The sequence below is a fragment of the Cupressus sempervirens genome, chromosome 7, assembly GCF_028749045.1.
Source record: "Cupressus sempervirens isolate cs-2001-9-10 chromosome 7, ASM2874904v1, whole genome shotgun sequence".
NCBI lineage: Eukaryota > Viridiplantae > Streptophyta > Pinopsida > Cupressales > Cupressaceae > Cupressus > Cupressus sempervirens.
Window position 1 is genome coordinate 736,897,102 of NC_143124.1, and position 72,089 is coordinate 736,969,190.

The window sequence follows — 72,089 nt, forward strand, 5'->3', positions numbered from 1 at the left end:
CTATCACTACACCCTTGTTAACACTGCAAGACTATTTGCTATTAGTGCAAACTCATTTGCTAACATTGCAAATGCTTCTACAACTTCTTGTGTTCTATTCTCCAAATGCCTCCCTTGAGCCCCCTTGTATACTACCTAACCAAGAGGTTTCTAGTTGCTTCTTGATCAATACAACCTAACCACTTGAAGTTTCTAATTGATTCCTAACCAAGAAGTTTCTAGTTACTTCTTGATTAAAACAACCTAACCAATAGGTTACTAGTTTCTTCTAGAAGGAGTCAATTTTTTAACAACTAATTATTTGCTAATTAATTACATATGAACAAACAACTATTCAAGCTACCTAAAACTAACAATGATTTCATTACTTAATTTGTTGTTAACTCTTGAATCTTATTGAAGAATCATCTTGAATATTATTTCTACACTTTGTTTGTATTCTAATAATCAGAGAGCTTTTGGAGCTCTCTTGTATTATGGTAGATGCATGAGAAAGAGAAATTCCTGATAAAAGTAATTGAATCTTTGCAATACACAGATGGGTAAATCTAAAATATCTTGTGAGCTAGGTTTAGTTGATTTTTTCAAATTTGGATTTCTATGGAAGGGATTGTCTTAGCCTATTTTTCTTTTGAATTTTGACCTATGTTGCTTATTATGTTCAGGACATCAAAGTCAAGCTGGAGTTCGATAGTGGAAGTCTTAAGTGTGGTCCTTGTACTTCCTCTCCTGGTCACCTTGCTTATTGTTCAAGCCCACACAAATTTTATCTTCAACCAATTCTGTGCATCCAATCTCAAATTATTTGGTAATGCTTTAGTTTGGTCCAATGCCATCTCCCTTACTCAACCAATTCCATCTACTATTAGTTGTGCTTTCTATCCACATCCTATGCATATGACATATTTGAATTTCAACACAAGTTTTGTGTTTAACATTGTTTCTTTTACAAGTTCGCAAACTGGGGCTAGTCTGGCCTTTCTAATGACCTCCCATAGTTCTCCACAAGGATTTATAGTAGATTAGTACCTTGGCCTAATTGACAATTTATCAACAATGGGAGAGGTGTCTAATCATTTGTTTGCAATCAAGTTTGATAGAATGAAAAACTTAGACTTTAGGGACATTAATGATAACCATGTTGGTGTGGATCTCAATTACCTCATATCTATAGATTCTAAGGTTGTGGGCTACTAGATCAACATTAGCCATTTCTAGCTAGGAGATGAATCTTAGATCTAGCCAGAATTTGGGTATACTTATGCTAGTTAAACAATGGAATAGTATTTGGGTGAATGTTACTCATGTGTCTTCTTTCCTTAATTTTAATAATTGGATAGTTATTCCTATTATAATTGTGTTAGGGTATCTCCCATCTCCATAGTAGTATGCAATATCTTAGTGACGTGCTATATGAAGGAAAATATGGTACAAAATCAATTGTGAATATTTTAATTGCACACATGTTGTTTGCAAATTTACTTTTATCAAAGTTTGGAGAAACTTTAATTATATGTTGGATGTGATTTTTATTTTGACATACTTGTTTTGATATTTGGAGATACTTATGTCTTATCATTTTGTATACTCATTTTACAAGGAATAAGTTCTATCCCACCTACAACTATGTTAACAACTAATTCTTTTGAGTGCCAAATTTTTGGTATTGAAGTTTTTTTTGGCCTTTCATGCAATTTTAATAGATGCAAACACATGTTAGCAGAGATTACTATCAAAGCAGTTCCTAATGTTGCAGATTTGGAAAGAGAAGATTTTAATTTGGATTTGATTAAAGTTGAAGGAAAAGTTGGTGGAAGGCTGGAGGATACAGAGTTGGTTGAAGGCATTATTATTGACAAAGATATGAGTCATCCACAAATGCCTAAAAAAATTGAAGATGTAAATACCTAGAAATGGTTGGTAATGTTGTTGCTTCTGCAAGTTTTCTTAGATATATATTATATACTAGTACTGGGGAAGAGAGTATTCCTACAAGGCTAAACAAAATAATCAAACCATTTCATACAGGGAATAATCCATGAGTCTAGTGAGTATTTTAATCAATTAAGAAGAATATTGAGGGTAGATCAAGTACCTCCACCATACGATACTGTTGTCAGTTTGACTAATCGAGAACTATAAAGAATGGCACTCCACAACTCTTTGACCAATATTTAGCTCTAATGATATGGATTTGGGTTAACAAATGAGACTCCACACAATGTCTTGCACCCAATGATCTGCATTTGGGTTAACAAATGGTGCTAGACAGAACTCTCCAACCACTATTTTGACATGTATCTACATTTTCTAGGTTAAAAAATGTTCATGTCCAATATAATTGACCTAAATGCATGAAATCGCCAGGTCAATCCGATTTTTTTACATACCTTTATTATTGTGCTTAACCCTTTCTCCCACCTGTACGTAGCCACTAGAAGGAAATGAAATGAGAATCAATTTTCTTTTTATTGTTTATATCTTTTATTGGTCAAAATTATGACATTAAAATTTACAAAGGTCAAAATTTTGACCTTTTCGGGACATATACAAAAAATGAAATAAATCATAAGCCAAAATGGCCTTTGGTCAAAAATCAATGGCAAATGTACTAGTGTCGATTTCCATTTCACAACCATCAATAGATGTTTACCAAAGTGCTAGGAACTTATCATGACTGACTCAAGGTCTATTTTAGTAGTGAAACTAAAAATGAAAAGGGAGCCTACCATCATGGAAATAGTCATCGATCCAGAGAGTCTCCACCTAGAGGAGCACCATTTTCTCACAATGTCCATTGTAGGTCAGAACAAGAAAAAATTTCCAATGAGACACAAGGATAGTCACCAGGAAATAAAATCAACCATAGAGTCCAGGAGTGAGATCTATGGCCCTGTAGCCCCTAATCAAAATGTTGGTTCCTCTCTAGAGTCCACAGTGATCTTAGATCCAACGAAAAACTTTACCCAGGATGACTTTGGGATCTCAGTCTTGTCCATAGCCATCACGAGACCCTCCAAAGAGTGGGGCCTAAATAGGTGCAATCGTCAGGAACATCACATGGTTTCGTCAAGCTAGGATTCACCACATAATGCAACTCATAGACATTTTGGGATTTAGCAGAAAGGATCAGTTTGAGATCAGGGCACACATGTACCAGCTCTGATGGAGGTGGAAATGGTGGGGGGGATCCATCCCTCAGATGACTATGAAGGCATGAACTAGAGTTGTAGGTTGTATCGGGTGGGAAAGTTGCATAAACTAATATTATGATTTTTAGATTGTTAAATGTGATTCTAGAATGAAATGAGATTCAGTTATTGTTTATATAGAGTACATGTATTATTTTTTAATATAATATAAATATTGTATATATTTTAAAATGAAATAATTTGAGTTTTTTCGAAAATATGTGTTGTTGAATTTCAAATTTTATAATTTTGATTACTATATATTGAATTAAGAAAAAGTGACATATTTTTTCAAAAAAAAAATTACTCTTGCATATTTGCATCCTTGCCCTTATCAAAATGTATTTATCAAGCAAAATATTTACGAAAAACCATAGTAGTAAACAACTAAGGTTAAATAGTAAAGAAAAGTGTCCATAAAAACTACAATGGTAAAATATTTAGTTAAAATAGTCAATATATTACAGCAACTACAAAAAATGAGAGTGAATACTTTTGTGTTATCAAATTTCTAAAATACCCTAAAACACATAATAGTTCCATAAATCTATGATTTAATAATTGTTTTAAAACTTTGTCAAATATTGTTCTATATGTCATCATCTAATTAGTATTGCATATTTTAGCTCCTTTTTTTTTTTTGGTGTGTGTGTGTGTGTGTGTGTAATCATTGAATGTATGCTAATAATTCTTTTAGAAATTATATTAGAAGCTCAAACACAATAATTTAAAAATAAAATTGAACCGTTTTGGATGTCAATTCCGCATGTTTAAAATGTTAAATATATGTGCAATATACATAGTAATAAATTATAATTATAAATTCTATTTCTCCTTGTCCCCTTCTATCTATTACATAAAATAAGCATGTTAGTGTTAGAGCCTAATTATCTTTTCAACCATGTTTGGATCTCCATGAACATGTATTAAACAAAAAGGCCAAACTTTTTAAAGTTCTAGGATTTTTTTTTGACTACTCATTGTTCAAATCAAAGATCATTAGATCAATGACTACAATTTTAAACAAAACAAAGATCAATAGATAAAATAAAATGGAAGTAAATTGATAGTGAACCTTCCATATTAATAATCCTAAATTCTCTATTACTTTAATTCAATCAAACACCCTTTTAAGTGAAGATTATTATTTTTCTTTATTTTTTTATTAGACATTATCACCCTTTAAATTAACATGTGTCATTCAACTATCACACCGTATACCTAAAATATAAAAATAAAAGTTTCTCATGTATAAATATTTAGTAATTTAATTCTTAAAAAATTAATTAGCTTCTTAATTTTTTAAAAATTCATTTCACATTTACCTTCTTAGTAAGACAAAATGGAGAGAAAAGACACTCAAGAAAAGTGAAGGTAGAGAAAGAGAATCCATTCCATTGTAGTCCATAATCACAAGCAATAACAATGCTCTCAATAAAGTGAGTAATGATGAAAAGATGTGGGATGGTTGATGACAATAGTCCATAAGGGCCACACGGAATTTTGATATTTACAAGAAAAATGTCCAACTAAGAAGCATCATTATCTTTATAAGAATCAAATGATGTTTGTAAGTATTTTGTATTCATGTCAATCATATAGAAAAAATATGTAATTGTTCTTCTCTAGTGGACATTGGATGAAGATATATCACATCTAAATGAGTCCCATCAGACAATTATAGTGTTGTTGATCATGCAACTAGTCACAAAGAATATTAAAGAATTTTCAAGATGCAAGGAAATGATACGATAAAATATGCTAGGATGTGGAAGAAATTAGCAAATGGAGACAACTCAAACTATTAGAAAATTTTAAAAATAGTGGCCATGTGTTGAACAATCTCATATTTATTTCATTTATTTGTTTTGGGAATGCATGATTATACAAGTTTTAGATGTTCTTTCAACAAACACATTGTGTGGAAAGCATTCTATGTGCTTATGAAATAGATAAATGCTATAAATCTAAGAATTTATATTCCAAGTTTATTTTTGATTCATAATGTCCCTTTCTTAGATTGTGCATAGATAGTTTTCTCATTCCTACTTTTTCTTTAAATTCTTCTAATTATCATAATTAAGTAAACTGATTAAACATTGTTCACATCTGTACTATCCATAATATGAGATAATACTAACATGGATAATATATGTATCTTCTTTTATTTTAATTTTGAATTCACATATCTTCTAGGTACCCATTGCACCTAGGAAATGTCTATCCAACCTGTAGAATTTAGTATTTTAATGATTTAATAAACAATTTTAAAAAATTTTGACATTGATTTTCTATTTTTATTTAATGAAGAAATTACAATAGAAGGAATCCAGTTGGCTAGTTAACCACTAGCTTGCACCCATATGTACAATCCATATAAAATAGAATCACATATAAAATAGAAAGGACTCGTAAGATGAGGAGGAATCACATATAAAATAGAAAGGACTCGTAAGATGAGGAGATATAGTAAGGAAATGTCTAGCCAAGGCTGTTAGGCAAAGCAACTTCAATAATTTGTGTACGACATGCAGGTAGTTAAGAAAATTAATAAGAAAAAATATCTATACCATGTTGTGTGAGCATTTATCTACATCTAACATCAGTTCAATGAACTCACTAATAGGGGAGAGGAACCAATAGTCATGAGGGGCAACTTCATCAACATGTAGCTGCTACATGGGATATCATAAAACCTTCATTTTTTTTAGAAATGTAAAATGGACATTGAATTACCTACAACTAAGGTTTGAAGTTGTGACTCTTCACACAACTCATTAAAATAGTGCACCTAGTGAGATGTGTCCAAAAATTGACTTTTTAAACATTCAACTAAAGTTTAATATAAAAATATCTAATAATTGAATTTAAAATTATCATTTGTTCTTAACAGAACATTGTATATTTATATAAAATGTAACATATATGTAACTTAAATCGACCAAATAGTTATTATTAATCATAAATATTTATTATATATAACTTTTATATATAACACAAAATGACAAATACTTCAACAAAATAAAATTATTTGTTTTTATAAAAATAACACATTATGATATAAAATACAACCTATAACCAACACAAAAGGACCATTAGTTGAACACTAAAAGTTTTTGACAATCTCACACATTTCACAAGAAAATATAATGCATTTATTAGTATTTGACTTTTATATTTGTGATGAGACATAGTATTGATATGATTTACTCTATGCATTTAAATTGCCACCCCAATAGTTGTACACATAAGAGTAGTATTTGTACACTAAGATATCAATGTTTATGTAATTGATCATATTATGTTTTGAGTGACACACATATATGAAATAGCTATGATATTTTATTTGAGACAAAAGGTTATTTATTTCACTCATTAATGAATTAATATATTTATTTTTTCTATAGCATTTATAAGTTTTCATGTGTTCAAGTATTGGTATATTTTTTATCGACATTTAGATTTTTTTATATTTAGAAATAGACCAATTAATTACAATATATAGTAAAAATGTGTTGGAAGATTGGACTCTATATTATTAGACCTCATTCAACTATTAGGTCCTCTTCCCTAACTCCATATAACTAGTCAAAATCTAGCCAAGTGGTAAAAATAATTATTTTGCCCACACTATTACGTATTATACACGGGTACGCAGGCTCTTAATTGACTTTGAATCCATGTAAATATCACTATGATTTTTATATATATTTCATTTACTTTTGTATCCTTTCCTGCACTCTGTTTCTATACCAATAACTGGAGAGCTTTCTTGTATTGTTTTAGAGGCGTGAGAAGCGAAAACACTAAAAAGAAATGGAAACTCTGGAATACACAGAAAGGTAAATCTGGATCAATTTGTCAGCTGGGTTTATGTATTTTTTCCCTCTTTCATAGGTGCATTTCAAGCTCAATTTTGCTTTCTAAGGAAAGAATTATTTAAACCTGTTGGAGATCTCTCTAAAGTTGTCCAATGCTTTTTGATATACACTGCTCGTTATGTTCCAACATGAGGATATTGACATTGGAAGGCGCGCGCGTCATGGTCCCTGTACTTTTCCTCCTCCACACCTTGCTTATTTCCCAAGCCCACACACATTTTGTCTTCAACCAATTTAGTGCGTCGAGCCTCCAATTATTCGGTAATGCTAGAGTGGAGTCCAATGCAATCTCCCTTACTCAACCACCTCCATATACTATTGGCCGCGCTTTCTATCCAATTCCTATGTGTATGAAAGATCTGACTTCAACTTTCTCTTTTAGCACAACTTTTGTGTTTAGTATTGTTCCTTCTCCTGCTTCACAATCTGGGTTTGGGATGGGGTTCATTATGACGCCCACCAAGTCTCCAGAGGGATTTTTGCCGGGTCTCTATCTTGGCTTGATTAGCAATTTATCAGACATGGGAGATGCCTCGAATCATCTGTTTGCAGTTGAGTTCGACACATACAAGAACTTGGAACTTGGGGATATCAACGACAATCACGTTGGTGTGGATCTCAGCGACCTCAGATCTGTGAACTCTACACCTGTAGGCTTCTGGATTAACAACACCCAATTCCACGAATTGGATCTCCGTAGTGGACATAATATTCAAGCTTGGATTGACTATGATCATCTTCAGAAGGAGCTCAAAGTCACCATTGCGGAAGCTGGTCTTGATCGCCCACAGAAACCTCTGTTACATATGAAAAATATATCCCTGTCCAACGTTTTTGAGCAAGAGATGTACGTTGGTTTCTCAGCGGCTTCGGGAACCATTTATGAAGAGAATCACATCCTGGCCTGGAGCTTTGCTACAAACGGAAGCTTTGCCCCGTCCCTAAATATGTCTTCTCTTCCATCCTTTGTACGCAGGAAATCAAGGACCTCAAACTCCAGATTAATAGTTGGCACCAGTACAGCTTGCGTTGTTCTGGTCCTGGTCCTTGTAGTTGTAGCAACCCTACTTGTGCGGTGGAAGCGATATAGGGACAAAGATCTTATTGAAGAATGGGAGATTGAGTATTGGCCTCACAGGTTTAAGTACAAAGACCTACATATTGCAACCAGGGGTTTCAGAGAGGAAGAGCTTTTGGGATCCAGGGGCTTCGGTAGGGTATACAAAGGAGTTCTTCTCACAACCGGCCTCCAAGTAGCGGTGAAATGTATCCTTCAAGAAACAGATGATGGGGTGAAGGAATTCGTAGCAGAAATCTCGAGTCTTGGTCGCCTTCAACATTGAAATCTTGTGCAGATCAGAGGTTTCTGCAGGCGGGCAAAGCAGCTGTTCATAGTTTATGACTACATGGCAAATGGTAGCCTGGACAAGATGATATTTGGAAACCCAAAGAAGATGCTAAAGTGGGATCAGAGGTACAGAGTGATGAGAGATGTAGCTGCAGGTTTGCTGTATCTTCACGACGAGTGGGAGCAATGCGTAGTGCACAGAGACATCAAGTCCAGCAATCTTCTGCTAGACTTAGAGCTGAATCGGAAGTTGGGAGATTTCGGGCTTGCTCGTCAGAACAAGCATAACGGAAACTTGCACACCACTCGCGTGGTAGGAACGCTGGGGTACATTGCACCGGAATTCGTAGAAACAGGAAAGGCGAGTCCCGCCACAGATGTGTTCAGTTTTGGTATATTTATGTTGGAGGTTGCATGCGGGAGGAGACCAGTTGATCTCTCCCTTCAATCTGATGGCATTGTTCTGGTTGACAGGGTGAGAGAGTTGTATGACAGAGGCAGTCTGATAGATGCAGCCGACCCAAATCTTGGTGGGCATTATGTTCAAGGTGAGATGGAAAGAGTGCTCAAACTGGGTCTGATCTGTTCTAATCCTCAGCCAGAAGGTAGGCTTATGATGAGACAAGTCCTCCAAATTCTTGAAGAAGAAGCTCCACTGCCAGGATTTGACTCTCCGTGTTCTTTGGATGTCTGCAGTTCTTTAAGAACACAACTGCCATATTCAAGTGGCGTTACAGACGATTTCATTTCCAAGTCAAACTCTGTGTCCGGTGGTGTCAATGTGTAACATCGATCTATTCATCAACTTTGGACTACTAATGGATGCAAGTATTTGTACAGAACAAGTATTTGTTTAGTATAGCTTTTAGCGTTAGAATATGTTTAATTACGTGAAATGTCGAAATACTCAGGGTTTATTTAAAGTATCGTTTATTTAAGTAGTCAACATCATTTACTTGACTTCACACTAAACTTTTATTTAATCTATCGTTTCCTTGACTTGATTGTTAATGTAACTATTACATTCTCCTCGTCGCCACATGTTAAACTCATGTTCTTATCGGATTCGAGCTAATGTCATGTACTTCCCACTACCACAATATAATTGTGTTCACTTATGCCTATGGCTTCATGTGAGAGAGAGGCACTACCCATGTAACCATGGACAACTTTGAATTTAAAAAGAGTTTTCATGTGGATTTTTCGAATATAACAAGAGCTCCGTGCGAGCAGGAGTCCCTGCCTATTGACATGAGACAAAGAAATGTGAATAATTTAGGGATAGTATATGGAACCTGTGAGCAGTTAATATATTCAAGAATGTGCAAAGGAGAGTATATATGTGATTTCAAATGTAGTCCAAAAATGTACGGTCTAATTTCACCTAGCTGGTATATGAATTGTTAGGAATATTAGCTTTAATGAACCAGAAAAGAAATTATGTTTGAAACTAATACTAAATTTAGATAGGAAAAGAATTTGTAGGAAAAACAAAAAGTCCGAAACTATATTTTGAAGAGTATCTTATACATGTCATTTTTAAAAAGACTGAGAAAACCTTTTATTCAAAATGTGAATGGAGAAGCTTGTTTTATTAAAAAATCTAGAAACAGTATGTTAGATGACAATATTCAGTTGACAGTCATGAATGGTAAAGATAATTGTCATAGAAAGACAACCATATGTATAAATGTAACTTATAAGTTAAACTTTATAAATATGTGAAGTTAAGATATCGTGGAAGTATCTCAAAATTTCGAAGAGGCAATGTCTCCAATTTCATATTTGTTTATCAAAATATATATTACAATGATAGTGACTGGATACCAAGTCAAACGCTAAACAATAAAGCCTAATCCAATCATCTCATTTTATGATGCCTACTAAAAGTTTTTGCAAATTTATGTTCCCAATTCAAATGTAGGATTCTTCGAAGACAGAACAGTAGCAGAGGGCAGCACAACTACATTAAAAAAATGGAGAAAATAATTTGTTAGAGTCATATGAAATATGGAAGCAATAAGACATTTCCTAATCCAATCATTCCTTCGATTATCTATTTCTTACCAACAGCGGGTTTTGAGATGAGGGATGGTTTAAAGCTAGCTGATTTAGACTGAGATTCAGATCAGTCCTATATAGATTTGAAATTACTTTTAAAGATAAATCCATTGCGTATAATAAAAAATAGAAATGAGAATACTCACCATCCCTTCCAGAAGCCATGTCCTCTATATTATGTCTCTAGTGGAGGTCCTCACTGTGGAAACTAGGCTATTTCAATGTCAGATTAACAATGTCAGAAGTGCGATGGACCTTCAGTTCCAAACTAGTGAATTGGACAATATCCAGCTAGAGGGTAACGCTGTTGTGGGTACCGAACCAGAGGATAACCCTGTGGTGGTGGAGGATAAGCCTGTGGATACATTGTTTACATTAAGAATTTATAAGGAAAAAAGCTTTTAGAAATATTAAGATTCAAAGAAATTTATGGATGAAAATTTTACAATCCATATTGGTTTAAATAAGATTGTTTCTAAATTTCTAACTAGATCTGTTTTTCAATCGATGAACCTAAACAATCTTATTGAATTTTTGAGAAAATTCAAATGACAATGGAAATGAAGAATACGTTGTGCAGGAGGAGCTCCAACATATTGATTCAATAGATCCCTTTGCTGTCAAACAGGTTTCAGTATTATAACCCTCATCTAACTTTAGGCTAAAGCATAAAATAGCTGTTTACCTTGGACAATTTTCTTGTTGAATTAGATCAGGCCTCAGAAGACCATTTTTGCCATCCATAGCAAAGTCACAAACCTATTTGTGAAGAATACATAATCTGATTCAGAGTAAGTGTTTATAACATTGAAGTAGTTGATGCAGAAAAGGAATTCGTAACTTAAAGATGAATTTTGGCAAAATAGAGAAGATAAGAGGAAATTGCTTTATTTTTTATACCTTTGAGAAAACATTTTCAAGTTTTCTAGTCCAATCACCCAAGGTTTGAATATGCACATTCAAATAATTGTCCTGTCAAGCTTATGTAATTGAGAAGGGATGTCTGTGAAGCTATCTTTATTAGCAATATGTGAAGAAAGAATTATACTGCTGCTTAATGAGTATGAATAAGGTATTAGATTAGCATTGAAACCATATTGCCTGGATAAAGTGCCATCTATACCAAGTGTAAATACTCTTTTAGTATTAGCAACAGAGATTCTCAGATGTTTGAAAACTAACATAGATCAAAGAACTGATCAAGTAATAACGATACATTGATCATTTTACCAGATTTGTTTCTTGAACTGAATGCTTCGACTATTAGGTCTATATCATATATTAACAAAATTGCAACAGACCAATTCAAAAAGATAGTAAGTCAACACAGCATAATTTTAAAATAAATTAAAAGTTGATCTGTTTCTAAGGCTGTATAAATTATGAGGAGGTCGACTGGAAATTCTGTACCTTTACAAGCATATTGTCATTTTTTTTATATGTTTTATAATCATAACTTGGCACTTGGTATTGTGTGCACAGTAATTGCTTACACTCCTCAAATATGCCTACAAACATGAAATTTGACAAATGTCAACATGTCTTGCATAAGAAGGGAAAAGAGCGAAGAAAAAGACTGAAATTATAACAAAAATACTGGAAGTGTTTAAGGAATTGCAGCCATGGCTTTCAAAAAATAATAAATCTAGTTCAACTTTGTGTGCGTCTTCATATATTACATCCATTGCATCGCCAACAGTAAGTCTAGTTTGCATAGGCAACTGAAAAACTCAAATAAAAGATGGTGGCTCTAAAAGTACTCTTGAAAAGCCAATTGCAGTAGTGTCAGGGATAACATCTGCTAAGGAGATTGAAATCTGGAGTCAATCAAAACAATCCAACATACTTCATTATTATGGCTACTTCCATGATCAGGTGTTCGTTGAACTTTACTTTTTGTGAAAACAAAGCCAGTGAGTTTTTACCATTGTAGTTATCCTCAAAGTAGTGTGGATACAAGCATAGGAGGAGTTTGACATGATCTATAGCCTAATTCATGAGACTTAGCACACCCTGTTTATAGCTAATTGAATGAGTATGCTCCCTATACAATTTAAAGTCGTAAATGATTATGTTGTGGATCGATACCCTCCATAAGCTTTGTAATCCCACCAAAATCCAACCTGTTTATATAGTGTTGCTCTTCAGTGTTTGGATGATTGTTTAGTGTAATTTAATTCTTTAAAGAGCAAAGCAATATAAATACTCCTTACAATTAACATTTCACTTCCCTTTTATTGACAAAAGCAGATATACCATGTCTTGAGTATGCTTCAAAGAGGAAACTGCACATAGAGCTTCAATGCTACAGAATCTTCAATGAGGAACACACTGCTAATTTACGTTAACATGGTCTTTAAGCATGCATGTGAACAATGAACTTGATGCCTACTAAAACTTTTTGACAATTTGCATTGTACAATATAAAACTATATTAATAAAATGATTTGTCTTGTGCACATACCTCACACCTGTGCACATCTACATCAAACTGAACCCTATAACTGTACCTAGTGAACTGGATTGGAGTCCATGGCTTTCTGTGAACAAACCAATGATAGTAAATAACTTATGCCTATTGAATTTGAAGAAATATTCATTATTCATATATGCATTCTCCAAATCTAGCCATATAGTTAATTGCTTTCAAACTTCAATGCATTAGCTAAATGATCAACAGGTGAACATAAACCATCAAATACATTCAATAATCTATTAATCTGTTTTTGTATTAGTCAAAGAATTTTTTCCCTTTTTAGAAATAGTTCCCCTTGCTTAGCATTATTGAAGCTGAAAATAAGCTTAAAATTATAGAAAACGTTTTTTCAAAAAAATTAGTTCAAGAAAATTACTTCAGTGACAGTAAGAAAGTATGGTGTAATCACTTCCTAGTGTAAAGAATAAAGTACCTAAATAGTGATTCCTGATCTAGAAGATACATGTTCAAGGCACAAAATTAGAATGGAAGATGTGGAAAAACAGATTGTAGTTCTAGTGTTTACCTTGATACTGCTCCAAAACTAGTAACTCGGTGCTTGGTAATGTCTCTGAACCTATAGTCAAAACTAAAATATATTGTTCAATATGACTCCAACATAAACTTATGGATGTTCCAATAAACACCCATTTTTATAGCTCTATAGATTAAAAATGTAGCTTTAATATCTATCTTAGTAATGAATCTATACTATCTTTCCCTATAATGGTTTCTAGTGCAGGCTCTAAAGCTAAGATATCAGCTTTCTCCGATAGCTGTCCTTCCATCATGTATTCAGGAGCCATATGTCCACTGTAGAAGGAAAAAGCTAATAGAATTCATTCAAAATTCTTCATGACAGTTGGAAACATCTATACTCATTTGTGATAAAAAAGTCCAATTGATAATTTTGGAAAACATTTAAATATATGATTAAAGTGTTTCTCCCTTATGTTAAACTGAAGCCAATTGTCATGGACTAATAAGGGATAACCAAGCTATAAAAAATATGTTTCACAGTCACGAATTTGTTCCCCTTCAGCAATTCAGTGCATCCTTGAGAAAGCATCATGACCAAATTCATCTACTTTCCTCATTTGTTCTAGTAATTGGGTTCCAAGCATATGGGGCAGGGTCACAGACATGTCAAAAATTTCTCATGAAGATATAGATTCTATCCCCACCACTTATTGGTGTCTTTGTACCTTATTAGATCTACTATAGGCTGGCAGAGTCATGTAAAATAACAAAAAAGGAAGATGAGTTAGTGTGCAAAGAATTCGGATTCAATTGTGTAAGAGCTATTTGCATCAGCATTTTGGCTCACACTCCACAATCCATCATCAGGATGAGAAAGCTTTAGAAGGAAATTAAATCTGAAAAGTATACAAAATCATAATTATGGACAGTGTAAATTTAATGTCTCAAGAAGAGTATTTTAATGAAGGTCAGAGCTTTCTCTTTGAATTAGGATCTAAGCCAACAGATACAAATAAATGAATTCCATTATCATCAACTTTGTGCCTTAATGTTGTAACAATTTCACTCTCTCATAACTTTGATACCTATCTTTTATTCAATTTAAGATCAATTTACTCGGATATTCATGTTCACTATATGTTTCTACTTTAATATAACATTTAATGTTCTAGTGAAGGAGAGTTAACCTTTTAAATTTGGTCCACTTTTAATAATATAATAATACCTTGGAGCATGGCACTGAAGAGGTTTACACAGAAGATAAATCTTTTGATGATATTACTTAGAAACTTATAATGCTCTACTTTCAATAAAAAAATATTCTGAAGTGATTGTAAATATTAATATATGATACAAAACTACTTGCATTGAAAAGCCCACTTTTAAAGTGTAAATTGATACCATCCTATGACAGCTCTTTCTTAGTTTTTAAAATAGAAATAACACGTAGCATCATCTATCTTCTTCACAAACTGAATCCTCAAGGTTTCCAAACCTTTCACATGCTTTGTATGTACCACCTAGGATAATGCCAATGTTTCCTGCAAAATGTAGTATACAATATAATTCAGAAAGATGAGACCATATTGTCAAATATGAAGCCAGTAATGACAGGAACATTTGATAAATGCCAAAACCATATAACATAGCACAGAACCACGAACTCTACAATCGTCTACCAGAGCACATGTCTATCAGCATATGGTCTCAAGCTCTACAATTGAGCATTCATCATTTGCCACTCCTCATCTATGATATGTTATATTTTCCTACCATATCAATCAATGACTAATGTTTGTTATTCAGCCGAAAACAATAACATTTTAGATAAATACCAAAACCATTTCATACAAGTTAGATCGATTGATACTTGCAGCCATCTCCTCCTGCACAACGTATTCTTCATTTCCTGTCATCTTTTTTGTATTTTAATTGACAGGAACATTTGACAAATACCAAAACCATGTTGTTTGGAGTTCCCATTATAACAACCTTAAATTTGGACCCCAAATCACTTCAGCACCTGCTCACTGCCTGGCCTCAAAATTCACTGAAATTCGTTTCACATTCCTCCCAGGCTTCACTGAAGGCAACCAGATTCACTCAAAATTCAACTAGGGTTCAAAAATACAAATTTACAAGGAATTCTAATGGTAACAGGTGAATTTGTAACAATTTCGAACCGGCTTCAAATGTAAGCGAATTGAATGTCAAAATTCTTGGCTTTTGAGCAAATATGGTAACTTAGTTTTTTATTGACACAATGTTTAAATTTGAGAAAGGTAGGAGATTTGTTGAGCTCTCCCATCCGAACAAAAATAAGCCCACAAGAGAAATCAACTGCTAGTGCATACTGGCTACAACATATCTTTTATCCATTTGTGTATGAGGAGCATCAATTCTAGACTTGTGCTAAGTTTTCTTAATTGTTGGCGTCACTTGAATTGGATTGTTCTTCATCTTGATATTCTTCTAATGCATCATCTACACTTGTTATGACCTGCTGACCAAGTTTTAAAGAAACAGGGATTTGATGACTTCTCCTGTCTGAACTATTGCTGTCATTGGTATGCAATAGCCACATAATTCCTTTATGATTATCAGAGGTGCGCAAATATCATAACAGTAATAGGTTCATACGTAAAGGATCCACATTAACTATTGCTGGTATTAAATTTTGAGTTCTTTACAACTATTAATTTGATTCATAAAATGTTTGTTAAAGAGTTGTGATTCTGCTAAAAGTTGGGCCACTTGTTGCAGAGAAACTTGAAAGACTAAGCTCATATGTTGCTCATCTGCCTAGGTTAGACCTAGATGATGTCAATGTTGACCTCATGGAGAAATTAAAATGACTACAGCTACCAAAGAACTTTTTTAGACATTAATAATTTTAATTCCATAATCCAAATAAATAACTGGAATGCCTTAAAAAGAAAACAGTGTAGTTTTCTGTAATAAATTACCTTGGAAGTTCATTAATTTTCTCGAAAAGTTAGGCATTTAGTCTTTTATATAACCCTGATCCTCGTCTTTTTAAAGTAAATCTCTCTCATGAAAGACATCAGATAAATAGATTATATTAGCACACATCATGTATTTTTTCTGGCAGAAAATTGTGTAGCTTTTTTGAAAACTTTGACATCTTTTTAGGAGAGCTAGGCCTGACATCTTCTTTAAATCCCTGTTTCTCATTAGCTTTTCAAAGAGAAAGAGCTTAGCCTTATAGAAAATCTCCCTCCCACAAAAGATATTAATTAAAGACAATATATTTCCACAATCTAACTTGATGATATACAATTGTTTTGATAGAAAACTGTGTAATGTTGTTCAGAAAACCATGTATAATGTTGTTCAGAAAACCATACATAGACTGGAAGCTATACTTCTGTTACATATAAACTTGATGTGATTATGTTTACTAATACAAAGAGAGGCCACTATGATTACGTGGGAATATTTCCAGGCTTGGATTTCTTGTGCTACTAGAAATTTTGCAATTATGACACATGATGCAAATTCCATAAAATGATCTTTGATTCAGACATCCAATGAGGCTCTTATTTTAATAAAATTTTGTAATCTATTACAGTAGATTACAGAATACTATGATAATAAGAGAAAGGATAGTGTTGGACTCCATGTAAGTTATCATAATCTCTAGTCATAGCTATGGATGTATTTGTTTCAACATTCTAGTTTCCATTCCATATGAAAACAACTTAAAAGTCAACAAAGATCAGCAAGATGGCTAGATTCTTGGTCAAGATAATAACTCGCTGACAATAAGTTTGACAATAACTTAAGGATGTGGCTCTTGTTCCCTTGGACTGCTTGGTCTTGCAGGAATCATTAAAATCTTTCATTCATTCATCCTGATGGATCATGGGTAATAAAAGTTGACACAATGAACCATTCTGAATTTACAAAGAGCACCTTGAAGCTTTTGACTACTATAACTCTTTGACATATATTTTAAGCCTGAGTGTTTGATTGAATTAGTATTATTGCCTTGACAGTAAATTAAGAAAAGACACAAGCAATCAAGAGACTAGGATGTCATTCAAATCACCCTCTTCATCCCCATTCGACACTCCTAGAATCAAGAGATCAAAACTACATTTGCACCATCCCCTTTGCCCCCATTAGAAGTTGTTGTAATCTCCTTAGAATAAAAGATGATTGAGAATTTATTTTAGCAGATTCAGACACATTTATAAAACTTTACACGTTTTAACAATAGTTCCAGAAAGGCTCTGGCACTAGAACTCAACTTTCCAGAAAAATTCAAAACTGTTTCGAATATTAGAGTTCCAGAAAAAACTAAGCTAAACCATATCTAAAAGAATTCAATTTCCCATCATTTTCAGCTTCAGATGCTAGTTTTACAAAGTTTTTTAAATACCGGTTCTAGTTCTTAAGTCAGTGTTCTTGAAACACATTTCTGAATGATGGTTTTAATGCCACTGAGGTCTCCATTATAGGCAATTTTGTTTTGTTGTTGGTTTTTGTCATTTTCTAAGCAAACTTGAGCAATAAATATTGTACCAACTATCAATAAATGCAAATCCATATGCACAACAGGTTATGTATCAAAAGCCACATTTAGGCATCCAAAACATGTTTGCCCATTGTAATGCATTCTTATGTGATATTGTAATAAAATACATATTAGCTTTTATGCTTGATGATTGGAGTTTCTGATCTCTCAACTAAAGAAGGCATGTTTTCCCAAACTAGTTGCAATTTGATTATGAGTCCCACTTGATTGTCCCATCCAACATTGTTCCTTGGGGCTAGTCTTAAGTTTCATCGAGCATTGCAAGATAGAGTTTGGAGGATCAACAATCAGCTCTAAAAAACTAAATCAGATAATATTTTGCTATATCATATAAAACAGCATAGTCCTTTCATAGTTTTCATTATTTGTCATACCAGTAGATCAGAGGCATGTTAGGCAGCAAGGCGATAATATAAACTATCAGCAAGAGTACATTTAATCTAGTATATGAGGTAACCAATTTAATACTATGAAGTGATTCAGGATAGATCTAATTATCGCTAACTGAATTGTATCAAGTTTCAACAAATGGATTTTTAATGTTGAACTGGTCTTAAAGTATCCTTTTTTTTTTCTGCATTATGATATTTGTTCTCTTTTGTGTGAATGTTGTTTCTTACCATTTCTTACAAAGCAATGATCAAGGAAAAATTATTTAAGGGTGACTATTAATTTGTTCAGTTTGATGAAAAAAAAATTTACAGGATGTTGGCATACACTCTAAACAAATAGTCTACTATTAATCTAATCATCTTCATAAAGAAAAAGAAATCATAAATTTTATAAATATCCATAGATGATCAAAATTAGGTCTATGGCACTTCAGAATACACTACTTCATACAAGTTAGATCGATTGATACTTGCAGCCCTGAGTTTGATCTTCATATCTATATTCTTCTTTGGGTAAAACACATGAGAACAACAAAAACAAAGAAGAATCCTAACATTTAGTATGAGAACCACAAATTTATACTTTTACATCCATTACTATCACAGACCAGCACTAAGCTCCAAACTCATAGCCTCCTTTCAAAATAGGCCAATTCACTAGCTTGGAATTGAAGGTCTTAGGACTTGATACAATTCTACAAAAGACCACAGAGTAGGGAAAAATACAATACCCACATGGATAGTAAAGGCATCTGCTCAAGAAAATAAAACAAAAGAAATGATGTTGGAAACTAATACTAAATTTAAGGAAAGTCGGAAACTATATTTTGAATAGAGTATCTTATACATGTCATTTTTTAAAATGTTGTACTTTGAAGACTGAGAAAACTTTTTATTGAAAATATGAATGGAGAAGCTTTTTCTATTAGCAAATCTAGAAACAGTGTGTGAGATCACAACATTTAGTTGACAGTCATGAATGGTAAAGACAACTATGATAGAGAGACAACCATAAAACTGTATAAATTGAGACATTTCATTAACCACCTAAGAAACTCAAAAAGTTAACAGAAGATTCTATAGGAAAAGCTGAGGGCTGATTACGAACACATCACAACTTTAGGAAATTATTCAATTGTAAAGATCTGGCCCATGGAGATTCTCTTTACAACCTGTTTCCATACACTATAGAAATTGTTTAGTATTCAAGGAATTAAAAGAAAACGCAGCAAGATGAACTGGCCTGTATCATCTCTTCTACTTCATCCTTCCATGGTGGATCATTGTGAGGGCTAGGAAAATGTTTGTTGATGTCACTATTTGAATCAGTACTGAAAAAATCACAGGCCCATCAAGAACAAATCATAAATTTAAAAAAGGAACAGGTATTGATTCGGGAAGTACTGAAAAGAGTCAAAATAATTATACTATCCCAATACAAAGTTTTTGATCAACACAGAAAATATCCCTTGATTCTTTGAGAAGAGCATTCAACTAGCTTTTTGGATAGGATAAATGAATCCTACTTGAAAACCAAAAGAATAGCAATATATAGTCGATCTACAGTCATTTGGTCATTTTCTGCAGCAAAACAATCAAAAATGCGGTCCATGATCTTCCTGAGCTGTCGCTGCTGAAATTCTTTCCCTGCAATTTATGGATTTAGTATTAACAAAATACATTAAAAAAAGGCATACAGTTTCTATTCTCTATTAATTCAAAATTGGGGCTAACTACACTTTTTAAGCAAGAATGGCTTGCGATTCAAATGCTAACCAGCATTTAGTAAGACACCCGAGTTTAAAGACTAGCTAAAAGAGACAAAGGAATAAAACAATGTCGGTGTCCTCAAATAACCAAATTTTATCTGATTATAGCTAGCTTATCATAAACGAAAGAAGAGTTCAATCCAATCCTGAATAGCTAGCTACAATAGAAAAAGAAGAAAGAAGAAACTATTAGCACCCAGGCCATACGTGAATGTGCTAAGGTAGCTAGCTTAAAACTTACAACCATTAGATCATGTTCAAGCATCGGTCATGCTACCAATATTTGAAAAAAACTCCACCAGCTTAAGACATGTACTATTGGCAGAAGGTCAAGCAATTTGAGTGAGGAAATTGCATCTAATCCCAAGAACCTTCCTGAGCAAAGGCACTAGAATTTCAGAATTAAGCAGGTTATGGGTCAATTGAGTATCGTTCAAGGCCTTCCTATGTATTTATCTCCCTTGTGGTATATGAAGAGTGTGTGATAAAAAATATTTCCAGCAACAACTCATGGAGAGAAAGGCGCACTATTATAAAATATTTCCAGCAACAACAACATTTATAAAACTTTACACGTTTTAACAATAGTTCCAGAAAGGCTCCGGAACTAGAACTCAACTTTCCAGAAAAATTCAAAACTGTTTTGAATATTAGAGTTCCAGAAAAAACTAAGCTAAACCATATCTAAAAGAATTCAATTTCCCATCATTTTCAGCTTCAGATGGTAGTTTTACAAAGTTTTTTAAATACCGGTTCTAGTTCTTAAGTCAGTGTTCTTGAAACACATTTCTGAATGATGGTTTTAATGCCACTGAGGTCTCCATTATAGGCAATTTTGTTCTGTTGTTGGTTTTTGTCATTTTCTAAGCAAACTTGAGCAATAAATACTGTACCAACTATCAATAAATGCAAATCCATATGCACAACAGGTTATGTATCAATAGCCACATTCAGGCATCCAAAACATGTTTTCCCATTGTAATGCATTCTTATGTGATTTTGTACTGAAATACATATTAGCTTTTATGCTTGATGATTGGAGTTTCTGATCTCTCAACTGAAGAAGGCATGTTTTCCCAAACTAGCTGCAATTTGATTATGAGTCCCACTTGATTGTCCCATCCAACGTTGTTCCTTGGGGCTAGTCTTAAGTTTCATCGAGCATTGCAAGATAGAGTTTGGAGCATCAACAATCAGCTTTAAAAAACTAACTCAGATAATATTTTGCTATATCATATAAAACAGCATAGTCCTTTCATAGTTTTCATTATTTGTCATACCAGTAGATCATAGGTATGTTAGGCAGCAAGGCGATAATATAAACTATCAGCAAGAGTACATTTAATCTAGTATATGAGGTAACCAATTTAATACTATGAAGTGATTTCGGATAGATCTAATTATCGCTAACTGAATTGTATCAAGTTTCAACAAATGGATTTTTAATGTTGAACTGGTCTCAAAGTATCCTTTTTTTTTTTCTGCATTATGATATTTTTTTTCTTTTGTGTGAATGTTTTTTCTTACCATTTCTTACAAAGCAATGATCAAGGAAAAATGATTTAAGGGTGACTATTAATTTGTTCAGTTTGATGAAAAAAAATTTTACAGGCTGTTGGCATACACTCTAAACAAATAGTTTACTATTAATCTAATCATCTTCATAAAGAAAAAGAAATCATAAATTTTATAAATATCCATAGATGATCAAAAGCAGGTCTATGGCACTTCAGAATACACTACTTCATACAAGTTAGATCGATTGATACTTGAAGCCCTGAGTTTGATCTTCATATCTATATTCTTCTTTGGGTAAAACACATGAGAACAACAAAAACAAAGAAGAATCCTAACATTTAGTATGAGAACCACAAATTTATACTTTTACATCCATTGCTATCACAGACCAGCACTAAGCTCCAAACTCATAGCCTCCTTTCAAAATAGGCCAATTCACTAGCTTGGAATTGAAGGTCTTAGGACTTGATACAATTCTACAGAAGACCACAGAGTAGGGAAAAATACAATACCCACATGGACAGCAAAGACATCTGCTCAAGAAAATAAAACAAAAGAAATGATGTTGGAAACTAATACTAAATTTAAGGAAAGTTGGAAACTATATTTTGAATAGAGTATCTTATACATGTCATTTTTTAAAGTGTTGTACTTTGAAGACTGAGAAAACTTTTTATTGAAAATATGAATGGAGAAGCTTGTTTTATTAGCAAATCTAGAAACAGTATGTGAGATGACAACATTCAGTTGACAGTCATGAATGGTAAAGACAACTATGATAGAGAGACAACCATAAAACTGTATAAATTGAGACATTTCATTAACAACCTAAGAAACTCAAAAAGTTAACAGAAGTTTCTATAGGAAAAGCTGAGGGCTGATTACGAACACATCACAACTTTAGGAAATTATTTAATTGTAAAGATCTGGCCCATGGAGATTCTCTTTACAACCTGTTCCCATACACTATAGAAACTGTTTAGTATTCAAGGAATTAAAAGAAAACACAGCAAGATGAACTAACCTGTATCATCTCTTCTACTTCATCCTTTGATGGTGGATCATTGTGAGGGCCAAGAAAATGTTTGTTGATGTCACTATTTAAATCAGTACCAAAAAAATCACAGGCCCATCAAGAACAAATCATAAATTTAAAAAAGGAACAGGTATTGATTCAGGAAGTACTGAAAAGAGTCAAAATAATTATACTATCCCAATAAAAAGTTTTTGATCAACACAGAAAATATCCCTTGATTCTCTGAGAAGAGTATTCAACTAGCTTTTCGGATAGGATAAATGAATCCTACTTGAAAACCAAAAGAACAACAATATATAGTTGATCTATAGTCATTTGGTCATTTTCTGCAGCAAAACAATCAAAAATGTGGTCCATGATCTTCCTGAGCTGTCGCTGCTGAAATTCTTTCCCTGCAATTTATGGATTTAGTATTAACAAAATACATTAAAAAAAAGGCATACATTTTCTATTCTCTATTAATTCAGAATTGGGGCTAACTACACTTTTTAAACAAGAATGTCTTGCGATTCAAATGCTAACCAGTATTTAGTAAGACACTCGAGTTTAAAGACTAGCTAAAAGAGACAAAGGAATAAAACAATGTCGGTGTCCTCAAATAACCAAATTTTATCTGATTATAGCTAGCTTACCATAAACGAAAGAAGAGTTCAATCCAATCCTGAATAGCTAGCTACAATAGAAAAAGAAGAAAGAAGAAACTATTAGCACCCAGGCCATACGTGAATGTGCTAAGGTAGCTAGATTAAAACTTACAACCATTAGATCATGTTCAAGCATCGGTCATGCTACCAATATTTGAAAAAAACTCCACCAGCTTAAGACTTGTAATATTGGTAGAAGGTCAAGCAATTTGAGTGAGGAAATTGCATCTAATCCCAAGAACCTCCCTGAGCAAAGGCAATAGAATTTCAGAATTAAGCAGGTTATGGGTCAATTGAGTATCGTTCAAGGCCTTCCTATGTATTTATCTCCCTTGTGGTATATGAAGAGTGTGTGATAAAAAATATTTCCAGCAACAACTCATGGAGAGAAAGGCGCACCATGCTATGGGACATACTGAGTTGGTCATTTCAATTTGTGATACAGGAACCAGCAAGAAGGTTTGACAATTGAGTAGTAGAATTCCAGACACAGATCTTGTATTGGGTCCATTTCCCTTTAAGGAAAAACCCCCATTTCATAGCAAGCTCTGAGAAAGACATCCCAAATAAACCTAATCCTGGTAAATCTCAAGATTTTTCATGGATAGACCTTGATTTGGTTTAAAATCGTCAGACTCGAAAAAGGTAAACTACCATTTGGCTTACCTTCAAAACGAAATAGCTCACGAGAAATTTAATTAGGTAAACATGAAATTCTAACCTACTGTATGAATGCTACCAGAATCCAAACCCTGACCTCCTCACTGCATGAAATGTACAGAAGCCACCAAAAATAATGAGAAATACCAGGAAAATTTACCTTTCGCTTCCTCTCCACAGACGGAGACAAAACACTGAAAATCACCACTGAATGCTCTAGAACTGGCAACCATCAATTAAAGACACATCAAATATTTAACCCGCTGCATCCACAGAAGCCAGGCCGATGATTTAATGGCCTAGTTAAACCCTGTCCTCTGCACAAGCGTGATAGCTCTTCTGCCCTCCTACATGCACACGAAGACGGCACCTGTTCTGGCCTGAAAATTTGGCCCCATCTCTTTACTGCACCCTTTTTTTTTTCCCTTAATTTTCAACACAGAAAAATAATTAAACCACTGGAAAAAATCAACTGTCCAATAGAAAAAAAGAAAATAATCCACAAAAATTGGAAATAAGGCATATGAACAGTCTAAACTATATAATATGTTATATTTTCTTGCCATAACAATCGACGGCTAATGTTCTTAATCAAGCCGAAAACAATAGTCTCTGCCTTTTTAAAGGCCGAGACTAATAATTGAAAAAACATTAACATACCAAATTTTTACAATTAATAAAAATTCAAAGTAGTAGTTGAGGTTTTGATTAAATTTTGAGTATTAATAATTAAGAGGCTTAAAGTATTATTTTCATTCTTGAAGCTTCTTTACATTGTTCATTGTACAAGTTCAATCAATATTTATGTTGGACTAATTCAATGGAAATTCAATTTTTAGGGAAAGGAACCAACAGTTGAGTGGGGTTCAATAGTCAATTACCCTCTTGTGAATATATAATAAAATCTTGTAACACATTTTACTATATATTGGAATTAATTGATCTATTTGTAAATTAAAAAAATTAAACGATGATTAAAAATAGACCGATACTTGAACACATGAAAACTTATAAATGTTATAGAAAATAAATAAATTCATTAATAAGTGAAATAAACTTTTTGTCTCAAACAAAATATCATAGCTATCTAATATATGTGTGCCACTTATAAAGTAATATGCTCACTTAATAAAATAAGATGCTCACTTAAATAAACATTGATATCTTAGTCTATAAATACTATTCTTATGTGTACAATTATTGGGATAGAAATGTATATGCATAGAGTAAATCATATTAATAATAGTGTCTCATCACAAATATAAAAGATGAATACTAATAAATGTCTTGTATTTTCCTATAAATTTGTGCGATTGTCAAATAAATTTAGTGTTCAGCTACTTGTCCCTTTGTGTTGGATATAGGTTGTATTTTATATAATAATGTGTTATTTTTATAACAACAATTTTTTTAATTTTAATTTTTTGTGTTGAAGTATTTGTCCTTGTGTTTAATATAAAAGTTATATATAACAAATATTTATGATTAGTAATAACTATTTGGTCCATTTAAGTTGCATATATGTTACATTTCATATAGTTATACAATATATTATTAACAACAAATGATATTTTAAAATTAAATTATTAGAGATTTTTAAATTGAGCTTTGGTCAAATGTTTAAAAAGTCATTTCTAGGACACATTTTAGTAGGTGTTCTATTTAACGAGTTGTATGATGAGTCACACCTTCAAACATTAGTTGTAGGTAGTTCAATGTCCATTTTACATTTCTAGAAAAAAAAAAAAAAAAAAAAAAAAAAAGGTCTTACAATATCCCATGTAGCGGCTACATGTTGACAAAGTTGGCCCTCATGACTGCTAGTCCTTGTCTCCTATATAATTGATACAAAAATTCTAGTGGGTATGTTGATTGGGATATCCCAAAGGTGCAAATATTTAGGATTTCTTTGTAGTAACATCAAAGTTTAATTAGAGCTCACCATTAGAGAAGTAGGTTCAATTCTATTTTTTCCTCTTTTAAAATTCAAAACTCAAATTCACTATCAACTATCTATTTTTGCATAAATTAAATAAAAACTAGGAAGTTTACGTTGGTGTGCAATGGATACACCATAGAATTCATGGAGAGTCAAATAAGAAATGTTTGGCTTATAATATTTGAATATATTTTTCTACTACATGAGATCAATTGATAAGAAATTCAACCATTTTTCGTGTGCAATTAAGATCTCATTGGATAAGTGATAACTTCAAATGAACTATTCAACAGTTATATGTATTCAAACAAGACTATTATTACAAAACCCTGAAAGCTAAAAGATGACTAGGATCCAAATGAGTTAGTGTAGAAACTTCAAATTTACTATCAATTGTATAACATTTTTCATAAATTGATTAAAACTAGCGATTGTACCTTATTGTGCAATGGATATGCCAAAGATGTGTACAAATTCAATTGAGAAAAATAATTTATTTATGTTTTTTCATCTATTTTTATGGTACATAAGGTCAATTGATAAGAAACTTAGCCATTTTTTTATGCAACGAGAGTTTCACTAGAGAACTTATTATTTTAAATCATCCATGCAACTACTTACAAGGATATAAAAAATACTAAGTTCAAAATATTTGAAACAAAAATATGACTATACCCTATATTATTAAGTATAGAAACTCCAAACCTACTATCAATTCTATGACTTTTCAATAAATTAATTAAAACTTGCAATTTTACCATGGTTTGCAATCGATATATTGAAGAGGTGTGGAAAGCTAGTTGAGAAAAAAATTGCCCTATTTTTGCATATATTTTTGTAGTGGATCAAATCATTTGATAAGAAACTCAACTAATTCTCGTCATGTGCAACCAAGGTCTTAATAGAGAAGTGATAGTTTCAAATCAGCTATGCAACTAATAATAAGATAGAGACTAAAGAAAATATTTGAAGATGAAAGAGAAATCAACTCTAGTTAAAAAGTGTAGAAACTTTGAATTCACTATAAAATATCTTGTTTATCGTAAAATAATTAAAACTAGAAAGCATACCTTGGTGTGCAATGTATTGGTAAATGTACTAGAGTCCTCATTAGAACTTTGAGTTTGTTCATGCTTGGGTGCTCTACAAGTGAAAAAAAGGGGGTAGATTAATGTCTTAACTATGGAAAAAGGCTTTTATTTCTTGTATCTTCTCATGCATATTCTCTTTTTATTCTTGCTGGAGGGACTTCAACAATTGCTCAATCACACACTTAGAAAATGAGAACCAAGATTTTCTTCCCTTGACTTGCTTCACAATTTACTGCTTGGCTTACCTTTAGAATTTTGCGATGAGGAGAATTTTTGAGGTGTAGCAACCTAATTTGGGGATTTGTTATCTATGGATTCCATGATGCCTATAAGGAAGATGTCAGTTTATGCTTGCATTTTTGTCAATATTAAATAATTGGCTGATTTACTATGGAATGTTTTTATTAATTCTAAACTTGAGGCTTGGTCACAAACCATTGAGTTGAAATCTATCCCCTTTTCTGATTTTCATTGTAGAAAACAAGCTCATTGGGCTGAAGATTGTCCTATGAAATAAGAAAAAATTGAAGATATCCAAGAAGGTCTAGAGAAAAAGGAAACTAAACATCTAACTAATGTTGAGGGAAATCAATTGGAAGCTAAAGGATCAAAGGGAGACTTCAATAGTAATAAGGCAGTTTCACAAGTTGAGATTAGTAGTTTGAATGATAATGAGGAAGATGTTCATCCTATGACTAAATAATTCAATAAAATGACCAACATGATGTCTGGTGAGCAAGAGGAGCCCTGAAGTTTAAAGAGAGATCATATTGAGAAGCACACATGGTTGATCATTGAGGATCCACAAACATAAGAATTAGTTGGAGAGTCAAGAACTAATTTAATGATAAATCTATTAATTTGTTTAGGTGATCATTAAGAGGATTCTCTTGAGAAAAGGATTTTTGAATATGATGATAATCAATCTCATTAGGAAAGAGACGATACAAAAATAGATAAGGATAGTACAACTAATGGTGATTGGTCATTTTCTCAAATCCAATAGGGGGAAAATGATGCTCCTTTCAAAAATAAATTAAGATCTCTCTTTTCTTATCAATAGATAGCTAAACAATTATGCCAATTTTAAATACAATAACTTTTAGTTGAAATAAGGTAATTATAAAATTATATTTGTAGTTAAATGAGCCTAATTTATATCTAAGAAATCAATACTAAATCGATAGTAATGAAGTTTGTCATTAATGTTTTCATTGGATCATTAGTTTCTCATAAATAAATGATAAAACCTTTATATAAATATATGGAGATAAATACAAACAAAGATACAAATTTAAGTAAATATAGATATGAGTGCAATGGAGATGGAGATGGAGATGGAACATTATTTCATGAATTTAAGAAGTCTCCATAGTCATCATTCCCATGACAATAAGACAATTTACAAACTAAAAATTATTAGTTATAATCAAGAGATCATGTTTTCTTCTTTTTCTTTGGGAGATAGGAGGACCAATCTGATAAGTGCAATTGAGAAGAAGGGACAACAAAATATCCAACAAAGCACTAGAAAATATGAGCATACCAACTCCTACTTCAAATGGTCCAACTCTTATTCAAAAGTTTCAAAATGTAGGCCTTACTGAAGAAGACATGGTTACGTTATTAGGTATAAAAGATATTCTTAGAATGACAGATTTAATATGAAGTTGTGAACTATCAATGCCTAATACTTGTAAAACAATAAGTTTTGTAATAGGAGAATTTAAATCAGTGCATCAATATGCCATTTCACTTATCAATATGTAATTTCAGATTTTAAGAGCTAATAGAAAGATGAGTTGACATACTTGTGCTTTAAAGTACATGAATTTCTTCAAACTACAAGTTTATCATTTCTCATATTTTTATTCAAAAAATATTTTACTTTGCACTTTCCTATTTATTCAAAAGTACTTCATTGTGTTGGATAATATACCATTCAAGGTTGCTAAGCATTTGTTTCATGAAATTCCATCTAATTACTTTTTGAATGAATAATATTGTTTGTGAATTTAATTCATTTCATTATTTTTTCAGTCATTTCTTAGACTTCTTATTCATGAAATGTAAATTGATATTTGGATGGAACATTTCTTTTTTACTGTAATATTTATTTGAACATAATTAGAGTATTTATTATTTAAAAAATAGGGTTTTATAATTTTCTTTTGCTAGGGATACATGAATGTGGATAGAAAAACCTTGTAGCATCATTTCTTGTTCAAAATGTGGAATATCTTCTAATACCAAACACTTTTTATTTTGTATTGTATAGTCAACCTTTGAATTTTGTGCTCTTGAAGTGTATTTATAGGATATCCATAGTTTCTGGATGCTCTTACCATATATTAGAGATTGTTGCATATCCATCTTTAATAGAACTCACGTCTAAGGTAAGTTTGTGTTAACTTGTTTCCTATTATTTATTGGGTTCTACTTACCTTGGTTCATGTTCTATTGAAAATATATGTAACTATTATGAACTCTACTCATAACTATTCATGATCTTTTTAAAAAGTTGTGCATTTTAGTTACATCAAGTTCTATTAGAGTCTTGACCAGATGAGGTCATTCAGTTCAATTTTTGCAACATCCATGTGGGTCATATTAAATAAATGGGTTGAAGCAAATACCTTTTTTTTTTTTTTGCTCTTTTACTATTTCCTTCTATTTCTAATAATATTATTTCAAAGTTTCAACTTGTAGTTTTTGACAATGTTAGGCTTCTCTTATATAGAAGTGTAGTTATTTTATATATTGTATTGGCATCAATAGTAGTATGCCTTTATATTCATTCATTTGTCTCAAATTAATTATCATTTTCATCTTTCTCTTTGTTTTCAGTTTAAATATACCATAAAATCATCTACAATATATTTTAAATTGAAATCTTGGAAGATTTGTTGGATCCAAGTTTGAAAAAGGGTTGTTTAATTAAAATCATCTTTTCCCCGATACATGTTATCATTGCATAATGTTAAAAATCTACATGCATTGATAGTTAATGTGCATTTTAGTTTTTTTTCCAACAAAGGGAATTTTCTAGGACAACCTCTTCAAATAGGTGCAATCTATCAACTTGAATGCTTTTGGTTTGGTTTTTGAATGATATATAGCCACGACCACAAGTATTTGTTATATATATTCACAAGAATATTTATTTGAAATTCAACAATGATCAAATTAGTTGAATATGCATTATTTGCACACTTTCAAAGTTTATTTCAATGAATTAGCTTCATTGTTAGTTATTACATTTAAATATCCAATTTTGTTCATAAAATTTACATGCAATTTGAACTATAGATAGTACATGTCGACCTCATTCATGAAAATCCTACTCTTCCTATTTCTATAGGGACATTGAAGCTTAGTACAATCATTAAGAAAATTGCATCTACTTCAAAATCCATTTGCCAAGAAATTAGATCTATGACATTTTTCAAAAGCCTTCCATTGTTAGATTTATTTGCTAATTATACTATTGGCTAATTTCGCCCTTTCGCCAAAGTTGGAATATTTGAATTTAAATAGTATAACGGTCACATGTATTTGAATATTCAAATTAGGGTAGACAAAATAAATCTTTTAAACCTTAGGTTATATCTTTTCCTAAATAATGCACAATTGAATTTCTTTACATGCCCATGTTTTATCCACTGTCAAATCAAGAAGGATCGAGGGTCATCAGTTTATAACTATAAGAAACTACAGTCTCTTTTGTCATAGTGACAAAGCAATGTCATGTGACATGTCTAGAGTGGGCCTTCTTTTTTACAACTATTAGAGTTGTCAAACCAGAGTCCAATTGTCAGTTCTTGATTCAGTCTTGCATTGTGGGTCTTTTTCCTTTTGTGGGTCGTGGGTGAGGTGGATTAGTGTCAGACAAATTAGCAAAAGGCTACATTCTCAATGGTTGGAGGTACTAACAAGGTCACAATATTGCAATGAAGGCATGAACTAGAGTTGCAGGCTATATCGAGTGGGAAAGTTGCATAAAATAATATTATGTTTTTTAGATTGTTAAATGTGATTTTAAAATGAAATGAGATTCAGTCATTGTTTATATAGAGTACATGTATTATTTTTTAATATAATATAAATATTGTATAGATTTTAAATTGAAATAATTTGAGTTTTTTCAAAAATATGTGTTGTTGAATTTCAAATTTTATAATTTTGATTACTATATATTGAATTAAGAAAAAGTGACATGTTTTTTCAAAAAAAAGTTTACTCTTGCATATTTGGATCCTTGCCCTTATCAAAATGTATTTATCAAGAAAAATATTTATGAAAAACCATAGTAGTAAACAACCAGGGTTAAATTGTAAAGAAAAGTGTCCATAAAAACTACAATGGTAAAATATTTAGTTAAAATAGTCAATATATTACAGCAACTACAAAAAATGAGAGTGAATACTTTTGTGTTATAAAATTTCTAAAATACCCTAAAACACATAATAGTTCCATAAATCTATGATTTAATAATTGTTTTAAAACTTTGTAAAATATTTTTCTATATGTCATCATCTAATTATTATGGCATATTTTAGCTTTTTTTTTTTGGTGTGTGTGTGTGTGTGTGTAATCATTGAATGTATGCTAATAATTCTTTTAGAAATTATATTAAAGGCTCAAACACAATAATTTGAAAATAAAATTGAACCATTTTGGATGTCAATTCCACATGTTTAAAATGTTAAATATATGTGCGATATACATAGTAATAAATTATAATTATAAATTCTATTTCTCCTTGTCCCCTTTTATCTATTACATAAAATAAGCATGTTAGTGTTAGAGCCTAATTATCTTTTCAACCATGTTTGGATCTCCATGAACATGTATTAAACAAAAAGGCTAAACTTTTTAAAGTTTAGGACTTTTTTTTGACTACTCATTGTTCAAATCAAAGATCATTAGATCAATGACTACAATTTTAAACAAAACAAAGATCAATAGATAAAATAAAATGGAAGTAAATTGATAGTGAACCTTCCATATTAATAATCCTAAATTCTCTATTACTTTAATTCAATCAAACACACTTTTAAGTGAAGATTATTATTTTTCTTTATTTTTTTATTAGACATTATCACCCTTTAAATTAACATGTGTCATTCAACTATCACACCATATACCTAAAATATAAAAATAAAAGTTTGTCATGTATAAATATTTAGTAATTTAATTCTTAAAAAATTAATTAGCTTCTTAATTTTTTAAAATTTCATTTCACATTTACCTTCTTAGTAAGACAAAAAGGAGAGAAAAGACACTCAAGAAAAGTGAAGGTAGATAAAGAGAATCCATTCCATTGTAGTCCATAATCACAAGCAATAACAATGCTCTCAATAAAGTGAGTAATGATGAAAAGATGTGGGATGGTTGATGACAATACTCCATAATGGCCACAAGGAATTTTGATATTCACAAGAAAAATGTTTAACTAAGAAGCATCATTATCTTTATAAGCATCAAATGATGTTTGTAAGTATTTTGTATTCATGTCAATCATATAGAAAAAAATGTGTAATTGTTCTTCTCTAGTGAACATTGGTTGAAGATATACCATATCTAAATGAGTCCCATCAGACGATTATAGTGTTGTTGATGATGCAACTAGTCACAAAGAATATTAAAGAATTTTCAAGATGCAAGAAAATGATACGATAAAATATGCTAGGATGTGGAAGAAATTAGCAAATGGAGACAACTCAAACTATTAGAAAAATTTAAAAACAGTGGCCATGTGTTGAACAATCTCATATTTATTTCATTTATTTGTTTTGGGAATGCATGATTATACAAGTTTTAGATGTTCTTTCAACAAACACATTGTGTGGAAAGCATTCTACGTGCTTATGAAATAGATAAATTTTATAAATCTAAGAATTTATATTCCAAGTTTATTTTTGATTCATAATGTCCCTTTCTTAGATTGTCCATAGATAGTTTTCTCATTCCTACTTTTTCTTTAAATTCTTCTAATTATCATAATTAAGTAAACTCATTAAACATTGTTCACATCTGTACTATCCATAATATGAGATAATACTAACATGGATAATATATGTATCTTCTTTTATTTCAATTTTAAATTCACATATCTTCTAGGTACCCATTGCAGTTAGGAAATGTCTATCCAACCTGTAGACTTTAGTATTTTAACGATTTAATAAACAATTTTAAAAATGTTTGACATTGATTTTCTATTTTTATTTAATGAAGAAATTACAATAGAAGGAATCCAGTCGGCTAGTTAGCCACTGGCTTGCACCCATATGTACAATTACTAGTTAGTACTAAGAGGAATCACGTATAAAATAGAAAGGACTCGTAAGATGACGAGATATAGTAAGGAAATGTCTAGCCAAGGCTGTTAGGCAAAGCAACTTCAATAATTTGTGTACGACATGCAGGTAGTTGAGAAAATTAATAAGGAAAAATGTCTATACCATGTTGTGTGAGCATTTATCTACATCTAACATCAGTTCAATGAACTCACTAATAGGGGAGAAGAACCAATAGTCATGAGGGGCAACTTCATCAACATGTAGCTGCTACATGGGATATCATAAAACCTTCATTTTTTTTAGAAATGTAAAATGGACATTGAATTACCTACAACTAAGGTTTGAAGTTGTGACTCATCACACAACTCATTAAAATAGTGCACCTAGTGAGATGTGTCCAAAACTTAACTTTTTAAACATTCAACTAAAGTTTAATATAAAAATATCTAATAATTGAATTTTAAATTATCATTTGTTCTTAACAGAATATTGTATAATTATATAAAATGTAACATATATGTAACTTAAATGGACCAAATAATTATTATTAATCATAAATATTTATTATATATAACTTTTGTATATAACACAAAATGACAAATACTTCAACAAAATAAAATTATTTGTTTTTATAAAAATAACACATTATGATATAAAATACAACCTATAACCAACACAAAAGGACCATTAGTTGAACACTAAAAGTTTTTGACAATCTCACACATTTCACAAGAAAATATAATGCATTTATTAGTATTTGCCTTTTATATTTGTGATGAGACATAGTATTGATATGATTTACTCTATGCATATAAATTGCCACCCCAATAGTTGTACACATAAGAGTAGTATTTGTACACTAAGATATCAATGTTTATGTAATTGAGCATATTATGTTTTGAGTGACACACATATATGAAATAGCTATGATATTTTATTTGAGACAAAAGGTTATTTATTTCACTCATTAATGAATTCATATATTTATTTTTTCTATAGCATTTATAAGTTTTCATGTGTTCAAGTATTGGTATATTTTTTATCGACATTTAGGTTTTTTTATATTTAGAAATAGATCAATTGATTACAATATATAGTAAAAATGTGTTGCAAGATTGGACTCTATATTATTAGACCCCGTTCAACTATTAGATCCTCTTCCCTAACTCCATATAACTAGTCAAAATCTAGCCAAGTGGTAAAAATAATGAATTATTTTGCCCACACTATTACGTATTATACACGGGCACGCGGGCTCTTAATTGACTTTGACTCCATCTAAATATCACAAAAATAATGAATTATTTTGCCCACACTATTACGTATTATACACGGGTACGCGGGCTCTTAATTGACTTTGAATCCATGTAAATATCACTATGTTTTTTATGTATATTTCATTTACTTTTGTATCCTTTGCTGCACTCTGTTTCTATACCAATAACCGGAGAGCTTTCTTGTATTGTTTTAGAGGCGTGAGAAGCGAAAACACTAAAAAGAAATGGAAACTCTGGAATACACAGAAAGGTAAATCTGGATCAATTTGTCAGCTGGGTTTATGTATTTTTTCCCTCTTTCATAGGTGCATTTCAAGCTCAATTTTGCTTTCTATGGAAAGAATTATTTAAACCTGTTGGAGATCTCTCTAAAGTTGTCCAATGCTTTTTGATATACACTGCTCGTTATGTTCCAACATGAGGATATTGACATTGGAAGGCGCGCGCGTCATGGTCTCTGTACTTTTCCTCCTCCACACCTCGCTTATTGCCCAAGCCCACACACATTTTGTCTTCAGCCAATTCAGTGCGTCTAGCCTCCAATTCTTCGGTAATGCTAGAGTGGAGTCCAATGCAATCTCCCTTACTCAACCAACTCCATATACTATTGGCCGCGCTTTCTATCCACATCCTGTGCATATGAAAGATCTGAATTCGACTTTCTCTTTTAGCACAACTTTTGTGTTTAGTATTGTTCCTTCTCCTGCTTCACAATCTGGGTTTGGGATGGCGTTCATTATGACGCCCACCAAGTCTCCAGAGGGATTTTTGCCGGGTCCCTATCTTGGCTTGATTAGCAATTTATCTGACATGGGAGATGCCTCGAATCATCTGTTTGCAGTTGAGTTCGACACATACAAGAACTTGGAACTTGGGGATATCAACGACAATCACGTTGGTGTGGATCTCAACGACCTCAGATCTGTGAACTCTACACCTGCAGGCTTCTGGATTAACAACACCCAATTCCACGAATTGGATCTCCGTAGCGGACATAATATTCAAGCTTGGATTGACTATGATCATCTTCAGAAGGAGCTCAAAGTCACCATTGCGGAAGCTGGTCTTGATCGCCCACAGAAACCTCTGTTACATATGAAAAATATATCCCTGTCCAACGTTTTTGAGCAAGAGATGTACGTTGGTTTCTCAGCGGCTTCGGGAACCATTTATGAAGAGAATCACATCCTGGCCTGGAGCTTTGCTACAAACGGAAGCTTTGCCCCGTCCCTGAATACGTCTTCTCTTCCATCCTTTGTACGCAGGAAATCAAGGAGCTCAAACTCCAGATTGATAGCTGGCACCAGTACAGCTTGCGTTGTTCTGGTCCTGGTCCTTGTAGTTGTAGCAACCCTACTTGTGCGGTGGAAGCGAAATAGGTACAGAGATCTTATTGAAGAATGGGAGATGGAGTATTGGCCTCACAGGTTTAAGTACAAAGACCTACATATTGCAACCAGGGGTTTCAGAGAGGAACAGCTTTTGGGATCCGGGGGCTTTGGTAGGGTATACAAAGGAGTTCTTCCCACAACCGGCCTCCAAGTAGCGGTGAAATGTATCCTTCAAGAAACAGATGATGGGGTGAAGGAATTCGTAGCAGAAATCTCGAGTCTTGGTCGCCTTCAACATTGAAATCTTGTGCAGATCAGAGGTTTCTGCAGGCGGGAAAAGCAGCTGTTCATAGTTTATGACTACATGGCAAATGGTAGCCTGGACAAGATGATATTTGGAAACCCAAAGAAGATGCTAAAGTGGGATCAGAGGTACAGAGTGATGAGAGATGTGACTGCAGGTTTGCTGTATCTTCACGACGAGTGGGAGCAATGCGTAGTGCACAGAGACATCAAGTCCAGCAATGTTCTGCTAGACTCAGAGCTGAATGGGAAGTTGGGAGATTTCGGTCTTGCCCGTCGGTACGAGCATAACGGAAACTTGCACACCACTCGCGTGGTAGGAACGCTGGGGTACATTGCACCAGAATTCGTAGAAACAGGAAAGGCGAGTCCCGCCACAGATGTGTTCAGTTTTGGTATATTTATGTTGGAGGTTGCATGCGGGAGGAGACCAGTTGATCTCTCCCTTCAATCTGATGGCATTGTTCTGGTTGACAGGGTGAGAGAGTTGTATGACAGAGGCAGTCTGATAGATGCAGCCGACCCAAATCTTGGTGGGCAGTATGTTCAAGGTGAGATGGAGAGAGTGCTCAAACTGGGTCTGATCTGTTCTAATCCTCAGCCAGAAGGCAGGCTTATGATGAGACAAGTCCTCCAAATTCTTTTAGAAGAAGCTCCACTGCCAGGCTTTGACTCTCCGTGTTCTTTGGATGTCTGCAGTTCTTTAAGAACACAACTGCCATATTCAAGTGGCGTTACAGACGATTTCATTTCCAAGTCAAACTCTCTGTCCGGTGGTGTCAATGTGTAACATCGATCTATTCATCCACTTTGGACTACTAACGGATGCAAGTATTTGTACAGAACAAGTATTTGTTTAGTATAGCTTTTAGCGTTAGAATATGTTTAATTACGTGAAATGTCGAAATACTCAGGGTTTATTTAAAGTATCGTTTATTTAAGTAGTCAACATCGTTTACTTGACTTCACACTCAACTTTTATTTAATCTATCGTTTCCTTGACTTGACACTCAACTCGTTTCCTTGACTTGATTGTTAATGTAACTATTACATTCTCTTCGTCGCCACATGTTAAACTCACGTTCTTATCGGATTCGAGCTAATGTCATGTACTTCCCACTACCACAATATAATTGTGTTCACTTATGCCTATGGCTTCATGTGAGAGAGAGGCACTACCCATGTAACCATGGACAAATTTGAATTTAAAAAGAGTTTGCATGTGAATTTTTTGAATATAACAAGAGCTCCGTGCGAGCAGGAGTCCCTGCCTATTGACATGAGACAAAGAAATTTGAATAATTTAGGGATAGTATATGGAACCTGTGAGCAGTTAATATATTCAAGAATGTGCAAAGGAGAGTATATATGTGATTTCAAATGTAGTCCAAAATGTACGGTCTAATTTCACCTAGCTGGTATATGAATTGTTAGGAATATTAGCTGTAATGAACCAGAAAAGAAATTATGTTTGAAACTAATACTAAATTTAGATAGGAAAAGAATTTGTAGGAAAAACAAAAAGTCGGAAACTATATTTTGAAGAGTATCTTATACATGTCATTTTTGAAAAGACTGAGAAAACCTTTTATTCAAAATGTGAATGGAGAAGCTTGTTTTATTAACAAATCTAGAAACTGTGATGTGAATATCAGGATTTAACTGTGTGATTTTGAGTCAAACTCATTGACCCATGTTTCATGAGTAGTGATTCAACATGAATCCATCTCTCATGAGAATAAATGGAACACTCAGCACTCATTGGATCTAGGTGATGCTCACAAGGGTGAAGCACCGGGACTTCCCGGGACTTCACAAGGGTGAAGCACGGGAAGTCCCGGTGCTTCACCCTTGTGAGCATCACCTAGATCCAATGAGTGCTGAGTGTTCCATTTATTCTCATGAGAGATGGATTCATGTTGAATCACTACTCATGAAACATGGGTCAATGAGTTTGACTCAAAATCACACAGTTAAATCCTGATATTCACATCACAATTTGACTTGCTGTGGAAATTATCTCCTACTTATCAAAATCTTGAAACAGTATGTCAGATGACAACATTCAGTTGACAGTCATGAATGGTAAAGATAACTGTCATAGAAAGACAACCATATGTATAAATGTAACTTATAAGTTAAACTTTATAAATATGTGAAGTTAAGATATCGTGGAAGTATCTCAAAATTTCGAAGAGGCAATGTCTCTAATTTCATATTTGTTTATCAAAATATATATTACAATGATAGTGACTGGATACCAAGTCAAACGCTAAACAATAAATCCTAATCCAATCATCTCATTTTATGATGGCTACTAAAACTTTTTGCAAATTTATGTTCCCAATTCAAAAGTAGGATTCTTCGATGATAGAACATCACAGAGGGTAGCACAACTACATTAAAAAAAATGGAGAAAATAATTTGTTAGTGTCATATGAAATATGGAAGCAATAAGACATTTCCTAATCCAATCATTCCTTCGATTATCTATTTCTTACCAGCAGCGGGTTTTGAGATGAGGGATGGTTTAAAGCTAGCCGATTTAGACTGAGATTTAGATTAGTCCTATATAGATTTGAAAATACTTTTAAAGATAAATCCATTGCGTATAATAAAAAATAGAAATTAGAATACTCACCATCCCTTCCAGAAGCCATGTCCTCTATATTATGTCTCTAGTGGAGGTCCTCACTGTGGAAACTAGGCTATTTCAATGTCAGATTAACAATGTCAGAAGTGCGATGGACCTTCAATTCCAAACTAGTGAATTGGACAATAGCCAGCTAGAGGGTAACGCTGTTGTGGGTACCAAACCGGAGGATAACCCTGTGGTGGTGGAGGATAAGCCTGTGGATACGTTGTTTACATTAAGAATTTATAAGGAAAAAAGCTTTTAGAAATATTAAGATTCAGAGAAATTTATGGATGAAAATTTTACAATCCATATTGGTTTAAATAAGATTGTTTCTAAATTTCTAACTAGATCTGTTTTTTAATCGATGAACCAAAACAATCTTATTGAATTTTTGAGAAAATTCAAATGACAATGGAAATGAAGAATACATTGTGCAGGAAGAGCTCCAACATATTGATTCAACATATCCCTTTTCTGTCAAACAGGTTTCAGTAGTATAACCCTCATCTAACTTTAGGCTAAAGCATAAAACAACTGTTTACCTTGGACAATTTTGTTGTTGAATTAGATCAGGTCTCAGAAGACAATTTTTGCCATCCATAGCAGAGTCACAAACCTGTTTGCGAAGAATACATAATCTGATTCAGAGTAAGTGTTTATAACATTGAAGGAGTTGATGCAGAAAAGGAATTCGTAACTTAAAGATGAATTTTGGCAAAACAGAGAAGATAAGAGGAAATTGCTTGATTTTTTATACCTTTGAGAAAACATTTTCAAGTTTTCTAGTCCAATCACCCAAGGTTTGAATATGCACATTCAAATAATTGTCCTGTCAAGCTTATGTAATTGAGAAGGGATGTTTGTGAAGCTATCTTTATTAGCAATAGGTGAAGAAAGAATTATACTGCTGCTTAATGAGTATGAATAAGGTATTAGATTAGCATTGAAACCATATTGCTTGGATAAATTGCCATCTATACCAAGTGTAAATACTCTTTTAGTATTAGCAACAGAGATTCTCAGATGTTTGAAAACTAACATAGATCAAAGAACTGATCGAGTAATAATGATACCTTGATCATTTTACCAGATTTGTTTCTTGAACTGAATGCTTCGACTATTAGGTCTATATCATATAGTAACAAAATTGCAACAGACCAATTCAAAAAGATAGTAAGTCAACACAGCATAATTTTAAAATAAATTAAAAGTTGATATGTTTCTAAGGCTGTATAAATTATGAGGAGGTCGACTGGAAATTTTGTACCTTTACAAGCATATTGTCATTTTTTTAATATGTTTTATAATCATAACTTGGCACTTGGTATTGTGTGCACAGTAATTGCTGACACTCCTCAAAGATGCCTGCAAACGTGAAATTTGACAAATGTCAACATATCTTGCATAGGAAGGGAAAAGAGCGAAGAAAAAGACTAAAATTATAACAAAAATATCGAAAGTGTTTAAGGAATTGCAGCCATGGCTTTCAAAAAATAATAAATCTAGTTCAACTTTGTGTGCGTCTTCATATAGTACATCCATTGCATCGCCAATAGTAAGTCTAGTTTGCATAGGCAACTGAAAAACTCAAATGAAAGATGGTGGCTCTAAAAGTACTCTTGAAAAGCCAATTGCAGCAGTGCCAGGGATAACATCTGCTAAGGAGATTGAAATCTGGAGTCAATCAAAACAATCCAACATACTTCATTATTATGGCTACTTCCATGATCAGGTGTTCGTTGAACTTTACTTTTTGTGAAAACAAAGGCAGTGAGTTTTTACCATTGTAGTTATCCTCAAAGTAGTGTGGATACAAGCATTGGAGGAGTTTGACATGATCTATAGCCTAATTCATGAGACTTAGCACACCCTGTTTATAGCTAATTGAATGAGTATGCTCCCTGTACAATTTAAAGTCGTAAATGATTATGTTGTCGATCGATACCCTCCATAAGCTTTGTAATCCCACCAAAATCCAACCTGTTTATATAGTGTTGCTCTTTAGTGTTTGGATGATTGTTTAGCGTAATTTAATTCTTTAAAGAGCAGAGCAATATGAATACTCTTTACAATTAACATTTCACTTCCCTTTTATTGACAGAAGTAGATATACCATCTCTTGAGTATGCTCCGAAGAGGAAACTGCACATAGAGCTTCAACGCTACAGAATCTTCAACGAGGAACACACTGCTAATTTAAGTTAACATGGTCTTTAAGCATGCATATGAACAATGAACTTGATGCCTACTAAAACTTTTTGAGAGTTTACATTGTACAATATAAAACTATATTAATAAAATGATTTTTCTTGTGCACATACCTCACACCTGTGCACATCTACATCAAACTGAACCCTATACCTGTACCTAGTGAACTGGATTGGAGTCCATGGCCTTCTGTGAACAAACCAGTGACGGTAAATAACTTATGCCTGTTGAATTCAAAGAAATATTCATTATTCATATATGCATTCTCCAAATCTAGCCATATAGTTAATTGCTTTCAAACTTCAATGCATTAGCTAAATGATCAACGAGTGAACATAAACCACCAAATAAATTCAATAATCTATTAATCTGTTTTTGTATTAGTCAAAGAATTTTTTCCCTTTTCAGAAATAGTTCCCCTTGCTTAGCATTATTGAAGCTGAAAATAAGCTTAAAATTATAGAAAACATTTTTTCAAAAAAATTAGTTCAAGAAAATTACTTCAGTGACAGTAAGAAAGTATGGTGTAATCACTTCCTAGTGCAAAGAATAAAGTACCTAAATAGTGATTCCTAATCTAGAAGATACATGTTCAAGGCACAAAATTAGAATGGAAGATGTGGAATAACATATTGTTGTTCCAGTGTTTACCTTGATACTACTCCAAAACTAGTAACTTGGTGCTTGGTAATGTCTTCGAACCTACAGTCAAAACTAAAATATATTGTTCAATATGACTCCAACATAAACTGATGGATGTTCCAATAAACACCCATTTTTATAGCTCTACAAATTAAAAATGTAGCTTTAATATCTATCTTAGTAATGAATCTATACTATCTTTCCCTATAATGGTTTCTAGTGTAGGCTCTAAAGCTAAGATATCAGCTTTCTCCAATAGCTATCCTTCCATCATGTATTTAGGAGCCATATGTCCACTGTAGAAGTAAAAAGCTAATAGAATTCATTCAAAATTCTTCATGACAGTTGGAAACATCTATACTCATTTGTGATAAACAAGTCCAATTGATAATTTTGGAAAACATTTAAATATATGATTAAAGTGTTTCTCCCTTATGTTAAACTGAAGCCAATTGTCATGGACTAATAAGGGATAACCAAGCTATAACAAATATGTTTCGCAGTCACGAATTTGTTCCCCTTCAGCAATTCAGTGCATCCTTGAGAAAGCATCATGACCAAATTCATCTACTTTCCTCATTTGTTCTAGTAATTGGGTTCCAAGCATATGGGGCAGGGTCACAGACATGTAAAAAATTTCTCATGAAGATATAGATTCTATCCCCACAACTTATTGGTGTCTTTGTACCTTATCAGATCTACTATAGGCTGGCAGAGTCATGTAAAATAACAAAAAAGGAAGATGAGTTAGTGTGCAAAGAATTGGGATTCAATTGTGTAAGAGCTATTTGCATCAGCATTTTGGCTCACACTCCACAATCCATCATCAGGATGAGAAAGCTATAGAAGGAAATTAAATCTGAAAAGTATACAAACTTATCATTATGGACAGTGTAAATTTAATGTCTCAAGAAGAGTATTTTAATGAAGGTCAGAGCTTTCTCTTTGAATTAGGATCTAAGCCAACAGATACAAATAAATGAATTCCATTCTCATCAACTTTGTGCCTTAATTTTGTAACAATTTCACTCTCTCGTAACTTTGATACCTATCTTTTATTCAATTTGAGATCAATTTACTCGGATATTCATGTTCACTATATGTTTCTACTTTCATATAACATTTAATGTTCTAGTGAAGGAGAGTTAACCTTTTAAATTTGGTCCACTTTTAATAATATAATAATACCTTGGAGCATGGCACCGAAGAGGTTTACACAGAAGATAAATCTTTTGATGATATTACTTAGAAACTTATAATGCTCTACTTTCAATAAAAAATATTCTGAAGTGATTCTAAATATGAATATATGATACAAAACTACTTGCATTGAAAAGCCCACTTTTAAAGTGTAGATTGATACCATCCTATGACAGCTCTTTCTTAGTTTTTAAAATAGAAATAACACGTAGTGTCATCTGTCTTCTTCACAAACTCAATCCTCAAGGTTTCCAAACCTTTCATAGGCTTTGTATGTACCACCTAGGATAATGCCAATGTGTCCTGCAAAATGTAGTATACAATATAATTCAGAAAGATGAGACCATATTGTCAAATATGAAGCCAGTAATGACAGGAACATTTGATAAATGCCAAAACCATATAACATAGCACAGAATCATGACCTCTACAATCGTCTACCAGAGCACATGTCTATCAGCATATGCTCTCAAGCTCTACAATTGAGCATTCATCATTTGCCACTCCTCATCTATGATATGTTATATTTTCCTACCATATCAGTCAATGACTAATGTTTTTTATTCAGCGAAAAATAATAACATTTTAGATAAATACCAAAACCATTTCATACAAGTTAGATCGATTGATACTTGCAGCCATCTCCTCCTGCAAAACGTATTCTTCATTTCCTGCCATCTTTTTTGTATTTTAATTGACAGGAACATTTGACAAATACCAAAACCATGTTGTTTGGAGTTCCCATTTAACAACCTTAAATTTGGACCCTAAATCACTTCAGCACCTGCTCACTGCCTGGCCTCAAAATTCACCCAAATTCATTTCACATTCCTCCCAAGCTCCACTGACGGCAACCAGATTCACTCAAAATTCAACTAGGGTTCAAAACTACAAATTTACAAGGAATTCTAATGGTAACAGGTGAATTTTTAACAATTTCGAACCGGCTTCAAATGTAAGCGAATTGAATGTCAAAATTCTTGGCTTTTGAGCAAATATGGTAACTTAGTTTTTTATTGACACAATGTTTAGATTTGAGAAAGGAAGGAGATTTGTTGAGCTCTCCCATCCGAACAAAAATAAGCCCACAAGAGAAATCAACTGCTAGTGCATACTGGCTACATCATATCTTTTATCCATTTGTGTGTGAGGAGCATCAATTCTAGACTTGTGCTAAGTTTTCTTAATTGTTGGCTTCACTTGAATTGGATTGTTCTTCATCTTGATATTCTTCTAATGCATCATCTGCACTTGTTATGACCTGCTGACCAAGTTTTAAAGAAACATGGATTTGATGACTTCTCCTGTCTAAACTATTGCTGTCATTGGTATGCAATAGCCGCATAATTCCTTTATGATTATCAGAGGTGCACAAATATCATAAAAGTAATAGGTTCATATGTAAAGGATCCAATTAACTATTGCTGGTATTAAATTTTGAGTTCTTTACAACTATTAATTTGATTCATAAAATGTTTGTTAAAGAGTTGTGATTCTGCTAAAAGTTGGGCCACTTGTTGCAGAGAAACTTGAAAGACTAAGCTCATATGTTGCTCATCTGCCTAGGTTAGACCTAGATGATGTCAATGTTGACCTCATGGAGAAATTAAAATTACTACAGCTAACAAAGAACTTTTTTAGACATTAATAATTATAATTCCACAATCCAAATAAATAACTGGAATGCCTTCAAAAGAAAACAGTGTAGTTTTCTGTAATAAATTACCTTGGAAGTTCATTAATTTTCTAGGAAAGTTAGGCATTTAGTCTTTTATATAACCCTGATCCTCAGCTTTTTAAAGCAAATCTCTCTCATGAAAGACATCAGATAAATAGATTATATTAACATACATCATGTATAGGTTCTGGCAAAAAATTGTGTAGCATTTTTGAAAACTTTGACATCTTTTTAGGAGAGCTAGGCCTGACATCTTCTTTAAATCCTTGTTTCTCATTAGCTTTTCAAAGAGAAAGAGCTTAGCCTTATAGAAAATCTCCCTCCCACAAAAGATATTAATTAAAGACAATATATTTCCACAATCTAACTTGATGATATGCAATTGTTTTGATAGAAAACTGTGTAATGTTGTTCAGAAAACCATGTATAATGTTGTTCAAAAAACCATACATAGACTGGAAGCTACACTTTTGTTACATATAAACTTGATGTGATTATGTTTACTAATACAAAGAGAGGCCACTATGATTACGTGGGAATATTGCCAGGCTTGGATTTCTCGTGCTACTAGAAATTTTGCAGTTATGACACATGATGCAAATTCTGTAAAATGATCTTTGATTCAGACATCCAATGAGGCTCTTATTTTAATAAACTTTTGTAATCTATTATAGTAGATTACAGAATACTATGATAATAAGAGAAAGGATAGTGTTTGACTCCATGTAAGTTATCATAATCTCTAGTCATAGCTATGGATGTATTTGTTTTAACATTCCAGTTTCCATTCCATATGAAAACATCTTAAAAGTCGACAAATATCAGCAAGATGGCTAGATTCTTGGTCAAGATAATAACTCACCAACAATAAGTTTGACAATAACTTAAGGGTGTGGCTCTTGTTCCCTTGGACTGCTTGGTCTTGCAGGAATCATTAAAATCTTTCATTCATTCATCCTGATGGATCATGGGTAATAAAAGTTGACACAATGAACCATTCTGAATTTACAAAGAGCACCTTGAAGCTTTTGACTACTACAACTCTTTGACATATATTGTAAGCCTGAGTCTTTGATTGAATTAGTATTATTGCCTTGACAGTAAATTAAGAAACGACACAAGAAATCAAGAGACTAGGATGTCATTCAAATCACCCTCTTCATCCCCATTCGACACTCCTAGAATCAAGAGATCAAAACTACATTTGCACCATCCCCTTTGCCCCCATTAGAAGTCGTTGTAATCTCCTTAGAATAAAAGATGATTGAGAATTTATTTTAGCAGATTCAAACACATTTATAAAACTTTACACATTTTAACAATAGTTCCAGAAAGGCTCTGGCACTAGAACTCAACTTTCCAGAAAAATTCAAAACTGTTTCAAATTAGAGTTCCAGAAAAAACTAAGCTAAACCATATCTAAAAGAATTCAATTTCCCATCATTTTCAGCTTCAGATGCTAGTTTTACAAAGTTTTTTAAATACCGGTTCTAGTTCTTAAGTCAGTGTTCTTGAAACACATTTCTGAATGATGGTTTTAATGCCACTGAGGTCTCCATTATAGGCAATTTTGTTCTGCTGTTGGTTTTTGTCATTTTCTAAGCAAACTTGAGCAATAAATACTGTACCAACTATCAATAAATGCAAATCCATATGCACAACAGGTTATGTATCAATAGCCACATTCAGGCATCCAGAACATGTTTGCCCATTGTAATGCATTCTTATGTGATTTTGTACTGAAATACATATTAGCTTTTATGCTTGATGATTGGAGTTTCCGATCTCTCAACTAAAGAAGGCATGTTTTCCCAAACTAGCTGCAATTTGATTATGAGTCCCACTTGATTGTCCCATCCAACGTTGTTCCTTGGGGCTAGTCTTAAGTTTCATCGAGCATTGCAAGATAGAGTTTGGAGCATCAACAATCAGCTTTAAAAAACTAAATCAGATAATATTTTGCTATATCATATAAAACAGCACAGTCCTTTCATAGTTTTCATTATTTGTCATACCAGCAGATCATAGGCATGTTAGGCAGCAAGGCGATAATATAAACTATCAGCAAGAGTACATTTAATCTAGTATATGAGGTAACAAATTTAATACTATGAAGTGATTCCGGATAGATCTAATTATCGCTAACTGAATTGTATCAAGTTTCAACAAATGGATTTTTAATGTTGAACTGGTTTTAAAGTATCCTTTTTTTTTTTGCATTATGATATTTTTTGTCTTTTGTGTGAATGTTGTTTCTTACCATTTCTTACAAAGCAATGATCAAGGAAAAATGATTTAAGGGTGACTATTAATTTGTTCAGTTTGATGAAAAAAAAATTTACAGGCTGTTGGCATACACTCTAAACAAATAGTTTACTATTAATCTAATCATCTTCATAAAGAAAAAGAAATCATAAATTTTATAAATATCCATAGATGATCAAAAGCAGGTCTATGGCACTTCAGAATACACTACTTCATACAAGTTAGATCGATTGATACTTGAAGCCCTGAGTTTGATCTTCATATCTATATTCTTCTTTGGGTAAAACACATGAGAACAACAAAAACAAAGAAGAATCCTAACATTTAATATGAGAACCACAAATTTATACTTTTACATCCATTGCTATCACAGACCAGCACTAAGCTCCAAACTCATAGCCTCCTTTCAAAATAGGCCAATTCACTAGCTTGGAATTGAAGGTCTTAGGACTTGATACAATTCTACAGAAGACCACAGAGTAGGGAAAAATACAATACCCACATGGACAGCAAAGACATCTGCTCAAGAAAATAAAACAAAAGAAATGATGTTGGAAACTAATACTAAACTTAAGGAAAGTTGGAAACTATATTTTGAATAGAGTATCTTATACATGTCATTTTTTAAAATGTTGTACTTTGAAGACTGAGAAAACTTTTTATTGAAAATATGAATGGAGAAGCTTGTTTTATTAGCAAATCTAGAAACAGTATGTGAGATGACAACATTCAGTTGACAGTCATGAATGGTAAAGACAACTATGATAGAGAGACAACCATAAAACTGTATAAATTGAGACATTTCATTAACAACCTAAGAAACTCAAAAAGTTAACAGAAGTTTCTATAGGAAAAGCTGAGGGCTGATTACGAACACATCACAACTTTAGGAAATTATTTAATTGTAAAGATCTGGCCCATGGAGATTCTCTTTACAACCTGTTCCCATACACTATAGAAACTATTTAGTATTCAAGGAATTAAAAGAAAACGCAGCAAGATGAACTGACCTGTATCATCTCTTCTACTTCATCCTTTGATGGTGGATCATTGTGAGGGCCAGGAAAATGTTTGTTGATGTCGCTATTTAAATCAGTACCGAAAAAATCACAGGCTCATCAAGAACAAATCATAAATTTAAAAAAGGAACAGGTATTGATTCGGGAAGTACTGAAAAGAGTCAAAATAATTATACTATCCCAATACAAAGTTTTTGATCAACACAGAAAATATCCCTCGATTCTCTGAGAAGAGTATTCAACTAGCTTTTCGGATAGGATAAATGAATCCTACTTGAAAACCAAAAGAACAACAATATATAGTCGATCTACAGTCATTTGGTCATTTTCTGCAGCAAAACAATCAAAAACGTGGTCCATGATCTTCCTGAGCTGTCGCTGCTGAAATTCTTTCCCTGAAATTTATGGATTTAGTATTAACAAAATACATTAAAAAAAAGGCATACATTTTCTATTCTCTATTAATTCAGAATTGGGGCTAACTACACTTTTTAAACAAGAATGGCTTGCGATTCAAATGCTAACCAGTATTTAGTAAGACACTCGAGTTTAAAGACTAGCTAAAAGAGACAAAGGAATAAAACAATGTCGGTGTCCTCAAATAACCAAATTTTATCTGATTATAGCTAGCTTATCATAAACGAAAGAAGAGTTCAATCCAATCCTGAATAGCTAGCTACAATAGAAAAAGAAGAAAGAAGAAACTATTAGCACCCAGGCCATACGTGAATGTGCTAAGGTAGCTAGCTTAAAACTTACAACAATTAGATCATGTTCAAGCATCGGTCATGCTACCAATATTTGAAAAAAACTCCACCAGCTTAATACTTGTAATATTGGCAGAAGGTCAAGCAATTTGAGTGAGGAAATTGCATCTAATCCCAAGAACCTCCCTGAGCAAAGGCACTAGAATTTCAGAATTAAGCAGGTTATGGGTCAATTGAGTATCGTTCAAGGCCTTCCTATGTATTTATCTCCCTTGTGGTATATGAAGAGTGTGTGACAAAAAATATTTCCAGCAACAACTCATGGAGAGAAAGGTGCACCATGCTACGGGACATACTGAGTTGGTCATTTCAATTTGTGATACAGGAACCAGGAAGAAGGTTTGACAATTGAGTAGTAGAATTCCAGACACAGATCTTGTATTGGGTCCATTTCCCTTTAAGGACAAACCCCCATTTCATAGCAAGCTCTGAGAAAGACATCCCAAATAAACCTAATCCTGGTAAATCTCAAGATTTTTCATGGATAGACCTTGATTTGGTTTAAAATCGTCAGACCCGGAAAAGGTAAACTACCATTTGGCTTACCTTCAAAACGAAACAGCTCACGAGAAATTTAATTAGGTAAACATGAAATTCTAACCTACTGTATGAACGCTACCAGAATCCAAACCCTGACCTCCTCACTGCATGAAATGCACAGAAGCCACCAAAAATAATGAGAAATACCAGGAAAATTTACCTTTCACTTCCTCTCCACAGACGGAGACAAAACACTAAAAATCACCACTGAATGCTCTAGAACTGGCAACCAGCAATTAAAGACACATCAAATATTTAACCCGCTACATCCACAGAAGCCAGGCCGATGATTTAATGGCCTAGTTAAACCCTGTCCTCCGCACAAGCGTGATAGCTCTTCTGCCCTCCTACATGCACACGAAGACGGCACCTGTTCTGGCCTGAAAATTTGGCCCCATCTCTTTACTGCACCCTTTTTTTTTCCCCTTAATTTTCAACACAGAAAAATAATTAAACCACTGGAAAAAATCAACCGTCCAATAGAAAAAAAGAAAATAATCCACAAAAATTGGAAATAAGGCATATGAATAGTCTAAACTATATAATATCTTATATTTTCTTACCATACCAATCGACGGCTAATGTTCTTAATCAAGCCGAAAACAATAGTCTCTACCTTTTTAAAGGCCGAGACTAATAATTGAAAAAACATTAACATATCAGAGTTTTACAATTACTAAAAATTCAAAGTAGTAGTTGAGGTTTTGATTAAATTTTGAGTATTAATAATTAAGAGGCTTAAAGTATTATTTTCATTCTTGAAGCTTCTTTACATTGTTCATTGTACAAGTTCAATCAATATTTATGTTGGACTAATTCAATGGAAATTCAATTTTTAGGGAAAGGAACCAACAGTTGAGTGGGGTTCAATAGTCAATTACCCTCTTGTGAATATATAATAAAATCTTGTAACACATTTTACTATATATTGGAATTAATTGATCTATTTGTAAATTAAAAAAATTAAACGATGATTAAAAATAGACCGATACTTGAACACATGAAAACTTATAAATGTTATAGAAAATAAATAAATTCATTAATAAGAGAAATAAACTTTTTGTCTCAAACAAAATATCATAGCTATCTAATATATGTGTGCCACTTATAAAGTAATATGCTCACTTAATAAAATAAGATGCTCACTTAAATAAACATTGATATGTTAGTCTACAAATACTATTCTTATGTGTACAATTATTGGGATAGAAATGTATATGCATAGAGTAAATCATATTAATAATAGTGTCTCATCACAAATATAAAAGACGAATACTAATAAATGTCTTGTATTTTCTTATAAATTTGTGCGATTGTCAAATAAATTTAGTGTTCAGCTACTTGTCCCTTTGTGTTGGATATAGGTTGTATTTTATATAATAATGTGTTATTTTTATAACAACAATTTTTTTAATTTTAATTTTTTGTGTTGAAGTATTTGTCCTTGTGTTTAATATAAAAGTTATATATAACAAATATTTATGATTAGTAATAACTATTTGGTCCATTTAAGTTGCATATATGTTACATTTCATATAGTTATACAATATATTATTAACAACAAATGATATTTTAAAATTAAATTATTAGAGATTTTTAAATTGAGCTTTGGTCAAATGTTTAAAAAGTCATTTCTAGGACACATTTTAGTAGGTGTTCTATTTAACGAGTTGTATGATGAGTCACACCTTCAAACATTAGTTGTAGGTAGTTCAATGTCCATTTTACATTTCTAGAAAAAAAAAAAAAAAAAAAAAAAAAAGGTCTTACAATATCCCATGTAGCGGCTACATGTTGACAAAGTTGGCCCTCATGACTGCTAGTCCTTGTCTCCTATATAATTGATACAAAAATTCTAGTGGGTATGTTGATTGGGATATCCCAAAGGTGCAAATATTTAGGATTTCTTTGTAGTAACATCAAAGTTTAATTAGAGCTCACCATTAGAGAAGTAGGTTCAATTCTATTTTTTCCTCTTTTAAAATTCAAAACTCAAATTCACTATCAACTATCTATTTTTGCATAAATTAAATAAAAACTAGGAAGTTTACGTTGGTGTGCAATGGATACACCATAGAATTCATGGAGAGTCAAATAAGAAATATTTGGTTTATAATATTTGCATATATTTTTCTACTACATGAGATCAATTGATAAGAAATTCAACCATTTTTTGTGTGCAATTAAGATCTCATTGGATAAGTGATAACTTCAAATCAACTATTCAACCAGTTATATGTATTCAAACAAGACTATTATTACAAAACCCTGAAAGCTAAAAGATGACTAGGATCCAAATGAGTTAGTGTAGAAACTTCAAATTTACTATCAATTGTATAACATTTTTCATAAATTGATTAAAACTAGCAATTGTACCTTATTGTGCAATGGATATGCCAAAGATGTGTACAAATTCAATTGAGAAAAATAATTTATTTATGTTTTTGCATCTATTTTTATGGTACATAAGGTCAATTGATAAGAAACTTAGCCATTTTTTTATGCAACGAGAGTTTCACTAGAGAACTTATTATTTTAAATCATCCATGCAACTACTTACAAGGATATAAAAAATACTAAGTTCAAAATATTTGAAACAAAAATATGACTATACCCTATATTATTAAGTATAGAAACTCCAAACCTACTATCAATTCTATGACTTTTCAATAAATTAATTAAAACTTGCAATTTTACCATGGTTTGCAATCGATATATTGAAGAGGTGTGGAAAGCTAGTTGAGAAAAAAATTGCCCTATTTTTGCATATATTTTTGTAGTAGATCAAATCATTTGATAAGAAACTCAACTAATTCTCGTCATGTGCAACCAAGGTCTTAATAGAGAAGTGATAGTTTCAAATCAGCTATGCAACTAATAATAAGATAGAGACTAAAGAAAATATTTGAAGATGAAAGAGAAATCAACTCTAGTTAAAAAGTGTAGAAACGTTGAATTCACTATAAAATATCTTGTTTATCGTAAAATAATTAAAACTAGAAAGCATACCTTGGTGTGCAATGTATTGGTAAATGTACTAGAGTCCTCATTAGAACTTTGAGTTTGTTCATGCTTGGGTGCTCTACAAGTGAAAAAAAGGGGGTAGATTAATGTCTTAACTATGGAAAAAGGCTTTTATTTCTTGTATCTTCTCATGCATATTCTCTTTTTATTCTTGCTGGAGGGACTTCAACACTTGCTCAATCACACACTTAGGAAATGAGAACCAAGATTTTCTTCCCTTGACTTGCTTCACAATTTACTGCTTGGCTTACCTTTAGAATTTTGCGATGAGGAGAATTTTTGAGGTGTAGCAACCTAATTTGGGGATTTGTTATCTATGGATTCCATGATGCCTATAAGGAAGATGTCAGTTTATGCTTTCATTTTTGTCAATATTAAATAATTGGCTGATTTACTATGGAATGTTTTTATTAATTCTAAACTTGAGGCTTGGTCACAAACCATTGAGTTGAAATCTATCCCCTTTTCTCATTTTCATTGTAGAAAACAAGCTCATTGGGCTGAAGATTGTCCTATGAAATAAGAAAAAATTGAAGATATCCAAGAAGGTCTAGAGAAAAAGGAAACTAAACATCTAACTAATGTTGAGGGAAATCAATTGGAAGCTAAAGGATCAAAGGGAGACTTCAATAGTAATAAGGCAGTTTCACAAGTTGAGATTAGTAGCTTGAATGATAATGAGGAAGATGTTCATCCTATGACTAAATAATTCAATAAAATGACCAACATGATGTCTGGTGAGCAAGAGGAGCCCTCAAGTTTAAAGAGAGATCATATTGAGAAGCACACATGGTTGATCATTGAGGATCCACAAACATAAGAATTAGTTGGAGAGTCAAGAACTAATTTAATGATAAATCTATTAATTTGTTTAGGTGATCATTAAGAGGATTCTCTTGAGAAAAGGATTTTTGAAGATGATGATAATCAATCTCATTAGGAAAGAGATGATACAAAAATAGATAAGGATAGTACAACTAATGGTGATTGGTCATTTTCTCAAATCCAATAGGGGGAAAATGATGCTCCTTTCAAAAATAAATTAAGATCTCTCTTTTCTTATCAATAGATAGCTAAACAATTATGCCAATTTTAAATACAATAAATTTTAGTTGAAATAAGGTAATTATAAAATTATATTTGTAGTTAAATGAGCTTAATTTATATCTAAGAAATCAATACTAAATCGATAGTAATGAAGTTTGTCATTAATGTTTTCATTGGATCATTAGTTTCTCATAAATAAATGATAAAACCTTTATATAAATATATGGAGATAAATACAAACAAAGATACAAATTTAAGTAAATATAGATATGAGTGCAATGGAGATGGAGTGAATGAGAGAGGAGGGAGGGAATGAATAAATATATAGAGATATAAGAAAAAGAGATGGATACAAAATAATAAAAGTGAGATGGAGAAGTGTGGCTACAGATAGATAAATATTTATAGAGAGGCATAGAGATGGATTTATAGAAATAATTAAGAAGAGAAACAAAGAATTACTAGTTCTTGCCATAGGTAGAATACTATAGCAATCAGTGAATGGTATTTTGTTATTTTCTTCAACCAATCAAAATATAGAATTTTTGTCATTGTTTGTACTTTTATAAAGTTTCTAATTTTCATATCTTTAGTGAAATTGATTAAAAATCTTTAATTTGTCTTCTTATTGGCCAACATAATAAACAGTCATGGGTGGAAGAGTTTGTAATATTTAATTATCTCAGTAAAATATTCTTTTCTCAACTTTAGGCTTTTCTAGAAACTTCTAAAAAAATCTAAGGTTGGTTGGTGGTTGTAATTAATGCATATCTCTGGAAACATCTAATAATTTCTTAAAAAATTATGTCAACATATTTTCTTCCCTTCCATCATAATCTAGAACATTCAAGAACTTTAGTATCCACTTTATACTTTGTAGGGTGTTGAGGCAAAATGAGAATATAATAGAGCATGATTGCCTGCAATAGAGCTTGAATTTATTGGGTTAACTAAGCTAGAGAAACTATGCAGGTTTGTATGATCAATGCATGCGGTAGTGCTGGTGTTGGAGATGGAGATTTTCTTTTAGTTTCAAATTTCAGCTTCAGAGATGGAGATTTGCTTTTAGTTTCAGTTTTTAACTTTGTTTTTTTGTATTATAAAATTACAGATTTACTTAGCTTTTAATTATTCCTTCTCTAAATAACAGATCTAATCTTTTGCTGCAAATATAGGCTTCAAGTGATTGTCATAATACTAGAAAGTATATATCAGGATTTTTGGATAAGAAATTACAACGGAGACTCAAGTCATTTTAAAGATTCTCTATGATGTTCCATTCACCTTTTCTCTAAAAGAAAAGTGTAGCCCATATTAGTATATTTGAATTGTTTTTCAGCCTACCAATGCTAAGAAATCATCAATAATCTTTATATATAGTGGCATTAGAAGGGAAAGACGAAATGGAGTGAAAAGAATAGAGCAAAAGATTTTAGATCCTTTTGTGTAAGCTTGTCTCACTATTTATCTTCTTCTGCACAACATTTTTCTTAAAAACCTCTATTTCAAATACATTGAAGAGAGAAAATAATATAGACGTTTGGAATAAAAATAATACAACATGAGTTCAACTCTTATTTCTTTTATTCTGTGTATTGTTGTTCAAGAAAAATGTGAATTCAACTCTTGCTTTTGTTATTATGTATATTACCATTTGAAAAAGCATGAATTTATCCCTTATTTGAAAAAAAAACATGAATTTTGGTTTTTAAAAAGTACGAGAAGGCAAGCCTAATGATTTTCTTCTACCTCTACCTCTTAATAATCACATAGGGTTGACTCCACTCTAAACATAGGAATACTTCATCAATTGAGCTTGTGAGGTAGTTTATAGCTTTTGCTATGGCAGGAGGAAATCTTCAATGCAGTGAGGTTAGGGTATTAGCAGGATTGGCTGAATTGAAGATTTTTGTTATGGATATATTGAAAGATTGATGAGATTAAAGAATTTTCAGCAATCCCTCTTGTTAATAATTGGCAAGATTGACAAATTGGCAGGACATTCAAATTGTTAGGATTTTCAAATTGGCATGATTTTTTGACAATAGAGGTTGAGATATTTTTGCTGTGGATATATTGGTTGATTTAAGATAAGAAGTCATAGCATTTTGTAAGCATGCCTATTCTGTTCCATCATGTCTTGTTAGGTTTCCATGATATTCTGGGTGTTCTTGAAGTTGCAGGTAAGGACTATTTTCATATGCATTTGTGGGGTTTTATTTAGGGCAAGTAATCATTAGAACTTTAATTTTGTGCCTATATCTGCAGATATTTTCCACTAGAGAAGAATGCAGTTCAGATGGGTTATTGAAGACTACAGACAAGCCTATTGGTCATATTCAAGAGATAAGATGGAATAGAGACATGGAAGGTATATAGTTGTTTGCCTTTACATCCTTGCAAGGTAATTTTGGAATCAAATGTGCATTCATTTAGAGTGAGGCTTTTTTCATTGGCTTTTGTTTTCTTTTGAATCACATTCTTGAAACTGATTTAGATTTGAGTTTCTAATGTCCCTTATGTAAGCCTTTAAAATTTAGATCAAATTTCTTTTATTTTAATTGTAATTTCTTAAAGAATTATTTCAAGTCAATGACTCTACTTATAGCTCACGCATCTGCAAATGATAGTGCATATGGCTTAGGCTTTACCATTGGTTTTATTTAGAAGGTTCATTCAACATCATTTGTATAACTCAAATCATAGTATAATTAAACAAGTGCATAAGATGCAATGGGCATCTTTGAATTCTCATCAAGGAGGTACATGACAATATATTATTGTCTCTGATACGTTGATTGGAATTATGCAATGTTGTTTCTCTAATATATTTTGTTCTGATTTATAACTATGGAGTCAATCCCACTATTCCTAATGTAGTGTGTTGTGTAAGATCCTCATAGTGTCGTAAGATCCCTTGGGTCACTTGTGGTTGTGTATATATTTGTAATGAAATTTTATTTTCTCCCTTGTTTTTACTTTCAATCAATCAACATAGAGATATTCACACATTTCATATTTGAAAATACCTATTAATGTATAGACATGGAAAATATAAACTATTGAAAAAAATTCTTTAATATTATTGGCTTACAAAGTTCATCTATTTGCATTGAACAGATGCATAAGTATCCTAGCTAGGAACTAACAAAATCTCCAAAGAAAATAATCACAAGTTATGGAGTTTTGGGATAATTTAAATGAAAGTACAAATTTCCAATCAGCAAAATACTCCCTTGAGCTCCTAACTGCTAAGTTGAAAGCAAATAATTAAGTAGAGATTATTTTCCCCTAGTTTATACATGTGTGATCATAAACACATTGTTTTTTTATAATAATTTAAATTACTTCAAAGATTTAATAGTAGGAGGTTTTAGATTAGTTTTAGAGAATTCTAAAAAAAATTTAGCATAGCACATGAATATTATAGAAGTTTGAAATTATATACAAAATATTATAAAAAAATATTAGTAAGATTATTAAAAAATATATATTCTATTTATTAATAGAATATATGGATTGGATTTAAATAAATATAAAATATATTAATATCATTGTATTAGCAAGTATCTTTTAAAATATATTATATCAATTTATGAAAATGTAAATAAAAATATATAGAATGACATTAAAGTTAAATACATAAATATAAATATAAATATTTATTATAAGATTGAGAATCTTAATAATACACTTTAATACACTTTAATATAATCTAGTTTAAAACCTAGTCTATTTGCATTACTTCAGTTAAAGAAAATAAAATGATCTCTTAAATTTGGGCTTGACATGTCTGTACATGTGTCAAATCTATGACATATGCAATAGTAGATTTGTCATTCAAAAATTTGATATAGTTTTGACATTTTGTTCAATAAGTTAAAATGTGTAATTTAGGAAAAGAAAAAGTAAACTTTGCAATAAATCTTTTCAATGTAAACTAATAGTCAATGGACCCTTGGTGTACTAGTGAAATTGAATTGTTCATCTTTTATTTCATTCCTTATTGGTTATTACAATGAATAGTCATGAATCCAACATATTGTAATAATAACTTTGAAATAAAAGTCAAATATTTCTCCTAAATCAAGCAATGATAGGTGGTTACAATTAAATGTATAAAGTAAAAAAAAATTCTTCATCTATTTAAAAAAAAATTCAAAAAAAAAATTTCATTACTATTTTTTAAAGTTATGTCTTAAGACATTCATTATTCTAATTTTATTTTTAATTAATAATATTCATTTTGAGAGGACATTTATTTTTATTCATAAACTAATAAACTATATTAATATTGCTTTTTCCCACTATATTTGAAAAAACAACTAGACACATGAGTACTCGTTCAAAATGAATAATGTCATTTTCCCTATCTACCCCACTCTTAGTTACATTGGGTGGTGGTTGAGTCCATTGGTTTTTAGGTAATCAACTTCATGTGAAAATGTAGGTCAATTAAAACCCATCTTATCTTTTCCTTTCCTGTAGAAGTCAATCTTAACTTGCTGCGCACGGCTACGGCAGTTCAGGTCTTTGCTTTATTTCTGCACTCTGTTTCTATTCGAAATGCCAGAGAGCCAGAGGCATGAGAAGAGACGACACGCAGAAGCAATGGAGATTTTGCGATACGCTAAAAGGTGAACATGCACCATCTTGTAAGCATGGGTTAAATAAATTTTCCTATTGTCAGGTGTATTTCTATTTCAATTTTGGCTCTAACAGAAAGAAGTACTTGAACCTGTTGGACATCTCATTTGATATATTGCTGGTTATTATGTTCGAACAGAACACGGAAGTCGAGCTGGAGCTCCACAGTGGAAGGCTTGAGGGCGGTCCTAATTGTAATTCTCTTCCTCCCTATCTCGCTTACTGCACAAGCCCATACAAATTTTATCTTCGACCAATTCAATGCCTCCACCCTCGAGTTGTATGGGAATGCTTCAGTGCAATCCCACGCCATCTCCCTTAATGGTCCATTCCAATATAGTATGGGCCGTGCTTTCTATCCACATCCTGTGCGCATGAAATATCTGAATTCTACTCTCTCTTTCACCACAACTTTTGTGTTTAGCATTGTCCCTTTTTCTCCTTCACAACCTGTGTTTGGAATGGCGTTTATGATGACGCCCCAGAGATCTCTAAAAGGTTTTTTCCCAAGTGTGTTCCTTGGCTTGATTAGCAATTTATCAGCTATGGGAAAGCCGTCTAACCATCTATTTGCAGTCGAGTTCGACACATTCCGGAACCTGGAGTTTCATGACATCAACTACAATCACGTCGGTGTCGATCTCAATGATCTTTGGTCTGTAAACTCTACGCCTGCAGGCTACTGGATTAACAACACCCAATTTGATTACGACAATCTTCACAAAGAGCTAAAAGTCACCATTGCTGAGGCTGGTCTAGATTGCCCACAAAAACCACTGTTACATATGAAAAATATGTCCCTCTCCGACATTCTGGAAGAGGAAATGTATGTTGGTTTCTCAGCAGCTACGGCAAGCCTACGTGAAGAGAATTACATCCTCGCCTGGAGCTTTTCTACAAACGGAATCACCCCATCCCTGAAAACATCTAACCTTCCATCCTTTATACACAGGAAGTTCAAGAACCCCAACTCCAGATCGATAGCTGGTATTAGCACTGGTTGCGTCGTCGTCATTCTCCTGGTAGTGGCAGCAATATCAGTTGTGCGGTTGAAGAGAAACCGTTACGCAGATCTTATTGAAGAATGGGAGATGGAGTATTGGCCTCACAGATTTGAGTACAAAGACCTACATACTGCAACCAAGGGCTTCTGCGAGGAAGAACTTTTGGGATCTGGAGGCTTCGGGCGGGTGTACAGAGGAGTCCTTCCGACAAACGGACTCCAAGTAGCGGTGAAATGTATTCGTAGACAAACAGATGATGGGGTGAAGGAATTCATAGCAGAAATTTCCAGTCTCGGTCGCCTTCAACATCGAAATCTTGTGCAGATCAGAGGGTTCTGCAGGCGGGAGAAGCAGCTATTCATAGTTTATGACTACATGCCAAATGGTAGCCTGGATAAAATGATATTTGGAAAGCCAAAGAAGGTGCTAAAGTGGGATCAGCGGTACAGAGTGATCAGAGACGTGGCTGCGGGTTTGTTGTATCTTCACGAAGAGTGGGAGCAATGCGTAGTGCACAAGTTAATTCACAAGTTAATGCAGAAGTTAGGCTTGGAATGAGACTTGTTCTGCAAATACTTGAAGAAGAAGCTCCGATTCCAGGCTTTGATGGCCCTTTCTATTTGGAGTTGAGCCGACCAAGCAGTGCTTCGAAGTCAGTTCCAAATTACAGTCACAGCAGTGACGCATCAATCTCCAATTCTCTGGACGCACGATAGACTCTGCCAAATCAGGTGAAGTCCATTGTTTTCTGATTGTGTCAACGTGTTTGAGATCGGATGGAACTTTGTACGATGAAGTCTCGAACGAGGTTTTGATGCCCCGTTTTTATATTGATATAAGCTCACCCAAGTTACCCAACTTTACTTGAAACTCTTTTCCATAACACAGTTGCGCCAAGTCGAGCTCTATTTTTCGTAGTGGCTTTTTGTTCGTAGTGGCAATAGGTACCAGTAATTATTTGTAATGTAAAAAAGTTTAGTAATTTTTTCTTCAATGTATTATTTTTCAAAAAAATTATTTGATTTTTATTAATGTACTTTTTAATTTGCAAATCTTTATTAATTCATAAAGTTAGAATTATTGTTTTCATGAAGTTTCATAATAATTGACTTTATGAGAAATTTTTAAGTAATAATAATCTGCAATCATATTTGTATAGTTAATTTTCTATTTATTATGCAAAAGCTTAATGTAACCAAATATTCTCTATTTCTAATTTCGTTTTTTTGCTGTGATATCTCACAATAAGAAAGTTACCCATTTTCTACCAAAAAATGAAATCTACCTATTGCTAATGTAAATGTCTTATTTTCCATTGGAAGGTATAATAATACAATCTCATCAATTTTCTTATCATATAGTTTACAAAATTAATAGTGGTTAATGTTTACCATGTTGCCATTTCCCTCCCTCAAATTGAACAAATGTATGTAAGCATATACAATTTGTGAAATTAATGAAATCAATAAAAGAAATAATAAAAATATCATAAACATCTCTCTACCTTTTAAAATAAAGTGAAGTCTTTTTTGTGGTTCATAGATTACTTTTTATTTTTTTAAAAAAATTAAATATTTAAAATTGTAAATAATTAAATATCAAGAAATAAATATAATTCATTATATCTTATCAATTAATATATTTATATACCATTCATATTTACTTTTTATTTATAATTATACTAATACAAATAAAAGAACTATATTTGTACAAATTTATCATAAAATAAAAATGTTACAAAGAGCTATTTTAAACAATGGTGATAGAAAATGTTGATATTAAAAAAAAAAAATGTGAATTTTTCTTGTTGAAATCCTAACTATCCATTCAACAACTAGTCACAATATTTTCTAGGTGATTTTCCAAGCCACTCTTTCCACCTTGAGAATATAAGGTAAAAAAGAGAGTTTCTTATTAAAGTATGAAAGTCCACAAGTAGCCATTTAAATGAAAGGTGACTTCTTTTATTCAAAAGAATAATTATAATGAGATAGCACTATTATTATCTTTTGGACTACATATGAGAGATAGTGACCTATAGATGGGCCACGATTTGAAAGGTGAAGACCATGACTCCACAAACAAGACAAGAGTATTGTGAAATTTCAAGGCTCCTTCCATCCCATAGGAGTATCACTTTTTTCCTTCATCTATCCACATGTACCATTCACAATTTCACACCCAGCTAACCCTAAGCATTGAAGATTGTTAAAAGATAAGGCCTTTTCGAGAGCCTCATTGGGTTTCTTTGTTCCATTAGTGTCATCTCAAATCCTATGCATTATCATGAAATAGACCAACTTGGCTTGTTCGCCAAATTCATGGTTAGAAAACCCATGAATTGTACAATAATATAGAGGGATAATAAGAACAAAAAATATAAAGATAAAATAATAAAAAGAGAGTGAAATAAAGCCATTTCCTAAGACTATATGCCTTTTTTGATTTGTACAAAATTTTCCTCAATTGGTTTGTGCTTGTGCTCTATTATAACTATTTAGATTACTTTGGATACGATTGTCTTCAAAGAATTGTTTTTGTAGACTGTGAATGAGAAATAATTAATGTAAGTATAATACAACAACTCAACTTTGATTAAGAAATACACACCAATTTTGCATTTTCACTCCCTACATTTTCCATTATTGTGTAATTCACCCTTTAAAAGTTTTCTCTTTTTTTTTTGTGTCTTCTACTTCTTAGTTTTTTAAACCAAAGTTGCTCAAAGGGAAGCTTGGAGTGACGTTTGGCAGTGTGGCTACTTTTTGTTGAAAAGATCATATTCTTCTTCTTTGATCCTTTTGCCATTATTTCTTAGAGGGGAGCTCATCTAGATGATGAGTGGCAATGAATTTCCAATTTAAAGCTTTCTTTGCTTCTTTCACCATTATTTCTCAAAGTGGAACCTACAGGAATGACTGGCGATGACTGGCTTTTTCTCAATGATTGATTTAATGGAAGTGGTTTTGTGTAGATCATGGAGGTGAGGGGTTTGAGTTTGGAAACTATGCAAGGGTGAGGGAGAGGGAGATGGGGGTAACACACAAAGTTGGTTTGCTTATTGATGATGTGTTCAACCTCCATAAAGAGTATGTGGTCAAGCTTGGCCATATAGTATGTTGATTAAACTACCAAAAATACATTCATGAATTTAGGCCACAAAACACATAGGTGGATAGAGTAGAAAAGCATGAAATTTGATCAAATTAGTTCATAATAGAAGTGGAAGATTGTGTAAATGCATCTACTACTAAGCAACTAGTAGTTGGTATTTGCCATGTCAACGGTGCCCTAAAGAAAAGTTAATACGATCAATGATACTATGTTTCCTCCTCCATAAAAAACATAAAAATACATGTACATATATGATGAATTACATGGTCATCCAAGGGCTCTTATGAATTTTGGACCATTGATTGAAACATTTAGCTTGGCCTCTTTCATATGGGAAATGCCTACAATGTAACAATGGACAACTTTAAAAAAAAAAACTATATCCCAAAAACTCCCTTCATATTCTTTTCGATTTCTGTGTCTCCATAGCCACTATCCTTCTCGTTGCTATTGTAACATTTAGACATAAGTACTTGTTAAATTGCCAACATCAGATATAAGCATTTGTCAAATTTTGCTCTCCGCATATAAGTATTTGTACACAATTTTTTCCTTTTGCTTTTTTTATTAAGAAGGAAAATATTTGGAAAGCCTCTAAAATATGATGCAACATATTACTTACAAAAGAAGAATGAACAAAAGCTTAGCCAAGGAAACAAGCTTCTAAAGTTGAGCCCTAGGGTTTTTGAAAGGAACCCAAAACCTTGTAAGGTTTTCAGAATGATCCCCAATAGTAAATGATTTTCCTAAGGATCCCAAACCTAAAAAGCTTTCTAAAACCACCATGACTTCCCAACCAAAATAAACAACTAACCAATACATGTCCTTTAAGATTGATAGCATGTCTTACTACCACTACAAAGAAACCTAGAAATAACAATACCCATAAAGAAATAACAAGTTGTCATTCAATAACAGTTTGAAAAGAGTCCAAGCCAAAATGGAGAAACTAACCTCTTAATAGAAAAACATAATGAGAAGAAACTAAAACATCTCTATGGACACAAAATAGAGAGCCAAATATTGTAGAATGACGCCTCATCACAAATCAGGAACATTGCAACCACGACAATAGAATACCAACAACCCACAAGAGGAAGTAGCCCGCTCCACACAATTTGGTCCCCAAGAGCCATAAATGAATGACAAAACTCCAATAACACTATGAGGATAAAACCTCACAAAAATGGAATGTCTCCAACCAAATAGAACAGAAGAGTTCAAGGCTCCTCTAGGCCCATCAAAGCATAAGAGGTATTCAAAGAGGTCAAAGAACCCTTGCCACACAAAGAACAAGAGAACAACAATCCTCCCCCAAAATACCTCAACACCAACACCAGTGAACAAACACTTAAAAGGAAAACCATGGATGCCCACAAAGGGAAGAGGAAATAGATCAGGGGTTGGCTTGATGCCTCTAGCACATAGATCGACATCCCATAGGAAAAATAAATTTCCCACACCCCTACATACTTTTTCCTAGCCACACCCATAGCAAAGATCACATGAAGCAACAACATAGAACCCTCTTTGTCTGGGTCATTAGTGTCTTCTTTCTTGGCAACAACATTATGTGTTCTTGTAAGGTGGGAATATCAATGTATTAAAGTGACTTATATATATATAATTAACGAGTATATAGAAATATATAATTAAAAAATATATAGTATGATTTATATTATATCTTTTATTTATATAATTGTAAAAATGTAATTGATTAGTTCTAGGAAGCTTATGCAATCATTTAGGCACATTTTTTCATTTGACAAAGCCAATCAACCAATACAAATGAAGAATTTAATTTTACGAGAAGGAAATATAATCATCATCCATTAATATTTATTTATAATAATTAGAAAACGTGATTTGCTAATTATCCATTAGTTTGAACAATCAGAAAAACCATTTTTCCTTCAAATATAATATAAACTTTATAATCAAACAACAAGAAAAATAAATTAAAAGCTTCTTATAAATTTTTGGAAGCTTTGCCTAAAGAACATACTGTACTGGGAGATTTTTTTGGAAGTTTCCTTGATCAAGTTGCTTGAATTCCTAGAACTTGCTAGTGACTATGATAGCTATTATTTATTTCCAAGCATTCCAATTTTGGAGATTTTGAAATTATGGTAAGGGTTGTTCGATTCAACAATATATTGCAAGATTTGTATATGAAGATAATTTTTCAAATGTTGTGTCATGGAGGGCCATTATTTTTGGATATGCAAAGAATGAGAACACGATGTAGCTTTGAGTTTGTTTCAAAAGATATAAATGGAGCATGTAGAGACCAATTCAATCATAATTGGGATCATTCTTCCCATAATCATAGTTTGGAATAGGGTTTTATCGAATCATGTTTTACTTGTATTGTACAAAAAATTGATAGAAATAACTTCTGCATCATAAAAGCTTCTAGATTTGGATGAGTTTTTTAATCATTTTAAATCATTTTTGGTGTTGGACCTTTGTTATAATTATTGCTTGAAAGGGAGAAATTTTGAACATTATTTCATGAATTTAAGAAGTCTCCATAGTAATCATTCCTATGACAATAAGATATAAACTAAAAATTATTACTTATAATCAAGAGATCATGTTTTCTTCTTTTTCTTTGGGAGATAGGAGGACCAATCTGATAAGTGCAATTCATAAGAAGGGACAATAAAATATCCAACAAAGCACTAGAAAATACGAGCATAACAACTCCTACTTCAAATGGTCCAACTCTTATTTAAAATTTTCAAAATGTAGGCCTTATTGAAGAAGACATGGTTACATTATTAGGCATAGAAGATATTCTTAGAATGACATATTTAGTATGAAGTTGTGAACTATCAATGCCTAATACTTGTAAAAGAATAAGTTTTGTAATAGGAGAATTTAAATCAGTGCATCAATATGCCATTTCACTTATCAACATGTAATTTCAGATTTTAAGAGCTAATAGAAAGATGAGTTGACATACTTGTGCTTTAAAGTACATGAATTTCTTCAACTACAAGTTTATCATTTCTCATATTTTTATTCAAAAAATATTTTACTTTGCACTTTCCTATTTATTCATAAGTACTTTATTGTGTTGGATAATATACCATTCAAGGTTGCTCAACATTTGTTTCATGAAATTCCATCTAATTCCTTTTTGAATGAATAATATTGTTTGTGAATTTAATTCATTTCATTATTTTTTCAGTCATTTCTCAAACTTCTTATTCATGAAATGTAAATTGATAGTTGGATGGAACATTTCTTCTTGATTGCACTAGTTATTTGGACATAATTAGAGTATTTATTATTAAAACAAAAAAAGGTTTTATAATTTTCTAGTGCTAGGGATACATGAATGTGGACAAAAAACCCTTGTAGCATCATTTCTTGTTCAAAATGTGGAATATCTTCTAATACCAAACACATAAAGTCATCTATTAGTTGGATTTTCCTTGCGATGTTTTGATTGGCATTTCTCTATGTTATGTTATTCTCCATTATGATTTCCATGATATTTTTTATTTTGCATTGTATAGTCACCGTTTGAATTTTGTGCTCTTGAAGTGTATTTATAGGATATCCGTAGTTTTTGGATGCTCTTACCATGTATTAGAGATTGTTGCATATCCATCTTTAAAAGAACTCACATCTAAGTTAAGTTTGTTTTAGCTTGTTTCCTATTATTTATTGCGTTCTACTTACCTTGGTTCATGTTCTATTGAAAATAAATGTAACTATTATGAACTCTACTCAAAACTATTCATGATCTTTTTAAAAAATTGTGCATTTTAGTTACATCAAGTTCTATTAGGATCTTGACCAGATGAGGTCATTTAGATCAATTTTTGCAACATCCATGTGGGTCATTTTAAATAAATGGGTTGAAGCAAATACTTTTTTTATTTTGCTCTTTTACTATTTCCTTCTATTTCTAATAGTATTATTTCAATGTTTCAACTTGTAGTTTTTGAAAATGTTAGGCTTCTCTTATATAGAAGTGTAGTTATTTTATATATTCTATTGGCATCAATAGTATTATTCCTTTATATTCATTCATTTGTCTCAAATTAATTGTCATTTTCATCTTTTTGTTTGTTTTCAGCTTTAAATATACCATAAAATTAGCTACAATATATTTTAAATTGAAATCTTGGAAGATTTTTTGTATCCAAGTCTGAAAAAGGGTTGTTGTTTAATTAAAATCATCATTTCCCTGATACATGTTATCATTGCATAATGTTAAATATCTACATGCATTGATAGTTAATGTGCATTTTAGTTTTTTTTTTTTTTTTTCCAACAAAGGCAATTTTCTAGGACAACCTCTTCAAATAGGTGCAATCTATCAACTTGAATGCTTTTGGTTTGGTTTTTGAACAATATACAGCCATGACCACAAGTATTTTTTATATATATTCACAAGAATATTTATTTGAAATCCAACAATGATCAAGTTAGTTGAAGATGCATTATTTGCACTCTTTTAAAGTTTATTTCAATTAATTAGCATCATTGTTCGTTATTACATTTAAATATCCAATTTTGTTCATAAAATTCACATGTAATTTGAATTATAGATAGTACATGTTGACCTCATTCATGAAAATCGTACTCTTCTTATTGCTATAAGGACATTGAAGCTTAGTACAATCATTAAGAAAATTGCATCTACTTCAAAATCTAGTTGCAAAGAAATAGGTCTATGACATTTTTCAAAAGCCTTCCATTATTAGATTTATTTACTAATTTATACTAGTGGCTAATTTCGCCCTTCCACCAAAGTGTGAATATTTGAATTTAAATAGTATAACGGTCACATGTATTTGAATATTCAAATTAGGGCACACAAAATAAATCTTTTAAACCTTAGGTTATATCTTTTCCTAAGTAATACACAATTTAATTTCTTTGTGGGCCCATGTTTTATCCACCATCAGATCAAGAAGGATCGAGGGTCATCACTTTATAACTGTAAGAAATTGCAGTCTCTTTTGTCATAGTGACAAAGCATTTTTGTGTCACATGTCTAGGGTGGGCCTTCTTTCTTACAACTATTAGAGTTGTCAGACCAGGGTCTAATTGGCAGTTCTTGATTCGGTCTTGCATTGTGGGTCATGGGTGAGGTAGATCAGTGTTAAACAAATTGGCAAAAGGCAACATTCTCATTGGTTGGAGGTACTGGCAAGGTCACGATATTGTAGTTCTATCTATATTGTCTAATCTCAGAGCATCAACATCTCTCATTATGTCGCTATGAGAAAATGATCAACCTTTAGTTATAGCAACATAGCAAGGTTTTACCACATGTCTCAGTGGCTCCAATTTTGAAGGAAAGGCAAGTTTAGTTAGGTTGGCACCATGGTTAAGGTTAATAGTGTTGTAAGTCATTGTGGTTAAGTTTTAAAGGGTGGTGTAGTTAGTTGGTTGAAGCGGTCAAACATGTGAAGACTTCAAGGGGTGGCAAAAACAAATAACATGGTTGGTTCACGTGGCTCATTCCCATTAATAGACCTAGTTTGACTGTTGATTTTGTTGATTCATTGAGCCAGGAAGGAGAAGGTTAGGGTTTTCTCAAGTGATCTGATCTTTTTGGTCGATCCCAACCACCCTAGAGTTTTTTTTGTGCTAGAAATGATGTAGAGGCATTCGTTCTACCACTTGATTGTCCATTTTGAGGATTCTAGCATTGATTGGAATCATTTCCATCACTTTAGGGTTGCTCCAGTCAAGGTTTCCATGATTTTCATATCTCTACAAGTGTACTAGATCAATTTTTTTTTTTGGATCATCTTGATTGTTCTCAAAGGACTTAATGGCATTGGTTGTGGAGTAATTTTTAGTCATATATATCTTAGTTATGCTTGAATTATAAAAGAAAAGTTATAATCTTTTGTTATGGTCGAATCTTCTTTGCTCTGTTTGATATTGCTCTACAAGTTCACTATAAATACCCTTTTCCTTTAGACCTAATGACATTCTACCTTATCTCCATCAGTCATTGATGACTGTGCAAGATCTATTTGTTGAAAATATTATGATAGGATGAGTTACTAAGAGGGGAGGGGTGAATCAGTAACTTATAAAACTTAATCTTTAATTAGCAATTAATCCTTCATGTAAATTCTAATCTAACTGCATTCATGAGAAACTAAAAACATTAAAGCATTCATAACACTTTTTACACACAATTTTGGACACCTACAAACCTTCCGAATAGAAAGTAAAACTGGGGTGGGGATGATACCCACAAGCTTTAGTACTACAGTATAAAGTTGGCCTATTAAGGCTTACAATGATCACTTTTGATGATTTCCCTTATTAGGAGCAATAAGGACTACTAGGTCCACCTTGTAAAAGGTTTTACAAATATATAATGAAGTATGCACTCGGTAAAGAGATTTACACAAGACTGTTAGGTCTACCTTGTTAAAGGATTTAACTGATCCACCTATTGGGATGAAGTAGTAGCTAATCTTTGATCTACAACTTGATTTCCTAAATGAGATTCCTCTGAGTGTACAAATCACCTTGCTGGGATAGATAAATCTTTGCTGCTCCTTATACTACTATAGCCTTTGCAATTTTCTCTTCTCTGCTTAATACATTTGTTCCATTTTTTTATCATCATATTGGATGTGATACAATACATTACAAATATACTAATCCAATTTACAAATTACAAAGTTAGCCACAATACAAGTTTACACAAAATCACAAAGATGGCCAAAGTGTAGAAATTTGAGTTCTGAAGACTAGATCTATGAGGTTCTAATGCTCAACATCCACTATCAATGCTCGACATTGTCATGCACTTGGTAGACGTAGAAGCTTGGTCCATACTAATCACTTTCAAGTAGTCTTGAACTCAGTCTACAGTGGTGACTCGATGAATACTGTGAAACTCAACATATAAACTAAATCACTCAATTCTCACTACATAGCTTGGTCAACACTATCACTACAAGCTTGGTATAAAATGAGTTACTTGGTTAACACTGAGTAGCTTAGTTAACACTAGACTTGCATCACATCAACTGCAAACTCGGTAAGCACTACACAACTCAGTTTGTACTAGTAAATTTGGCATACACTGAGATGCTTAGTTTACACTACTGATCATCACCATAGTAGTAATTTCTTAGCACAAACTGAAATTTGTCCAAAGGACTTGGTTTCAACTATAAAAGTTGGTAGCAACTAAAATGCTTAGTTAAATGTACAATATGCTTGGTATATGCTTCAATACGAATAAGCATATGTCACTAATAACAAACATGGATGGAGTATCAACAATCTCCCCCTTTGGCATTAGTGACAAAAACACTTATCAATCAAAAATGAATTCAAGAATGTTCAAGAACATGTCTTATATCTATCACCTTGTGTCTTCAACTCGGTAGAGTATACTATTTTTGAGATTTTTCAAAATTAGTTTTGTAAGAGATATATTTTTCTGTACATGGTAATGCCCCCACATACATAATATGCAGTATACTATACATTTGGTATGCACATTTTCTCCTTCTTTATAAAATATACATTTTCTCTACAATCTGCAATTTTTTCCAATCATTTTTCAATCTTCTCCCCCTTTCTTCTTATATCTTCTCCAATCTTCTTCTCCCCCTTTTAAAAATTAATGCTAAAGATTTATGCAATATATATTTACATAGTAATGCCAAAATGTGACAAGAAATCTGAATGTACCTTCAAGATAAGTGCCAAAGTCTTGTCGCAATTCTCCTATAATACCTTGCATGTGTGCAATGCAACCTACACTTCTGTTGACAATTCTATCATGTGGTCTGAAATGGAGAAGTTATCATCATGGATGAGCATTTTTGAATGTACAATGTGCTTCTGTAGTGCTTCCATGTTTGGGAGAATCATGTTCTGAATATCTATCAATGTAGCTCTTATTCTTGCCTCTTCTCTCAACAATTTTGCCTACTTATTTGTTAGAAATCTGATCCTATTGAACTGGGTAGAGCTAGAACTTGGGTCAAGCTACAATTGCTGTGCACTTGCCTTTAGATCCTCATCAATCTTTGACAATTTATCTCTTATTTCCTTAGTGAAGATTGATGTATCAGAGAGTTTACCAAAAAGTAAAGATACATTTTTGTAGGCAATCTCTAGAGAGCTTAGAATAGTAGATAATTCTACTTGATGAATGGTAATTTATTGAGCAATAAGTTCTAAAACTTTATTCTCAAACTTCTTAACAACTCTTTGTAACAAGTTGTCCTATCCATCCAAATCTTCATTATATTTTTGGACTACCTCTACTAACTGATACAAAATTGGTTGAGAAGTATCAACCTCTATGCCTAGAGCCTCTACAAGGATCTTCTTAGCATCTTCAATTATTTTGAATTTCTTGTTTCTTTCCTATCTAAGCCTCTGTTGCTTAGCTATCTTTTGAAGGATTTCACCAAAAACATGCATCTAATCAGGAGTTAGATTTGAGATGTCCCACTTAGGAATGACAATCTCCTCATCAAGGTCTATATCCTCTTCCTTCTCTTTGCCTTTTCCAAAATAATTTGTGCTCGGTTGAGGCTTGGTCTCAACTATCCTTGCACTTATTAATTGCATACTAGGAATGGAAACAATTGTAGAAATGGTAGGACTTGCTGAAAAAGTTGATACTGCACTCTTTGATGGAATACCAATTGTTGAAATACCTAGTGTTATAAAAACTAATGTAGAAGGGAGTGCTTGTAGCTCAGTAGATGAATTGCATTCCACTTCTATCAATGAGGTACTAAGCAATATTGGTGTGAAGATATATTGAGTGCTTGTGACTTTAGTGATGGTCACAATCAATCTTGTTGAAGCTTTCTCTGGGCTTGGTGTTTTCAAAGTTTTGCAGGGAGAATGAGGAAGGGAGGCTATAACCACTACAACAATCTTTACTAGGCCAGTCTCCTCAGTATCTTGTGTATCTTCCTCAGTAGCTTCTTGCCCATGTTCCTCTTCATCATCTACATTGTCAAAATGAGTCACCTCTTCATCATCTTTCTCTTCATCTTTCTCTTGATCATCATCGTCATTGTTATCAAATACATTGACTATAAAATTACTAGCCTTGTGAAGAACATAAATGTTTTTCCATGTGTTTGTAGCATTCTTTACAACATGCTCAATATCTTTCAACAAATAAGACAAGTATTGAATCTCAAAGTCACTTTTTTTGCATTTTTCTTTAGATATTCCTTCACCTTCTTGTCATCCAAATTTGGCATGAGTTTCCTTAGGGTCTACTCATATATATCTTTTGCAATTCTCATGGCATGTTCCCATCTTGGCTTAATCTTTTCCATCAAAGCATTAGGAATCTGCTGAGCTTGCTAGTCTAATGAGTACTTCCACTAACCCATCTTGGATATTAACATATCTTCTATTTGCTTCTGCTCATCTATAGTCCTAAGCTCATACTTCAATTCTTTGAAATTTGTAATGCTAGATCCTAATTCTAACTCTATCGTTCTTTCCTCAAAGGTAGGTGGAGACCTTTTGAAGATTATGTCTCCTCCTTCTTTAACTACTTTCTTTCTGGATGATCTTCTAGTGAACACAATAGTAGATGTCTTTGCAGGTTTGGTAATGATTACCTTACCTTTCTTCTTTAGTGGCTCTTTTTCCTTTGAATTTTCTTCATCTTTTTCTTCTTCATCCTCTCCTTTTCCTTCAGTCAATAGAAGAGTGGAATTGGTTTTCAATTTGGCAGTCCACTTCTTGCCCTTGTTAACTACCTAAGGGAGTTTTATTTCTTGTTCTATTCTAGCCTTTGCCTCATGACAGGTGCCAAATTAAGTAGCCTTAGGATGAAAAAGTTCATTTATTAATGCCTCAATTATGTCTTTGGTTTCATCAATGTTCACCTCATATCCTAGAGGTTTTACCCATATTATTCTTGGCCTAACTACCTGAATGTACACTTTGTCACTATCAACCATGAATCAGACATCATCTGTGTAATCTTCAACTAATTTCCTTGGAATTCTGAATCTATTATTCATTTTTTCTTTAAATACATCAG

The 72,089-nt window shown here is 32.4% G+C and overlaps 4 pseudogenes across 1 annotated transcript; all 4 read left to right on the forward strand.

The window, feature by feature from the left end:
- The first annotated feature begins 7,407 nt into the window (after positions 1-7,407).
- Positions 7,408-9,366, forward strand: LOC149549345 (L-type lectin-domain containing receptor kinase IV.3 pseudogene; annotated as a pseudogene).
- Positions 9,367-34,779: 25,413 nt separating this feature from the next.
- On the forward strand, positions 34,780-37,196 carry LOC149549346 (L-type lectin-domain containing receptor kinase VII.1 pseudogene; annotated as a pseudogene). Its single transcript, XR_016354465.1, has one exon. The product of XR_016354465.1 is annotated as an L-type lectin-domain containing receptor kinase VII.1 pseudogene (transcript).
- LOC149549347 (L-type lectin-domain containing receptor kinase IV.3 pseudogene) lies at positions 36,322-37,196 on the forward strand (annotated as a pseudogene).
- A 20,548-nt stretch (positions 37,197-57,744) lies between these two features.
- On the forward strand, positions 57,745-59,655 carry LOC149549348 (L-type lectin-domain containing receptor kinase SIT2 pseudogene; annotated as a pseudogene).
- Positions 59,656-72,089: the final 12,434 nt, after the last annotated feature.